The sequence below is a fragment of the Lissotriton vulgaris genome, chromosome 9 (assembly GCF_964263255.1).
Source record: "Lissotriton vulgaris chromosome 9, aLisVul1.2, whole genome shotgun sequence".
NCBI lineage: Eukaryota > Metazoa > Chordata > Amphibia > Caudata > Salamandridae > Lissotriton > Lissotriton vulgaris.
The window spans coordinates 210642225-210714313 of record NC_141697.1 but is presented as its reverse complement, the minus strand read 5'-3'; positions in this window follow the sequence as shown (position 1 = coordinate 210714313).

Below are 72089 nucleotides of genomic sequence, written 5' to 3'. Positions count from 1 at the left end.
ACTTATCATTGAATGAAGTAATTCTGATAAACACTTTAATCAAACCTGATCTATCGCAGGTCTTATTCAATAAGAGCACTTGCATTGAAGAATTGTGTGTTTGAGAACCTATCTTTTTGATTGCATTACTTGTAACCTTAACTTATGCTTGCTCGACCTGACAGAACAACTTTTTCTAAAACTTCTAATTACCCAGGTTCTGAGGGACACAGGGTCACCCTGTTTGTCTTAACTATCTATACACTGTCCTGCCTATCAAGATTCAATTTGAATTGAGAGCCCTGCTGGACCACAGTGTACACCGAAGGCAGCAGTCAGCACACACATGACTCCACGGTGCGGTGCCGCAGGGTGCGCTGGGGGCCTGTGGCGCAGAATCCAGCGATCGGCTGAGGAGGTTTCACTGGCATGTGGTGAGCCCTCCTGGAGACAAGCCAGTGGCGACAGGTGAGCATAGAGGCCTGGGTGCGCAGGGGCAGTCAGTCATCGCTTTGCTGCAGATGGGTCTGGGGACCAGGGCTGGGGCGCAACAGGCACACAGGATCACACAGGTACCACCAGTCAGGGAGGCTGCCTTATGGCTTGTGGGGGGCGCTGCCCTGGCAGACATGACCCTGCATGCAATAACAATATGTTCGCAAGTTGGCTGGGGACGTAGACGCCTCATCTTCAGTCTAAATCTGGCAGTTGAAGGTGCTCGGCCTCGTGTGTGTAGGCCTATGGACAAGATATGGCAGAAATAGAGACACACGTAGTAATTACTTTGGTGGCCATCCCAGAACTGGATCATGGCCAGAGCCCTGGGCTATTTATTCCCAACATATGATGGCCTGGGCCACTCTGCTCACGCTTACAGGGGATGACGACAAAGCTACGTGTCCAAGATCTTCCCCACTGCCTGAGATGACCTGTTTGCGTCCACTGTCTACAACACTACAAACACCAGCATTATATGTCCACATGCATGTACAAGTCTGTGCTCTGCATACTGAAGTCTGTCAGCACATCACTGCCACACTTGGCGTTTTATACATTCTCTTTGATGGGTCACTTGCCTCCTTCGCACATACTTTGTTCACACCTCTCCTCACATTCTGCAATTGTGTGGCAGAGGTGCCATGCTGTGGATGGTTTCTCTACATGGCTGGCCACGGTTACCACAGTTTGTGTAGTCGTGTCTGGAAGTTGGGCATGTTGATTAGCATGTAGTAAGTGATTTTGTAACATGTTCATTCCCACAGCCGTGAGTTGTATGATTGTGGAGTTTAGGTGTGTGGTGTGTTCAGTTGGTACTTACCAACGAGCAGTACATTTCCATAGGTGCCACCCTCAAAGCGCTGGTTGGTGATGGACTTGCGGAAGATTTAGGAATCATGCACACTGCCTGGGAAGTATACGACAACATTGCTGAACAGGGCCCAGTGGTCCAGTTTTGCCTGCACATCGATGGAATGTGTGTGGTTTCTGTAGCAGTGATTGTGTGCAGTGTTGGCAGGGGGCACAAGTAGTACATGTGTGCAGTCAATTGCCCCAAGACGTGTGGGAAGCCAGCCATGGACTAGTTCCCGTGCTTGGTCTACAGCTGTTCCTGTGCAGTGTGGGGGAAGTGAAGGTGCAGGGGTATTGAGCTGAGACAAACCGTGATGCTTACAGGTATGATACGTCCTGCATAATAAGATCGTACCAGAAGTTCGTGTGGTCGTAACCTTCCTTTTCTTTACTACGTAGGTTACGACCACACAAACTTCTGTTACTTATTTTATGCAGGATTATTCATACCTGTAAGCATTCCGATTTATCCAAGTGCAATAATCTGTACCAGATTATGTTTGTGACTATATGGACGCTTTACCACTGGCACAATTTATTCAACAGGTTTCTGAATACTTACTTTCAGAATTATATTGGGGAGTTCCCGCAGCATATGCATTTAATTGAATCCACACGTTGCCCTGATGAAGTTCCCCCTTGGTAATGGAAAGCGTTGGCTGAGCTTTTCGTATTGTTGATTTATGTTCTTGAAATAAAGAACTGTTGTTTCACTACTGTTGACTACTGGATTTCATGACCTGGTGCACCCCCATTTCAGTGACTACAATCTTGGAGGCGTCAAGCAACAGCTGGCATTGGGGTTGGTTGCACAGGAACTGTACGAATTTGAACTAGCGTGTGGTGCAGATCCAGGGGCCTGCTGTTGCCTTTTGTGGACATACATCCAAGACATGTGTGAGGAAGTTTGATAGGGCTGGCTGTTAGACTCCTCCAACTCTGGCAGTTGTTGGTTGGGAGGTACCAGAGGCCAACAGCTGTGGCACAGCCAGCATCTTTGTCTGTGGAGGGATGTTGGTTGTCCGTTGTGTTGGTGCAATCAGCCTGTGGGCAATGATGTTCAGGGTGTGGAGGATGGTTGTCCTTTTGAGCCTTTAGTGGGCAATGGCATCCTCTGGAGTTGAGTCTCGGAGGCTGGTGCATTTTAGGAACATCCGCTGTCTTGTTCTGCGCTGCCTAGGTGGTGCCAGTGGGAGTTGTGGCCCTCCGGCGTCTCCGAGCTGCATGATGAGTAGCTCCATGACATGTGTTGTTCTTCAGATGTGGCTCTGGTCTGGGCTCCCTTTCACACTGCAGGTTGTCATCCTGCTTAACACCAGTAAAAGGCAGGTGTTAAATCCCTACGGCTAACGTGTCTTATTGCCTGTTTTTGGATTGCATCACAGATCTGGCTGGTCGTTGAGAGTATTGTGAAGTGGTGTTTTTGTGTATTTATGCAAGGGAACGCCTACTCTGCATATTATTATCTACTGCTGGAAAACTGGCTGTATCAGCAGTCTGCACCAGCTTGAGAATGGGACGATAATTCTAGCACCCCTTTTGCAGCGCTAAAGTCGATAAATCAGCAAAAAGTCCTTGAGAATATGCCCCATAATTTTTAAGTGTTTACATAGTAGTAATTGCTCGTTTTCCTTTAATGTTTTTAAAAATTCACCTGTTGTAAATCTTTGAAAGGAGTGTACGTTCTCTCCCACTAAATTTTGGGTTTGCCTGTTTTTTTGTGCCTTCTGCTTTTGTGGTGTTTTATTCTAAGCTTCACAGAGGTTGCTTTGTTTGTTATATTTGCATAATTAAAAACTATCTGTGAGGTTTGGGTATGAGAAAATTTGGTATCCAATAAATGTGAAATTGAACCGTTTTCTATGCAAATATGTCATGCAGAAAGGTGCAGTTGCTTCGTTTTACCCCATTAGCAATATGTTGGGGTATTTTACTGGCAAATGCGATTGACTTAAAGGCCGAGGGCTGAGACTTTTTGTAATACACTTAAAAAAAAAATCGAAATTGCAAAGGCAGCTTTCTTGTATGTAAATGTTTACTCCTCTGTTTCAAGCAGTTTATAGGTCAAATGAATCCTCAATAGACCTTCTGTATCCGGATGAATAAACGTTTATTACAAACACACAAGTCACTTAGCAAATAACATTTCTTTAATTACTATTTGTACTTGCACAAGCTAATGGACTTTTTACAGTTACTTTTAAAAGGAAATCATTGGGTGAACTGTATGATAGAAGTTGATGTTACAGGAAAAGATGATGCGTTTTTTCAAAGGTTTGTTGCCCATCCACTTTTCAAAGCATTGTTTATCCCTTCGGGGAGAATCGAATCCATGCCTACGCACACACATATGTTTTTGCATTTGTATTGGGAATAAAAACACCTACACGGCAATTGTCACTGTAAATGCATACAGAATCGTTCTGAGAAAAGTGTTCATAATGGGTACTTGAAATGTACAACTTGTGTATTATGTTGCCATTTTGACTACATAATTTTTCATTGAGTCAAAAAGGGTACATACGAGTAATGCATGAAATCAGAGCAGGCACATTCATATCTGACCGAAACGATTGATATAGCTGAACTTCACAATGGTTGACTTGTCACGTTTTAAAGGGACTCCCGCTGCATCACCTTTCCTACAGTATTTGGAACACTGGAAGAAGTTGCTCGGGTGGTTTATAAAATCTAGTTCTAGGAAAAGGCATGTTGATACCGAGAGCAATTATACTCTCTACTAAAGACCAAAATGGCACTTTATAGATTGTACAGGCAGGAATTCAATTATCTGTAATTATATAGGAGAATTTATTGCAGTGGCACTAAGAACAGAAATGTCTTAGGAATCTTGATAGAACTATTTGGCAGGAAGTCAAACCAGGGGCTGGGAGTGAAGGCACATTACAATAGTTTGAACATCTAAACTGATTTTAAGAAGAGTGACATGTATATGTCAGAGACAGGGGGTCATGTGGATGGGAGACCTCTTTTATCCCTGATTTGTTTTTGTTTTATTTCTTACGAACGAAGCATGCAAGTGGCTGAGAGTTGTTCCATGGCAGCACACAATTTTAGCATGATGCAAGACTAAACAAAGATTAAAGAAAAATTAAATAACGACAAAAAATATTACCAAATAAGCCTTAAACAGTAACATTTTAAAATGATTCAAGGGGTACAACAACACGCCATTTACCAATATATAAGGAATGAATCTTGCTTCAGCACAGCAGTTCCTTCTGATGCAGGACAGCTTTGTGCGTGAACATTACTTTGAATAGATATGTAACAAAAAATATAAACCTCAATAATAAGGCATTTGAAGCTTCTTCGTAGACCAAAATGTATGCATCTAAAAATTTGTCACAGAGACAAGCGCCAAGAAACCGCTGGTAGACGTGCGCTCTATAAATAATTTAAACTTAAACTTAAACTTAAGAGACAAAAAAGCTTCTGGCTACCTGTTAAATATAGTAAACATTTTTGTAGATTACTCTCTACCATGAGAACTTGGATGAATTAGTCAACAATTTGTAGAGTGCCAAAAGCTGCGCATGTCCGGATGTCTCAGAGCTGGAGAAGAGTGATCTTTGGGCATTCTGGGCCTCATTTATGAAAAGTGACACAACCCTGTGTGAAAACAGGGAGGCGTCACTTTTCACTGTGCCCTTGCGACATGCCGGATGCGCCATATTTACAGTATGACACATTATGTTGCCAGGAGTTACAGATGCAGGTATAATGTAGAGCAGGGATTTACAAAGTGACACATCTGCTTAGATGCGTCACTTTGTTAATAGAACGCAACAGGGGCATGTTTTACGCTGCCATTGCGTTACAAAAAATTGACGCAACAGCAGCGCAAAACTGACTCATGGCCTCATAAATAAGATCCTCTGAGAGGTGAAATAAGTAGGCACCAACTAAATTGCACTGAAAAGACGAGTTTGTTTAATGGTATTGTGCTTGCTGAAATTAGTGGTAACACAAAAAAGAGGTTAGAATGTGGGGTTTGTGTGGCACTCCTTGGTAGTCCTTTTCAATGTGTTCCTGTAGTTTTCAGGTGATGTTTTAACATTTGGGTGCTGGTGGGTTTGCTCCCTCTGACCTGAAGGGAGTAGTGAATGATGAATTGGCATTTACGCTGTTAAGTTTAACAGAGGACCCAACTGCACTCCATTGGGAGAATCGAAAATCATCAATATTGTAAACTCAATATATACAAAAATGTGCATCCATGTGGTTGAGTTCAACTCTATTTATTCAATGTTCACAAATCTTTCATCTGTTCTGCTGTTGCATCACAGCTTCATATTTTTAGATATTTTTTAATTTCTCAAAAAGAAGACTTATAATCCTTATTATGATGTGTGGAATCCAAACAATTCTTCAGAAATACATCTCAGAAACCCAATGCATTTAGTGCCCAAGGCACTTCATCAGGGGAAATGTTTCTATTCTGTAATTTAAATAAAGAAAAAAATGGGGTCAATGACCAGGAAGTAGGTCTGTAGATGCGTATTAAATTGTGACTTTGTGTAGTGAATATACAAAAATATCTAGTGAGTGACGTGCATCCGATAAAAAATTCTCATCTCTGGTAGCGGTAGGTGAAACAAAGGTGTGTATGGTGAACTACTCTGGTGAAAGACATCCACAGTAAACACGTCACTCACTAGATATTTTTGTATATATCTGAGAGAGAGAGGAGCTGTTCGGGTGTTTTGAGAGAGTTGGTAAAAAACCTATCGTGAACTAAAGGGTGGTGAGACTCGAAGAGCCTGCAGTAAGTGGAAAAGTGATTAAAACTGACTCCAAGGTAGGAGTACAACTTTATTTGTGTGTGTGTCCACTCTTGATTTTCATTGTGGACCTCTTATTGGTTTGATATTTCTTCTTTTATGAGCATGTTATATGAGCAGAAATGACCTAGAGGACCTGACGAATGCCAATACACCTCTTATGAGGGTCCAGTTCGCAGAAACCTGTTGGCCTTTCTTCAGTGACACATGTAAGCAGGGTCAATTAATCACTTCAGTTTTCTGTCTCTCTTTTTAACCCCTTCGATGCTGTTGACGGAATGGTTCCGTCATGCACGTCGGTTGAGCTGTGCGGATGACGGAACCGTTCCGTCATGACTCCGCCCACGCAAGGCGGAGTCAGCATGGGCGGGGAATTCGCGCCGCAGCGATGCGGTTAATACTGACCGAGGCAGGCTTGAATAAAGTTGGACGCTTGCCTTGGAGTCAGTACAGGAGTGAGTTGTATCCTGCACTGTGATCAGCTGAAATGGTGTGAGGAGATTCCTAATGATGAAGCATATTACCTCTGATGAGTGAGGGAATTCATCCAAAAGAAGGACCATTCCTGTTTGGCTAGGGTTCTTTAACTGTTCTAAAAACCAGATGTTACTGTGTGTGCTAGCTTGCTGAATTGAGCCACCAAAGGGACATCTCAAGGTCAGGAGGTAGATTGCCCAAAAGCATTATAGTTAGAACCCGACATAATCTGACCCTGGCATAGTGGGGCATGGCTAGACTGGCCAAAGAAGAATGTTAAATCTTCTGAAGAATATTTGCCATGAATAGGAATATACAAATAAACTACGGACCTTGTTCTGTGTAATATCCAGAACTTTATATTTGAGTTTCATATATACAGGAAGGTAGTGCAGTTTATGGGACTTGGTTTTATTGAGCTGTAGGCACAGAATATGAAGGCCTGCCTGATTTAGAACATTCTGTTCTAAATCAGGCAGGCCTTCATATTTCGTACAAATTTAAGCCTTCTTATAAGATATTTTGGAGGCATCAGGTAAAGAGAATTGGTATTATCACACCTAGGCATGATGAGAGCTTTCAACACATCGTTGCAAAAAGAAGATAGAATAACGTCTAATATTTATCTAAGGGAGTGCTGTTATATGGTTCATATAGATTTAGTAGAACAACAAATCCTAATAATACAGAGAATACGTCTTCTTATATCACCAGTAAATGTTGGTACGACTAGCTTGCAGTACTATATTTATACCTCTAAACCTCCAGAGTTGGAGATGTTGTTGGTAACCTCGAACATGACCACTCTCATTCCCAAGGAATTAGTGGAAACAGACTCAACCCTTTTGTTTGTTACTTTTGCACACCCATTATTGAAAAGTTCTAATCCTCGTTAACAAAAAGTGACCTGGAATTATTATTATTATTAGACAGATGTAACACATCATTGTTGTAAGCATTATGAGATTGGTGAAAATTCAACAATGTTAATTGTTTCTAATGTTACTCCTATCTATCACTAATACCTGTACACAATAGAGAGCATGTTAGGAGTAACTTTCTGCCAGTCCATGTTGGAACTATCTAACCCCATACCTTGGTGTAATATATCAGGACTCTGGCCTCAATGCATTCACAAATGCACCCCATCTGAGTGTGCAGGCCTATACATCTCTGCTTGTGTGGTTATCTTCCTTCTTGGGAGGAAGGCCGGGGCCTGCAGAGCTGCATCTCAGTCACAGCTTTTAACAGATTCCATGAAAACTCTGGTGTGAAGTGCCCCTCATTGAGTTCAACACAGTGGTTATTAAAATAATAAAACACCAAGGGGCAGATTTACAAGACCCTTGTGCCACCAGTGAGTCACTTTTTGTGATATACCTGAGGATCATTTTACTGCTTCATATCTACAAGGACAGGAAACCCCACCCTGCATGACTTTTCCTCACCTTGTAAATATGGCCCCTTTACATGCAACCCTTTGCATGAAAGGGGCGTTCCATGGGTGTTGCTGTATGTGTTCCCATGCAACATCCATGAAACTTGACACATTTCCAGATTTACGCGGAATCCTGAATCTGGAAATGCTATGCCTCTCCAGCGGAGGCATAGGGAGGAGCAATAAGGAGAAATCAATTTATTTCTCCTCGTTTTCTTTTCCTTTTTCTCTGCGTGTTGCATTCTGCAGCACACATAGAAGGAAGAAATCACCTCTAATGAGTGTTTATATACAGGAATGGTTCCCTTCCTGCACATAAACAATCATTGAAACAATTACGTTTTTCAACTTCTATGTGTGCTAATGCAACACACATAGAAGTTGAAATACAGGATTTCAGATTGTTTTTGAGCAGGAAGGGAACCCTTCCTGAACAAAAACAATCTCCGCACGACACAGGCATCCTTGCACCATGGTGCAAGTGTGCCTGCGCCGGCGCATGTCAGCAGTTTGTGCACCAGCGAAGGGGGAAGCACAGAGATGAGACATATTGTTGTAAATATGTTGCATCCCTGTGCTTTGAAAGTGACTCAGTGCTGCCCAGTCAAATGGCTTGCATTCCGCACTGAATCACTTTCTTGTAAATCTGCCCCTAAATCTTTAATTAGACTGGAGGAAAAGGGTTATATTCTATGAGCACACAGTAAAGCAAGTACATTGCATTCTAATATGTATGCTCCTGGAACTAACAGGTTGGTATGGTGAGCAAAAAAACTGATGGATTTAGGCCCAGATATCTGTACTGTTGTGAATGTATGACATTGTTCTGCATTCTGTCCATCAAAAGTTGTTTTTGCACCTGGAATTAACAGAGCAGACAACGATGTCTTCCAAAAATAAATGCGTATGGGACCTTTTCTCGTGTTTGTGAAACATCTTGAAAAGATGCTAAGACAAAAGGAAAAACTAAGATGGAAGCCAAATATAATCTCCATAACAGTGCAGTCTGGTAAAGCAGTAATCTGAGATCCCAGCAGCCTGCAAAAAAAGTTGAATTAGGGGAATGGTTTGCGCATTTGAGTGGCAGGCACTGCTGACACCTGTGACTGGAGTGTGGTGTCATAATGTGGTTCTTAGGTGTAGCACCACATTGTGAGATATGGGGCTTCCCTAACTGGCTGTGATGTCCTTTTAATCTGATTTATTGCTTAGAATGAGCTCAATAATGATCCCACTTTTTAACTCAACACTCTTCAGCCAATTTCATCATGAGTAGCAGGGTAAAATAAAATGTTTTTTATGGTGTTTCAACATCTGGTGGGATGCAGAGAAGGGGAGGGGCTATATAGCTGCTCACACTGACACCTGGGATCCTGAGCATTCTAAAGATTATTTGTGGCCCTTTTCCATTTGACTTGCTTTTGTCTATGAATTAGCTGTAACATTTAAACTGGCAGTTTTCAAACACCAAGAACTCACTTGTCTCTTACACTGCAAATATCTGAGGAAAATAATCATTTGTTCAAATCAGAATCCAGAGAGTTGAAAAAAACAATTTATTTGGGATTCTCATGCTTATGTTAAACAAATTAAGTTTACATTCACTCCATACTGGCCTGGAATGTTTTGTTCAACAGCATTCTCCGTTCCTCGTGGTGTACGAGGAGCAGAGACAATAAAAAAAAGCACTTATTTTATCTTAAATGGATCATTTCATTAGGCATTATCTTAATCAATGCATTGATTGTCGTTTCAACTGGTGGATTGAGAGGTAGGTCAACCCCAGACTGATTTCAAAGCGACACTGCAACTTTCAGTGTCCAAACCTGCCGGTATACATTGTTACATATTGCTGACCCAAACTGGGTAATGTTGTAGATCTACAGATACCACTTTTTAGGGTGCTGTATGGGTTGTCACGAATTGTTTCACTAAAACAGACCACCACCAAGAAGTGTAGATAGATCTAACATCGGTCCGGAAGAATTGCTATTTTTTTTGACCTAATGCAAGAAACATGTAGGCCTGATTTTCGATCGCGAAACCCTGCAACCTTAGAGCAGGTGTGCGCAAATCATTGTTTTTAATCAGGATAGTGACCACATTCATTTAAGTTGTTTTGGGTGGACCAGTAATTCCTATGTTAGACTGCCACATTTTCACATTTATACATCTACACTCACTAGGGCCCTCACACGCACTGCACCCAACGGTTAAAAGAATAAAGGTCTCCGCCAAGAAGGTCCCATCATGGGTGCTGATCAGGTATTGCAGCTCGGACCCGATAAGGAGCAGACCCAATGATGAAGCAAGACACCTAGCTAGCTGGGTGTGTGAGGTTCTTTTTCTGAAAGAAGGAACACTTTTATCCTGCCCTAGAGAGCACCCCTGTGCTCTCTACACACACATTGACCTGTAATACGTAGTAGGAACGGCATACCACCTTGTTTTGTATCTTTTTATTTCAAACACACACTTCAGCCTTTGGCTTTAGTCTCACTGTAGGAGGGAGCTGGCACCAGAACCAGTCTGGCGAGGTTCAGTGGGTGGGGACTGCACAATACTGCTGAACCTGATCCTCTTTGCACGGTCACCTCCAAATGTTTTGCCTTTTACCCTCCACTTTTTACTGAATTCATTTTTGTTGGACTTAGGACTCTGTGCACTTTACTGGTGATATCCAGTGCTTAAGTGTCTGTGCTCACTCCCCTGAAACATGGTTAATTTGGCTAAGCACACCCCCACTTGCCAATGAATAGCCTGTGCTCTGCCTTCACAAAAATGGTTTAATAACCTTACATTGCCTCTGCAGCCCACTTGGAGGTAGGCCACAAAAATTCAAGAATTTCCATGCACTCCAAATCTTCTGCCTAGATGCTTCTCCCATCTTCCAGAACTAGGGCACCAGGGTATTAAAAAGGCACTTCAGGCACCAACTGTTCATTACATTTCTTAAACTGTGGATAATTTGCCACGAAGAAGAAGGACTGCAGTGCTGCTGAAAGGATTGCCATGCTGCTGGACTGCTGCTCTGAAGGACAATACTTCAAAGACGCGTTAGCATTCAACATTAGTAGGGTTGCAAGAGTTTCAAGATTGTCAATCTTATAAAAAACAATTATCGCTCAATATAATGATTGTTATATGCATATTTTTGTTTACATATTTTTTCTTTAAGAAGCCCCCTCTAGGAACCAGAATCTGGTGCTAAAAAGGTACTATTAATCAATAATGTGTATTTGAATATTCTGCACTATTGTTTAACAGTTGATCGATTCAATCGCATATTATCATTTATGTTTTGAAAGGTCAAAGCTCATGAAAAGATTTACTCTTGTGTTCAAGCTCATTAGAATCACAAATAAACACAGATTATTCTGAGTGAGAAGTGTCAGAGTATCAAAAGGCTAATTTATTCGGTATGTTACAAGTGTGTTTGGTAATCATATTAGCACTGTCTGGAAATCAGGTCATCATTAGAGGATACCAAATTGTGTGTTATTTCTTTTAGAGTGCACTTATCAATGTTAGACCGAAGATAAGCACCAGAGAAGCCCAAACACACTTCCCAGAACCCAAAGAGGCAAAAGCAAGAATTCATTTCCCAAAAATTCCATCAAGCTCGCAATGTTTGTTTCTCTCTCTCTATCCCATTCCCCCTTCCCCCGGGAATCAGTCTGTGGCAGCAAGTAAACAGAATCTTGCGGTCTCTGATTGGCTTCTGGTGCAGTTGGGGATCAGCAGCATCAAGGAAGGAACATTACAACGGATTGCAGGTGAGAGGTAGTCGTCACACCATCCTTCTCTTGCTCACCACACCAGTTTGGACCCAACCATCTGCAAATCAGTCTTGACCCTGTTCCTTGTGGGAACAGTCCAACCCGAACTGCCAAGTCAGGTCCTCCCTAGAACGGAAACAAGCATCCTGGGACCAGTTTCCGAGCATCACCCTTCATCAGCAAGGCTAGCTTGAATCCAGTGGTGTAGTGAGCACGGGACCCACGTCTGGGCATACCCTTCCCACTTTGGGCGACATATGCAAAAGAAACAATTGATGGATGGAGTGCTGAACAATGCAAACATTCACCCCAATCACAAGGATCTGAGTTAAATCCATCATTCTTTTGCTCACCACACCACCCCAGTTCAGACCCAACCATATGCATATCAGTCTTGACCTTGTTCCTTGTAGGAACAGTCCATCCCGAACTGCCAAGCCAGGTCCTTCCTGGACCGGAAACAAGCATCCTGGGACCGGTTTCAGGGCACCACCCTTGGAATGTCATGGTGAGCAAAAAAACGATGGATTTAAGGCCAGGTCTCTGCACTGAGGTGAATTTATTACATTGTTATGCATTCTGTCCATCAATTGTTGTTTTTGCATTTGTCACCCCAAGTGTGACAGGTTTTCTCAGATGTGGGTCCAGTGCTCTCCATGCCACTGGAGTCAAGCTATCCTGGCTGATAAAGGCTGAAAGCCCGATACCGGTCCTAGGATGCTTGTTTCCAGCCCAGGGAGGACCTGGCCTGGCAGTTCAGGCTGGACTGTTCCCATTGGGTGCAGGGTCAACACTGATTTGATTATGGCTGGTTCCAAACTGGAATGGTATGGTGAGCAAAAAAACGATGGATTTAGGCCCAGATCTCTGCGCTGGAGTGAATGTATGACATTGTTCTGCATTCTGTCCATCAATTTTTGTTTTTGCATTTGTCAACCAGAGTGGGGCGGGTAAGCCCAGAAGTGGGTTATGTGCACCGCATGCCACTGGAGTCAAGCTGTCCTGGCTGATGAGGGCTGAAAGCCTGAAACTGGTCCTAGGATGCTTATTTCCAGTCCAGGAAGGACCTGGCCTGGCAGTTCGGGCTGGACTGTTCCCATTGGGTGCAGGGTCAAAACTGATTAGCATATGGCTGGGTCCAAACTGGAATGCATGGTGAGCAAAAAAGCAATGGGTTTAGGCCCAGATCTATGCTCTGGGTGAATGTATGACATTGTTCTGCATTCTGTCCATCAATTGTTGTATTTGCTTTTGTACTATGTAGGCAGCCTTCCTCAATGCTCTTCCTGCTCCTCGTGTCCCCCTCCATCATAAACCCGACACTTGTCACAGATTTGAGAAGGTGTATCTTCAGCAGGCCTCACAGGTGACTACAGCCAACCAGCGCTCTTTTGTAGTTGGCCTGAACTTATGAATTTGGTCCATCTAGCAGCGACAGCCCATGGAGGGAGTTCCGTGGGGCACAGAGGTAAGTAAACAATGTAATGAATAAAACAAATTTCGTAGCACGCCCTGCATTGCAAAATGCGATGCAGCGCACTCTTCGAAATTTGAATTATTTATTACATTGTTTACTTACCTCCAACTATCCATGTTCCAGTGTTTAGTACCCCCACCCTGCCCCTCCCCCACCCCACCTCTCTGCCCCACGGATGCCATCTAGTGAGGCCAGTTATCCATAGTTGACGCTCTGTGCTGTTTGCTGCTATGTTCACTAAAACGTTAAAACAATCATAACGCTGGTTCTACGGATTGCATTTTTGTTGTTTTGGTGTTAAATTATTTATTAAAATCGACTCTATTTTTCTAAATTGGCTTTTGAATTTTCTTGTGCTTTTTTCATCTTGTTATTGCTTGTGTGCTGCAAGAATACCTTACACATTGCTTCTAAGTTAATCCTGACTGCTTTTTGTGCCAAACTACCCAGGGTCAAGCACAGGTTAATTTGGTGACTTATTGTGATTCACCCTGCTTGGAATTGTGTCTGCTGCTTGACCAGGGCTCACACCCCAGTCAACCAACAACCACATTTCTAACACTTACCTAAAGCACAATGGTAGGTGTGCACAAGTTCCGTCAAGTGTGGAAATAAATTGTCATCTTGGATTTTTATTGTCAATGGTTCACTGGGAGATAGTATCATTGAGTCAAAAAGGAGGTGCTGATAAAGTGGTAAGGATTTACCCTGGGAACATGTTGCTTATTGGTTGAGTGTATAGAAGATTTCCCCACCCACTGCTGGTGAAATGAACAAAATAGGTACCTCACCTCAAGTTTCTCAGCAAATCTTTCTGTACCTGTGGCAGGCCAAAGAGAACTGAAACCTGTGTGAACACCTAGAGGATTGGTGGCCTCTGTTAGAATGCATGTTGCCACCCAAGTCTTGTCCCCTATGTCCTGGGGCCATTGGAAATGACTAATGACTAAGAGGAAGTGCTGTAGATAGCTGAAAAGTAAGGACTTAGAACATTTGTTGTCTTTTGAAGACCTTCAGAGTTTCAGCAAAACCTTGCTGCAAAGGTGTATACGTTTAAGATTAATGTGTCTCGCTTTTAGCACCCCTGAGCCCCTAGTCTAACCCATGCCATTTCTAACTTCAACTCTGGATAACCATATATGCTGTTTTTCTGGCTTCGTGGCCCTAGTCAAATCCAATCCCAAACACCTGACCATGGTTCTTCTTGAGGTAGATGGGGGAGATCTTGTGTCCTGACTAAAGTTAGTCTTCACACTTGGGCTGGTATTGCACCTAGATTACTTCCCACTAAAACCTCCCTTCCTAAGATCTGAAGAAGAATGGGATTCGCTTCCATGTAAACTCTTTTGGGGGCCTTTAGAATATGCCCTTGTGTTGTCTTTGCATCCTGATTTTTTTTGTTCGTTGGCATCTGTTCCACTTTGCTTGTGGTCCCACTGAGGTTTCTTCTTTGAAATTTTAGCCCTCTTCCATCTGTCAGCTTCTTTTCCAAAACTCTCTTGGCATAGTGAGCCTGTGTCTATAAAACAATTACTTAACATGTGCTCTTTTCTAATCAGATTGTACAGCCTATCATATTAATGTACCTGGCTGACCCTCATTCAACCATCCAGTACCTTACTAAATCTACCCATGACAGGTTTGACTGTTTTTGGCTATCCCTGAACCTCAGGCAATTTTTTCCAGGAGCCAAACCTTTCTTGATTGGGGCATATTTCATCTTCTACAGCCAAAAGGGTATCCTTACCAGAAAGTGGTGTGTGCCCCTCATTCCTCCTATGCATATATAGCACAACATCATATGTTGCAAACCACTTATCAATGTAATCCCCCACCGCATAGCTAAGCACCAGGTATTTGGGAATGTTGACTTGTTTACTTCTTCTAGGTACTTCATTGTCACTGCCACCATCATCACTGGACTCAGAGGCATGCCTACATCTCAAGTTCATCTTGAGTTGGCTTATCACATGGGTCAAAAAGGCTTTCTTTTCCACCAAGGCCGGGGCCACCTTTTTTCCTGACCAACCTGGGGCCAGCTTTTGATCCTCAGCAGCTAGGGCCATTTTTTTGCTTCAAATGTAATACAATTTCATAGCCCTTTCCACTCCACTCGATTGTTGCTGTCAATTTAAAGAGTGTTTTTTATTTCAACGTAATCCCTAAGTGGCATTGCAAAAACACATCCTCATTCTAAATGCTGAATACCAGTATATGAATTTGGGCTAATTGTTAAAGGAGGTGACTACCCATCTAAATAAAACAACATAGTCCTTGTCCAGTGAACCACTAAGGACACTCAATTTAACCTGTACTTAACCCCCTGGTAGCTGTGGCACAAAGTAAAAAGGCATAACTTAGAAGGAATGTGTAAAGTATTTAGGCAGTGCCAAATCTGTGATAAACTCAAACACAACAAAAAAACTACCCCAAACTAAATTAGAAAAATTTAGAATATTTAAATAAATGACACCAAAATAGAAACAATGCAAAAAAAGGAACTAGAGGTTTGAATCTTAAAAGTTTGAAAGAAAAATAGCACCAAAAATGGCTAAGAGTCAAACTTGTTGCGATAGACCAACACATTGCTGCGGTTTGAGACCAACCATGATGGAGTTCAGGCCAGAAACAGGAACCATGTTCGACCTCTTGGCAAAGTGGGACTTAGTGACAAACATCCAAAGCCTTCAGCAGGGCAAGGGACCAGGCAGTGACTGAAGAGGGCTCCACAAGGTCAGATAGCTGTTTTACGAGGTCGTGGTAAAGATGCTGGTTTTTGGCAGGAAAGATCCAAGCGGTAGAATTTTTAATATCGAGCCCAGGAGAGGTAGTCAGATATGTTTGGCACCTTAACCTAGTCAAGATTTCTTCATTTGTAATTTGTCACTATTTTGGAACTTGGCTTCCTCCAGCTGGGCAATGCTGCAGGCTATTGCAGGAGAGATTAGGAATTATTGAGGTCGAAAGGCCTGTTTTCACCAAAAGATCTTGAACAATGCTCCTTGAAGATCATAGCTGAACGGATCAACTAGGACTTTTTAAAGCCATTCTGAGCTCCAATGAATCTGCCTTCAGTTAGAGGTGCGGGAAACAGTGTGGAGTATTTTCACGTTTCAAGAATGCACAACGGGTGTAGGGTAGTCTACATCATGTGGCCATTTCATGGCGCTCCTAATTCCACCGAAAATCCTCACCAGAGTAAAATTGTGGGTGTGACCTGGTAATCACTGTAATTTTGCATCTTAGAAAATGAACCCAGATCACAGCAACGGATAATGAGTAAATCACGAATTGATTTGCCGAAATGAGATCATATCTGGCTTATATTTTGACCATTTCTTTATCTAGCACCGTTTTTAATGTATTTCATTGCTAGTAGCACTGTTCTGATTGTACTATTTATTGTCACATGTCCTTTGCCTTCTTTCCTTATCCTCAGTGACGTGGCATTACACACTGCTTTTCATGTTAACATGGCATTTTACATGTTGTTAAACAATTTATGTTGAAAACGTCAGCATACAGCAAGGGAATAGCTAGTGACCCAGAGCTGGAACAAATTACAATAGTAAAAGGAATACATCCGGAAGGACGTGTTAAGTCACATTAGTCGAAATAGAAGAGGCATTCCGGAAATGACACATCTGCCACAGTCCTTAGAAACTATGGGGCTTATTTACAAGGCCCTTGCATCACTTTTGCGTCATTTTTATCATGGGAAAAGTGACGCAAGTGTGGTGCAAGGGTCTGGTAAATCTGCCCCTAGGGGCCTCATTTAAGAGTAGTGGCACATCGCTGCGTGAAAGCAACAATGCGCTACTTCTCAGTGCACCCTCCTTGCGACACCAATGATGCATTGTATTTACAATTTGACGCATCATGTTGCAAGTAAGGACAGATAAGTCAGTATAACTGACGTACCTTTCAGTGCAAAAAGTGGTGCATTGCTGGAGTTGTGTCGGAAGTCTGACGCAACTCCAGCAATGTTCCTTTCACATGGGGCAAGTCCCATGTGAAAGGGCCTGCGTCACCCTAACGCCTGCCATGAGGCAGGCGCAAGGTTTTGACACTCTGGCGTTTAGATGTGGCGCAGCGAAATCTCATAGTTTTCGCTGCACCACTCCTACGACCCTACCCTTTCTTGCGGGGGTGCACCCACCCTGCATACATTATACCTGGCGCAGGTATAATGTAGAATAGGAGTTTACGAAGTGACGCATCTACCTAGATGCGTCACTTTGTAAGTATGCCGCAACATGGCGCATGTTGTATGCCACTGGTGCATCACAAAAAGTGACAGACCCGTGCCGCAACAGTGAAGCAGGGGCTCATAAATGCGCCCCTCAATGTTCAGAGGCCCAACCAGCCCCTTGGAAACATATCCCCAGTGATATTCAAGTACCTGCTGCGTTAGATATCTAAAGGTCGCTATGGAGACTAAAAGCAAACGTAATTATACACAAAACCCCGAATACAAGAGAAAATGACACATCATCTATGTTCCGTGGGAAAGGCAAATGGAATCCAACGTGTGTGTTATGACAAATGATTAGAGGAGAAGTACGACTATTGATTGGTAAATTGTGTACACCACAAGGAAATGAGGGATGAATTGTCCAAAGGAGACAGGGACAAAGTTGTTACAGCACGTTTAAAAAAGAATCTCATGACAGCCACGACGCAGATTAATATGTAGGTTCACTCGAATGGATTTAGACAGGCCAGCTTGTCTGACGAGCTATAGATTGACTCGGAAGTGCATGCTGCAGAAAAGAGCCTGAAAGGATTTTCAACGCCGTTGTGCAACTGATGCTAAGAATGGCCGCCTGACACCTCAGCAGACTAGGGACCAGATTTACCACTCACTCACACAGCGCAGCAGCCACAAATGCTGTTCTGCGTGAAAAGGGGAGAGGAGGAGAGTGCCATATTTGCAAAAATATGGTTCTCTCCTTCCCTTTCCATAGCGCCGATGCTGAAATCAGCTACCCTGAGCCACGGAGACACCTTTGCGCCATAGTGCTAAAGTGTCTCCATGAGTCTAGCATAGGTTTTGTACTGGAAGGGTAGCCAGGCAGTAAACATTGTCTGCATCTTGTTGTTAGCAGGAGGGGGAGGTGGCGCTGCACATAAAAATTATCCCTGTCACCACTCCCATGCTAAAAATGTGATGAGGCATTACCTCCATCACTGGTAATTACTCGGGTGGTATACCAATCCTTAATTATTTTGCACACCCTGTCACCTCAGTTTGGACACAGCTATATGCACATTAGTCTTGGCCCTGCTCCAATTGGAACAGTACAGCCTGAACTACCAAGCCATTTCCCCCCCTGAAACAGAACACAAGCCACCCAATTCCAGTTTCACCCTAGTTTTGGGCTCACCAGCCGGGTACAGCTTAGTTCCAGTGACACAGTGTGCACAGGACCCACATTCAAACATACCTGTCCCACTTAGGGTGACACCTTAAAGCATACAAAAAAGAGAAGCATGGAATGCTTGAATTAATCTCAGCCACTGGTAATTACTCAGGCCACATTCCAATCCATTGTTGTTTTGCACACCATTTCACCTGAGTTTTGACCTAGCTATATGCAGATGAGTTGTGACCCTGCTCCAATCAGAACAGTCCAGCTCAAACTGCAAAGCCGGGTCCTCCCTGAACTGGAACAAAAGCAAACCAGGAACGTTTTCACCCTAGTCATGAGCTCATCAGCCAGGTATAGCTTGGTTCCAGTGACACAGTGTGCACGGGGGTTGGCCAGAATAGTGTGGATGGAGATGGAAGGGGACTAGGAAGCTGGAAATATGAAGGATACCTGGCTGGAGTAAAACAAAATGGCAGCTTGCTTCCACATTGCGGACTGCTGCTCAAGCTATTTTTGTACACAAAATGCATCACCAGTGGCATTTATTTTACTCAAGGAGCCAGCGATGCATTTTATCTAATGATGCATATTTGTGGGTTTTGTTTGTTTAATTTTGCCGAATTGCGCTACAGGAAACTATGCAAAATGTGCACACCTCTAACATGGACCAATTGTGGTAGTGGGTTAAGTGCCTTGAAATTTAGGAAATAAGAGATAGCCTACAGGATTTATTTGTAATGATGAGGCCAGTGGGCCAGATTCTGCCTGATCCTCCCTAAATCTGACATTGAGGCTTACACTGTTGAATTTTATGGGGCTAGTTGTGCTTTATGTGAGATAAGTAAAAGTCCCACACACTCCTTCATCTGTGTTGTGTTGTGTGATGGCATTGAATATCCTGGATGACTAGGTGAGAAGTCAGCCTCAAAGAAAGAACCTGGACTGAAAGATTAGAGTCTGATTGTAACTTCGAAGTGGTTGAATTGAGGGTTGTAGTAGGAGATCTGAAACATAAGGCAGTGGATCCATGCCTTCAGTTCAGCTAGAGGGCTGTGAAGCCACCTGGCTACCAGCCTTGAGGTAGAATTTTGCACTGCAGCAAACAAAGTTGCTGAACTGCATTGGGTGAGAAGGCATATGAAAAGCAACCCCACGTCTACTAACATATAGCACTGTTACTTTATTCTCAAGCACTAGCTTTGTGAATCCTCTGTGGCCATTCCAGCACTTGCTCTTCCTACAGGCTATGCAATACGTAGCATAAATAGATCGGGAAGAAGAGGGGGCGGGATTGCGATTATTTACAAATCAGTCCATTTCTGCAGTCTGTCCCCCTTAGAGCTTCTAGACTGTTAGAGTGCATTATTTAAAATGTCCCTGAGTGCTAACTTCACTTTCTCAGGGCTGATTATATATCGACCTCTTGGCCCCTCTAAAATCTTTGAGAAGCCATAATAAACACTGTTGTAGCGCTGGCTCTTCAGACTGCCAACTTTAATAATATTGGCGATCAGAACCTCCATTTAGAGCCACAGGAATCTTAAGAGATTGTCAGCTTTCTGGGGGATTTGGCAGCCTTCCAGTTGGTCTAACTGATGCCCGGTGCGACTCACAGAGTGGGTCATCTCCTTGACCCTATTTTCTCTAATCTAGAGCCTCTGGACAGATCATTTTCTCATCCTGATGCAGCTTACGATAGCTGGCCATAAGTCTCAGCCTAATCAACACCCCTCCTTAAAACGTCCCTGGCATGAATTGAACCGAGCAGATCTCCTCACAGCCCTGAATGCGAAGCCTTTGGTAAAAGCCACTAATATGGAAGAGGCCAATGCGCTCTTCCAAAGGTGGATAATGCAAGCCTTAGATACGTGTATTCCCCTCAAACTCACACACTCTAAAAGCATTTGGGCCAATGCCTTGTTCAATGAAGATCTAACCCTTGCTAAGAAAAACTGCAAGGTCTTGGAAAGATCTTGGAGGAGGTCATATGACCCTCAGGCCAAAGAACTATATCGAGTGGCCATTAAATCCTATCATAACCTGGTGCGCAAAACCAGAGCAGCTCACTACTCCAGCCTCATTAGTTCTAGCACCAACCGCAGTAAAACTATTTTTTCTCCACTGAAAGACCTGATTTCCGCTCCAGGGGAATTGGGCAACACTATATCTTCCAACAAACACTGTAAAGATCTGGCAACCTTCTTTTTGAAGAAGGTTGAGGATATTTACAGTAAGTTTGATCAAGATATATCCCCCAGTGCTTGTGGAAAAACTGTTTCGTCTGGTTCTGAGACTATCCTCCTTGCATCTTTTCCCTCCATTTCCCTGGAAGAATTGGAGAGACTAGTTGTCAAAATTAAATCCGGATCCCCAGATGACCCTATTAAACCAGACGCTGTCAGGAAAATCCAACAAGGTCTCTTGCCTGAGTGTCGAAAGTTACTCAACCTTTCCCTTGCAACGGCGACGGTGCCTAAGCTATGGAAAACGCAAAAGTGGTTCCTCTACTTAATAAACCTACATTCGACACCTCTAAATTGGAGAACTACCGCCCAATCCTATTGCTCCCTTTCCTCTCTAAAATTCTGTAAGCACATGTGAACTTCATTGTAACACAGTTTCTAAAATCGAACCAGATACTTGACAGCTCCCAGAATGGGTTCCGACCAAGATACTGCACTGAGTCAGCTTTATTTGCTGTGGTAGAGCAACTCAAATCTGCGCTGGATGATGGCAGAACTTCAGCGCTGGTGCTGCTGGATCCAAGAGCAGCTTTTGATACGGTGTCCCATGAAATCCTGCTCCTACGCTTGGAGGAGAATGGAATTGGGAGTAAAGCCCTAGAATGGTTCTCCTCTTTTCTGACTGGCTGGACTTTTCAAGTGACCTCTCCTCCCTTCTCTTCTCAAGTTCACTCCCTCCGATGCAGGGTCCCTCAGGGCCCTGCATTGAGCCCCACGCTCTTCAATATATATATGAGCCCTCTGGCTCAGATGGCCAAAGCATAAGGAATATCCCTGGTATCATACGCTGTTGACACCCAACTGGTGATTGCCCTGTCCAACGATCCAGAGCATGACAAAATAAAATTCAAAGAAGATATCTCGGCAATTGCGGAATGGATGATAGCTAACTTTTTGCAATTGAACTCTACCAAATCTGAGATTCTTCTGGTTGGCCAAGAGTATGATCTCTGGATGAATGATTGGTGGCCCGGGCACTTGGTGATCCTCCTGATCCCAAATGTATGGTGAAAAACCTAGGCTTCCTAGTTGTTAAAAATCCCAACTTTGAAACACATGCCAAATCAGTGTCCGGGAAGTGCTTTGGATTATTGAGCGTTCTTTGGCTGATTTTGTGCCCCTTTGATGCCCAAACACGCCAACTGATCATCCAAGCCTCTATACTGGTTCGTCTCGACTACTGCAATGTGCTTCTGCTCGGCTCCAATAGATCTGTGCTAAGTATATTGCAGCGGGTATAGAATGCGGCAGCACGCGCTATTTTCGCCCTTCCTAAATTCAGCCATGCCTCTAATCTCCCCCGCCTGCACTTGCTGCCTCTTGAACAGCGTATTCACTTCAAGACTCTCTGCATTCCGCATAAGATACTGACAGGAAGTGCCCCAGACATTTTGGTTGACCTGTGTATCGGGTACAACCCCTGCATGCTCTACGTTCAACAAACCAGAGTCTCGCTTGTATCCCTTGCATATGTAGAGCTAGATCTGACCGTCGCTCCTTTAGACACCTGGTCCCCACTCTTTGGAATTCTCTCCCTTTTAACATCCGCAACAACCCTGACCATCAGGCTTTCAGATGGCTTGTGAAGACCTGGCTTTTTTCCCAGGTCTACATTCCTCTGTTCTGTTCCTGTTTCTGTTCAGGAATATTTCCCTCTGCTCTATTCTCTGCTTAGTCTAGTCTTCAGCGCCGGGACGCCTCATTGCCAAGGCAGTCATGCGCTTTATATATTTTAATCTAATCTAACTAGTGCCAAATTAGGCGGTTTAGTACCAAATGTAAATGTCTACCCCTGTCTGCAGGGTGTCTACATAGGATGTATACTGGAAGGATATCCTCCCAGTTGCAAAATACTACGCTTAGTCAAGCTTAAAAATTTTCCTACATTGTGCGTGTGCTGTACTCCCACTTTGAGCCTATCACAAAGAGGCATTCTTTTTTGTGCTAAGCCCAGGTAAAAATGTTTGTCGATATGGCTTTATGTAAAAATCATGGTCTGTAGCATGGGAATGCCCATATACCACCCATGGAATGCCCGCTCCATGCAAAACAACTCAAAGTAGTGCAAATCATTATTTGCTTTACAGTCAATTTCATTTTCGAGAAAATAAACGGTTTATCAAAACTTTGGACTGGTTTGTGTTACGTTTCGTTGTTGTTGTAGCCGTGCAAAGCCTTGCTCAATCTGACCTTATATTCGAACTACTCACAAGGACCATGCCCTCAAAGGTTAATTCAACTATCTTGAACATTTATTATGTATACTCAAGCCATAACAGCACAATTCAAGAGTAGCATGCACCTCTTCAGAATGGAGCCTCTGCTGAGGTTTATTGAGTGCATTCCTCTTTAATTTTTGTCAGTCATCTCAATCAGGTTTCAATTATTTAAAATTTAGTGGTATAGTTTTCGGTTGTAGCAGTTTTTGTGATTGTAACTTTAAATTTACATAAATATTCACGGTCTCAGCCTATGTTTTTTTCACCAAAATATTAACCAATGCCACAGAGTTCTATGCTGACTAGAGTGTCGCTCGATAATTGCCATTATTTTATCCCGTATAGCATAGGTTCAGTGGGGAACTAGGGAAACATCCCTATAAATAATCAAGGTTTCTCTATCTTTTGACACCAGAGCTGTTCCAAAACTTTACATGTATAACTGCAGTAAAAAAGCGATTGAACTCTGTAAATAGTTATGCATTTATGAGAGGTATTACAAATCTAGCCGAAAGGCAGCAGGGCACTGTCCAGACCCAAAGACTGAGTGATTGGAGGGGAAGCTGGATTTTGAGAGTGAAGGACAACCATTAAGACGTTTTGTTGTGGTGTTCTTTTTAAAGGGGGCGTCTTCAGTTCTTTCCTAATGTATTGCATGATTAGGGTAGCCCTCATGTAAATAGTAATGTCATACAAGATCTTGGGTGGATAACTAGAGAATTGTAATCGGCCCCTAGTTCTGTTTTTTCTATCGGTGTACTCTTGTAGCACAAATGTATGAGCAGGGGCGGCTCTAGGTTCATGGTGGCCCTGGGCAGGGAGCGTAGGTAGAGGGCCCTGGAAGAGGGGGTCCTGGCAGGACGGAGACCCCCCCAGAGCTCAGGAAAGAGCTTTGAAGTGGAACAGAGCGGAGCCTGCCAAATCCCTGCCAGGGGCCGCCAGGCAAATATGTATCCATCCTCAGAGGATTATTATATTAAGGATATATTTTGGAGTGGTGGCCCCTGGGGTTTGGCGGCCCTGTGCAGGTGCACAGCTTGCACATGCCTAAGGCCACCCCTGGTATGAGTACCTTGTAGACCAAGATACTCTACAGATTTAAAACGTAAGGGACAATAAATCATCTGGAATAGGTGTAGCAACCTGACAACTAAGTACAACCAATTATCATGAATCTTTTTGTTACTTTGCATAGCTCTAACTGAAAGTGGTTTGGTAAGCCAGAAGTTGGTGCACCTTGAACAAACAATTTTCACATAACTTTGTAAACTTACACAAGTCACTAAAGCCTAATAATATTGATCTCTCCACATTGCGGCCCTGCTGCAGTAATAGCCACCTATTTTGAGCATGTGACCTCCTGTCTCTAAATTCAATTACATTTGAGAAAATAAGTTGGAGAGGCTCATAATCACATGCCAATAAATTACATGTATAAATATATAAATACTAAACTAAACCTAGGTTCCCATGAATAGACCTAAACAACCACAGTAGGGCTCAATTGGAAACTGTTGAAAAGGGCATGGGGCATACATTCCTCGACTTTGACAGGAGAATGATTAAACAGTGTGCTGGATGTGATTCCCTCTCCTTCACTCCAAGAAAGTCAAATTATTATGAAGTCAAAAATATTTGAACTGTCTTGGAGTACAAAATAGTGATTTGTCTTGAATTTGCCTGGACTTCGCACCCATTGTAATGTCCATGATGTATAAGGTCCAAACCGAACATAGTGCCTAATTATGAGTCTGGCAGTCTTGTGACCAACAGAATCGTGGTGGTGCTGGAGTAGCAGTCTACATTTTGCCAATCACGATTTTGTTAATTGTATCGGCAGTGGACCGCCAGCTGCTCTAGGGAACAGTCATTCCCTGGCTGGGGCGCAGGAGCGCCACAACGCATTATGCTGAGCCTGGACGGGCGCAATTCCACTCAGCATATTTTGAGTTCCTGGACCACCAGCCTTTTTATGGCTGAGCCCCACCATGAAAAGACTATAGGGCCTCCTTTTCCCCCCGCCCTGGGGATACATGTGTGTGTGCAACACCTGTGTTAATTTCCATTGCAGGGGTGCTACAGGGTGTCCTTTGGACACCCCTGGCACCCTTGTACTCGCAATCTCATTTGCGATTAGCTAATTGCTAATCGCAAATGAGGAATGACTCCCCATGCATTCCTATGGGCCTTTTGGCCCATGGGAATGCATGGGGAGTTATTCCTTATTTGCGATTAGCAATTAGCTAATCGCAAATAAGAAATTAGTGGGAATCGCAATTAATATTGCGATTCCTACGTGAATACCGTTTTGCGAGTCTCAAATAGCGATTCCTTATGATTCGCTATTTGAGCCTCGCAAAACGGCCCGTTCATGAATCAGGCTGTAAATCAGGAAAGATTCAACTCCTATGCCCTTTAGAAAGGAACAGCTTATGGAAACCAGGTATAGGCAAACAAAAATATCCAGTATTTCCTTTTAACTTTCTTAAGCAAATATAGAATAATGAAGACTGGAATAATATCAACAAGTGAAAACAAATCGTTGATATAGCTAGTGATTCAGGTTAATCTTTATCTTTTTGTATGTATGTCTGTATTTATGCAGGTGACATTTGTATAGCTCAAACCTAGGTAAAAGTCAGTTGACCGCTGTAGAGTGTCAAACTGATGCATATTGTCAATAAGTGATAGGAGTCGCTCTTTTGTTGACAGTTATGTATTGCGAAATAGTGTTGTTTCAAGAGATGCTTCTTCAAATCTGTCCTAACTCTGAACAGTGTTCAAGTGGTCCCAATGGATATGGCGATGTTTTTCCTCACCCTGCATGCACAGAAGCAAAGCAGCTTCTACCTTGATCTTTTCCTTTTTTATACATGTTGTTCAAGAAGCATCAGAGATAGTAAGCTCTACTGCAAGATAAGTGGGCGGCAGGTCATGATGGCTTGATAAACGATGTAGCTGGTTTTACAGTGAGGGCCAGCAAGTGGAGAGAATGGAATTCCATCAGGAGTGGGAAATGTGATCATATTTCTTCAGGCCCTGTGAGATCCGCTATGGTGTGCAAAATGTGCTTAACAAGTGCCAGTGTGGAATCTGGAAGGAAAATGAGCAGGATATTGTCAGCATCCATGTGAACAAGTATGGGAGCTTGAACATCAGTCCTGAAGTCAGTTTCTTATAGGAAGTGTTTCACTTTCTTTAGAAAAAAGAGCTGATGCAAGGCCAAATATTTTTCTATGGCAATGTGTTCCCTGGGGGTGAGGTTGGTGTCCAAATTGAATCCAAGTCTCTTAGCATTCAGAGAAAGATAGCATTCAAAGCTGTTAAGGGTCATGCTGTTATACTATATCCTGTCTGTTGTTCTTGTCAAAAATAGAAATTCTGTCTTGGTTGGGTTGAACTTCATGTAGGTGCTGGACATCCAGGTCTGGACAATGTGCATGCCATGGTTGACGCATTTAGGGCCAGATGTATGACCCATTTTTGGAAGCTGAAACAGGTTTGCAAACCTGTTTGCGAATGCAAAAACATCATGGGCCATGTACAAAGCCTATTTAGCAAGTCACAATGTATTTGTGACTCACTAAATAGGTTTTGCGACTCACTATTTGGAAAGGGCATTCCCTTCCCAATAGCGAGTCTCAAAATAATAAACTGATGTTTTGCGACTGCAATTGCTTTTGCGACTGCAATTGCGGTCGCAAAACACTCCCAATTACCATCTACTTCAAGTAGGTGGTAATGCAGTTGCAAATGTGAAGGGTTCTCCAGGGGACCCCTTCCCCTTTGCAAATGCATGAGTAAATATTTTTTAATGGCAGGCAGTGGTCACAGGGACCACTAACTGCCCTTAAAAAATGAAGCAAAAATGTTGCTTTTTTTTTTTAAATGCATCCCGTTTTTCTTAAAGGAAAACGGGCTGCGTTAAAAAAAAATCTTTATTTCAAAGCAGTTCAAGACATGTGGGTCTGCTGAGCACAGCAGACCACCATCATTGAAAGGGCCTGTAATTTCCAAAAGGCTCGCAAATTGCGAGAGGCTCAATAATATTAATGAGCCTTGCAATTTGCCACCCCATTGGGAATCGCAAACAGTGTTAAACACACTGTTGAATATTTTATTTTGCACCACACAATTTGCGACTCGCAATTAGTCGCAAATTGCGAGGCACAAAAATAAAATGGTCGTACATCTGGCCCTATATGTCTAAAACGAAGGAGACTTTTGAATAGAGCTGTGTTATCAGCATATTGCTGAACCTCAATTGTTGTATATATCTGTGAGACAAGCCTCAAAAACCTCAATGCAAAGTTTGAAGTTGACAGGGGGCAGTATTGAATCCAATATGGTATCCGTTGGAATGGTCGGCTGGAAGTCAGTGAAGGATATTGCCAGTGAATCACATTTGAGATTTTCGGGTGTGTGTGAGGATGGGATGGCTGATGGTGTCAAAGGCAGCTTAGAGGTCCATCAATCTCAGGAAGTAGGGGCCATCTTTATCTGTGGTCAGGAAGGCATCATCTACAGCTGTGTAAGGTAGGTGGCTCCATGCTGCAGTTTGATCTGAAGTCAGACTGGTAATCATGCAGGAGATGATTAGCATTAATGTTGTTGAAGCTCACTGTGAAACTGTGAAAATAAAGGATAAATGACAACACTGAAATAAACAATTCGCTCTCAGCACACAAGTTTGCAAGGTTTATTGGAAACCCAATCAGAATGCAAATATACGTGCGGCACAGAGACTTCAGCAAAGCTTACTGACTGCCCAATTGGCATGACAGTACAGAGACATTTTATAGGTGCAAGCCTAAGAGGGTGGGTCATAGCAAAATACGTAACACAGATCAGACTATGTCCTTCTGGACCAATCAGTGAGGGCCAACCCTGGCGTGATACCTTCTAAGGACCCAAAACACGCCTATGGTCTGGTGTTACGGCCTACGTGTCATCGGCAAAGGCAGACTTGTTTTTTTTACATAAAGGTGAAATATGTGTTTCTCGTATACGTGGGCATAGCACGAACGTGACCGGTCAGGTCATGCTGACACTGATGGGAAATGTGAAATGTGAAGTTTTGCAATAGCTAGCTGGAAGCTGGCACTCTTGTTCTCGGAAAGCCTTGTGTTGTTTTGCACATTGCAGCTGACTGACACACAAAATGGAATCGTGCAACCATTTTGTAAATTCTTGCTGGTGTCATTTCTTAAGTAGCTAAAAGAAAACTATTGGCCTGGAAGCAAATGCATTTGGTAATCTAGAAATATCCGCTTCATGAATGTGATCTTGGAGATTAACATAGACTGCTTTTTAAGTGACTTTCAGCAGAATGATAGGTAAGTGATGGGTCGGTAGCTGGTGCGATCATCAGAGTGTAGTGTAGGTTTATTTAAGAGTCAGAGGTTTTGACCAGTCATGACAGCTTCCAGGAAGATTCCTTGAGTGAAGGAGGAATTGACAATGGTGAGTAGCCTGTGAGAAAGCTCTGTTGAAAGACAGGGGTAAAACCTCATCTTAATACAAAATGACTTTGAGGGCATTGTGTATGAGTACAATTTGCACAGCTAGGGCTTGGAATGATGACTATTTTTGGTTTCTACAGGAAGAACTGGGTGTAAGAAATTAATCTGTCTTGTTGTTGTTGATTGTCGATGATCTGTGGGCTTTTGTGTCTTTTTTCACTGAATAAATTGATGGAATCTCGCTCTTCATGGAGAGAGGAATGAGTAAGTTGAAAAGCATTCAGCTACTGCTGGTGGTACCATAGATGGTGTTGATAATGTTCTTTGTACTGGCTGCATGTAGTGGGTTGTCTGTGTATTGCATTACTGTTCCAGAGATAGGATTTGCAACTATATCGCTGATTAAATCGGTGAAAATATGGTGGACTTTTGAAATCTCATCCCCTGATCCTGTGGACATTCTGAATTTATTGTCTACCACATAGTGTGATTTATTGAAGCGACTGTTGTGATTTACCCCTTGTGAATTTCTATGGTTGACCATTAATAGAAGATTGGTCTGATTGATTGTTTTTATACAGACTTGTAACACTCAAGTGATCTTTGAGTCCTGAAGATGACCGTGCAGTGATATAGCTGTCGAAACGCCGTTGGGGCTTTTGTGGCCTAATTTACAGAAGGACACATTAATTTTGTTTATGTTGTTCCTTTATTGTAATATGTACATTTTTTTTTGTCTGCCACTTGTCTGGTTTGAAATATGTTGTTTTGTATACAAGCAGCCTGTCTTGAGCGTATCTGTTTCTAATTTTTTTAGTATATGTAATAAATAATAATTTTTTGATACTGAAAACATAGAGCTTTTTAATTGAAGGGCTTCTTCATCTCTCACTTTTTTGTTTTTCTTTTATTTAGTATGGTTTGCAAATCTTAGTTTGTTGTGCTTAATTGTATATTGTTAATGATCATTCTGTTGAACCAATTAATAGGTGTATTGACTGATTGTCCTTGGTTCAGGTTTGCTGGACTGCCCTTGTGGTTGGTACCGGGGTATGCAGTGATGTCACTTCCTGTGCAGATAAACAATGGGAAATGCAGTGATGACACTTCCTGAGGAGATGGATGAATGGGAATGTTGTTATTTTGCCTTACCTCTTCTTTTAAATATAATTTTAAAGGGAAACCAATGAAAATATATACATATTTTTTAAATGTAGGCATTTTAATGATATCTTTTTGATAAGACCTCCTTGGTTAAACCTAACATATACCGTACGTAAAACATATCATTTTCAAGTTTTCCTCATTACCTTGGAGATCATTCTGATTTGAACTAAAACCTCTTAAACATTTAATTTTAAATTGACACTCACTCATATTCACAAACTGTCTTCTATAGGTGTTACTACCAAAAAGTACCCAAAACAGTAGTAAATGTTTGCCAGCTCAGTGTTGGAGTAAGTCCTGTATCACCCATTGGCAACTACTGGTACTGCAATACACTCCCATGGAAAATAATGAGGTAGGAAAATCAAATAGACCCCTTTACAACGACATATTAAAGTACATTACATTACTTTAAAAACTTAAAATAATAATAATGTTAATTTAATAATAAAAATACATTAATATGATGCATATTCAAAATTGTAATTCAATTACAAATGTTTTTTAACATATTGTATTGAAGTTTTTTACTGTAAAAATAATGTAATATTTTGTGTGAAAAAAACAAAGTTAGTTTGACTTGTTCATATATATCACCTTTAATATTATTATCAAGACCTTTACTGTCAAGGAAAAATTTCACCGGCAAACTCTCCTCATGAAATATTTAAAATTGCCAAATGTCTTCTTACACCACCTACCCCCCTTAATGTCACAGACAATGTTCAATTGCGGTGCAATCAAATTGCTGAGTTCTTCTCAGAAAAGATACAAACCATCTACAAGTCCTTATGCATCAAGTGATATAATCACGCCTGAGATCCCCATTCAGCTGGAGGAATTCCATCCTCTGGATCTCAAGACCTTGCAAAGGTTGCTCAAAGAGCTCAAATCAGGCTCTTCCTTAGATGCCATCCCCCTTACTATTATCCATAAAATTTCAGAGATGGTGTTACCAGCCATACTTGATTATATAAATACATCACTTAAAACTGGGATCGTGCCACCACAATGGAAATATGCTTGGGTGAAAGCACTCCTAAAGAAACCAAACCTTGATCCAGATAATTGGGGAAACCATCGACCAATTTCCTCACTGCCAGTAATCAGTAAATTAGCGGAAAAAACAGCAATTCGAATTTATTGGCCTTCTTGGAAGATGCTAACCGTCTGCATCCCACGCAGACTGGATTCAGACCCCAACAAGGCACAGTGACAGCTATTTAACTGCAGTAGAGAAAATCAGGAATTCCCTTGACAATAGAGGCTGTTCTGCCCTCATTTTATAGGACCTCAGAGCAGCCTTCGACACTGTTAATCACCAGTTAATGATACAAACACTGGGGGAGGCAGGAGTGACCAGACTGGCACTAAAATGGCTACAGTCTTCCTCCAAAACAGGATCTATTCAGTTTTCAAAGGGGAATGCTCCTTGAAACATATTCCGTTGATGTGTGGGGTTCCACAGGGATCTTCCCTAAGCACCACGAAGTTCAACGTCTATATGAGAACCTTACTTGCTGGGCAGACTTGTTTTCTGCGGGCCGGGCTTCCATTCGACCGGATTTCATCCCCCAGCAGCCCCGCTAGCGGCAAGGACGCCGCATTCGTCATCGTGAGGTGCCAGGAGGCGCATAAAGGGCATCCCGGGGCCGAGTCCTTGTTGAGAACCTTACTTGCTGGGCAGACTTGTTTCCTGCGGGCCGGGCTTTGCTATGCTCATTTCCTTTTAGCCGTGCTTGGCTCTGCCGAGCCTCTTCTTCATTTGGCTGCGCCTGTGGGCCGGGCTTTGCTCTGCTCTGCTCTCCGTCTTGGCCGGGCTTGGCTCCGCCGAGCCCTTTCCATTCGACCGGACTTCATCTCCCAGCAGCCCCCCCTCTTGGACATTGCTTACAGGTTCTTAACATTTTAAAGTTGTATGGCACTAAATAGTAAATAGTGTCTTTTAGCTTGAAAAGCAATCACTCTATCGGTTTAATTCGTGTTTTATTTCTTTAAGTGGTCCTTTCATATGCTTCTTAATGTGTTAATCTCCCTGGTGTATGGTGATATAGATATATTGTCTTGGATATTAATTTAATTATTACATTTTACATATGCAGTGCTAAAAAATTTGGAAGAATATTCGTGTTCAAGCTGCCCCAATAGTAAAACAAAGGATAGTTTCTAATCCACCTCTTCCTAGTATGACAGCTATCGACCGAATGCTGCAGAAGACTATTGGGGTGGTTGCCTTTGCTATTGAAAATACAGAAATGAGCTATTCACTTCCCGCTGGTACCCTTCCTCCCATACCTGTTACTAACATTTCAATGTTTACAACACATTCCCAGGATTCAATGCTAGCCCCATCCTGTGTTGCTTTACCTGGGTTACAACCCATTTTACCAACTAATGAGATAGCTCTTGGGATGGCCCCCGTACCTTCTGAGCCCTTGCCCTCTTTAACAAGGTTATCTGTGACCCCCACAATATTCACAAATGATGTTATTCTCGATCCTCTTCTTTCGAATGAGGATTCTCCAGAAAAGGTGGGGTGTGGCACACGTTTAATCTCAGTCTCTATTTTAACCGATAACAGCGACAGCCCGTGTGTCAGGACCAGAGGGCAAAAGGCAAGATGTAAACTAAAACACACTATTAAGGAAGCTCAAGCTGTAAAAAATGGTAAAGGGAATACTAGCAACAAACAAAGAAAGGTTGTTGAGAAGCCTACTGGGAAAAGAGGAAATACGGTGAACAACCAGCCAGAAATTGTATTTCCATCAACTAGTGTAAGGGTCCCAATAGTAGAGGAATCTTTCTGGGAAAGAATGGAGACCCTTTTAACAACCCTTTTAGAACCTATTTGTTTAAAGGTTAGGAATATTGAAACAAGGTTGACTAACATCGAGGGAAAGCTTGACACGAATCAGCAGCCAAGCCAGGAAAAAATAATTTCTATATTACCTCGACCTACCTCTATTTGTTCGAGTGGAAATCCCAATATTATTTTATCGGTCCCTGTAACCCAAACTCAAAATCAAACTAAATATTCCAAGGCCAATGGTCAATTGGAGCTTATAAAATCAAGGGGGGACACTGGAACCAATGCTCCTCGGTTGTCTGTCTCAACCCCAGCAGTTTCCAACGTACCATCTAATCAAACTAGAAGAGCTGAGGACAAAACTGAGCCAAATGCAATTTTAAGTTTACCTATTCTAAATTTTCCCCCAGAAGCGACATCATATACTGTGGTGTTAGCCAATGTTCCTCCATTACCCCTTAATACTTTTGAACATTGGTCGACTTTAAGGAATAAATCCCTTCACTTTTTATCTACCAAGTTTGGGTTTAAAAACTATTTGTTTTCTGATTTTAAGATGGCCAGAAGAGTCAGCTGGTTGGGCAGCTTAGATAAAACACTGAGGGTTGACTGTGTAATTCTATCATTCCGGTCACCACAATTGGTACGTACTTTAATCGAGAAAGGTTGTACTGGGACACTTGACCCAGACTCTGTTAACATTCTTCCCCTCAGTTTCTTTTACTGTCCGCCTCGACCAATTAGGTGTTTAGCTCCCCCTTGTCCACCTTTAAATTTTGATGGACCATTGGGTAGAAGATAAGGTGTCCCAACATTTAATCCATTTGACACTCTCAGTGGCTTAGAAAACAATGACTGACTACAGGTAGATACTACTTGACTTATTCCTTTAGACGTAGAAGCTGACCTTATCCCCTATTCTGGTAATGGGGAAACTATAGTGGCAGATGGGGGGAAAGTTTTTAATATAGCCCGACTATCTTAGGGATTTCGAGACACATAGGGGGCTTTGGGACTATAGATGGGGGACCACAGGTGCGAGGTGACCATGGGATCTCTTCCTTTCCAACTGGTTCCGCCTCTGCTGCCTCTGCTACCCCCTTGTTAGTCCCACTGGTATGTAAAATTTCCTCGTGGAATATTGCTGGTATTAGATCTAAAATTGCTAACCCAATTTGGTGGGATTTCATTCAGACACAAGAGATGCTCTGTTTTCAAGAAACCTGGAGCCTTGATCCGGTCCATTTAAATGGTTCTAGGACCTTACATACTCCAGCTGTTGACGTTTTACATGGAACAGCACGGGGTGGTTTGAGTATTTATTTTTCAAATTATTTGGACCTTGTAAGAGTAATTGAGGCCATTACAGACATTTACTTTCAACTTTTAATACTTGTCCTGGCTTTTGATACTCCAATTGCTCTTGTTAACTTATATAACAATATTCCTCCTGGGGATGTGCCTATTGTTTTAAGTAAGTTGACCAAAGGACTGTTTTTACAGGAAAAAATTTACAGACATAAATTGATGATACTTTTGTTTGGGGACTTTAATTGTACTCTGTGTAGTATGATGAAGGATAATAGGTGCGGAATGACACAGGAAGATGGTTTGGGCCACTCACATTTTAATCACTCCATTCAAGGGGAACGATTTAATAGTTTGTTAGCTAAACTTGAGCTAGGATTTGCTAATGAAGATTGTATTTTACCATCTTCCCTTTCCTCAACATTGAATGGAAGGGGATGTGCTACAACTATCTTTTATGCTATTGTCTCTAATAAATACGGTGGTAGAATCTATTCCTTTGTGGTAAATTTATATTTACCGTATCTTTTTGCCATAGCATTACAAGTCATAAGGATAGCTCAATCAAATGAGAGGCAGAGTCCGTGGTATCTGAGTCATACGGGCTTTAATATAATGCTTCGAAGCATGGACATCGGGTTCCATCACCACTCAGGTTCAGGAAGGGACATTCAACATTTTATTAGCATCACACATTATATATAGTAAAACAGTATACATGGAAGTGAATACAGTAGGCGTAACAGGTGAAGAGAGAGAGATAAGAACACATGTGCGTAACAGGAGGCGTGTCAGAAGGCGTACACATGGGCGTGCACTGGACATGTCAGAGAATCGTCACATGAAACGTCACAAGTGGGTGGATGCATAGAGAAAGTTGCAGGATCAGCAGAAACGAATGACCTATATGCGCGCGCAGCTAAGCATGACGTGTAACCGGGGAGAGCTGGGGGCTTTGACTTTTGCACGAGTAGAGGAGACTAATGTCTGGGGTGTCAAAACGACCTGTACCTATAGCATATCTGATATCGTATGTTTTGAGGATGTAGTGTCTGGAGTAAAAGGTCTCTCAGGCAGAGGCCGTTCAACACTGAATGCTAGTGCGTGCATACGGATCTTCATGTAGAGTGCGGGGGCCATGGGCCTACCAAGGTAACGGGAGCAGTAAATTACTTGCATGGAGACAGGAAGGCAGGGAGGCAGGGCCCTTTGCTCTGCAGCCGGGAATATGTTTACCTATTTCACTAGACTGGAATGTGTTTTCGAGGAGGCTGAGCAGATAACTTGTAGGTAAAACATCATCTTGGCAAGCGAACCAGGCCGAGCCGGGCACCGCTCGTCTGAGGCAGGAAGTAAGGCAGAGGTCAGGGATGCATACCTAAACGGCAGCTTTCAGAGGGGAGAATGAACTCGGAGCCTCGTTTAAGGGCCTAACTCGACTGGGCCAGAAAACGTAGAGGAAAACGTGAAAATGCACCATGTAAAGACGTTGGCACCATAGGCCTAGAAGCCTATTTAACGGGATATTTATGCATGACTGGATAGCTGACATGTTAACGTTGGACGCAAATGTATTTGCGTCTGTCTAGCATGAACAGAAAAGTAGTTACACGACATACAAGGAACATGGGTGCATGGATAGGGTGCGAGTGGGGGACACATTGGTTACCTGGAAATTTCTATTACCTCATACCAAACCCTTTAAGATATATCTATATTCATAAGACCATCTATCTGTTCATAGAACATCATTTGTTCATCTTTTATCATTCGGGAACGAGAACTTGGACCTGGAATACAAGCTGTGGCGCACAAGCTGCAAATCGCTGGCCCACATTGCAGACAGAGACAACAACTGAATACTATGACCAATATTATTCCTAGGAATGATAACAATTTCCATCCCCAAGCGGATATCACACACCAGAGCCAACCGGACCAAGTCCAGGAGCCTGGATTCTGGTGAATCAGGTGAGCAATTTCGTGAAGCCGTGTGATGGCCTTATACACGGATGGCGCGTTATTAGGAATAAACACACAACAACTGGATCCGATGACTCTACAAGCCCCGCCCCTATTGGCCAGGATGACGTCAAGGACAAGGCGATTTTGAAGAACTACAAGTCTCATAGCAGATTGCTCTTCGGTCAGGTTACCTAAAGCAGAAGTAGTTTCGTTCACTACCGCTTCCAATGTTCTAGTTAATTTGCGTATCAATTTACTGTTCTGAACAGGACCTACAAAGAAAAAGAATCCTTTATTGAAATCTGTGTATTGTTCCTACGTTGTCTCAGTCTGATCGACAATTGGGGTCTTGATCTCCCTTCTATGTCTAATATTCACAAGCCGTGAATTCCTATGATAATCAGGCGGGGCTAGTAAAACAGGTGGCAATAGGAACGTAATATAACACGTCCCATCCCAATCAAGGGGCAGATGTACATAAGCGGTGTGACCACAAATGAAATAAGAATGGCGAGAGGCTTTGAAAGTAGACTTGCCTTTGTCAATGAATTCGACCACAGTATTACAATCACTGTGTCCTAGATGTACTGAGCCATTCTTTCTGACGCATAGTTCACCTTTCACTGGCAAAACTGAAATAAACGGCAAGTTCGAATTAGTCTCGGACTGGACGTTCAGGATCATGAGATTGAGGGAAAAATTACCTAATTTATACACTTCATTTTCTAAGTCGGTCCCTTTCCTTTGGGGAAGACCGTCTGCATCTGGGAAACATGCTTTATTCATGACTGTATTCAGGTTCCCCCAAATCCTATTGCCTTGGGAAACTTTGGACTTACTGTCTAGGGAGGACATTAAAGTAAACCATGCACCACATGAACCATTATGTGTGAACGGGTAAGGAAAGAGAGGCAGAGCTCCGTTGTATTTCTGATAAGGTGGGAGTCGGCCACATACCCAGCAATTAGTGGCATTGCTGGCCTGATGAGTATGGTGTAACATACAAATGAATGTATTGTTGCGCATTGCTAATCGATAGGAAAGTTCGTGAGGGGGCAGGTCGCTAAAGGAGTGCTCTACAGTGTCATTAGAGGAAGCATGTATACGTGAATCAAGAGGGAAAAAAACATGTAGCATTAAACTTATGCATATGATCGTAAGACTCAGAAGAAACATGAAAATTAATGTTATTACACATCGACTGTGCAAATTTTTACAGTATTGTTCTTGTTTCTTGATACGCCTATCTCTCTGACTACTTGGGTCTATCTTATACATGTCAGAAACCTGTCTAACCGCTTCACCCAGGGGGGGACTTAAACAATTAAACGCTGTCTGACTTACTAGACCTTAGCTTGGAACGATACTCCTGTTGAGGAGTTTTTTCTATCAGGGGGAGTTTAGAGTCAGAGTCCGATAGGGGGCAGTCTTTAACCGGAGTTTCTGGACACAGTCCGTGAAATTTCTTAATGTGGCTGGAATGCAACCATCCCTTGCGTCCTTCCAACTTAACGGCGGTCCTCGTCGTCATCAATACCAACTTTGGCTGTTTCCACCTCAGCTCCAGCGGACTTGATCGATCAAAGTTTTTCACGAACACCAGGTCACCCGGAACGACTTCATGCGATTTTACTTGGGTGTTGTCCGGGAAGGCAGCTGCAACCTGTGAACGACATGATTGTAGTGCAGACATCAAGGAAGCTAGGTAATCTGTCAGCATATTACAGTCAACATCAGTGATCTTGCGGGGCATAGGCGTACCCCACATATTGGGAGGCCGCCCAAAAACCACCTCATAAGGAGATAGTCCGGTTCTGGAATGAGCAACCATGCGCATATAGAAGAGGGCAACTGACAAAGCTACTATCCAATCTACGCCTTTTTCTGCACAAACTTTGGCTAAGCGTGTTTTCAGGGTCTGATTATGTCTCTCTACGAGACCAGCTGCTTCAGGGTGTCGTACGCAGTGGAACTTCCACTGGTAGCCTAACAGGAGTGATACCTGTTTCATGAGCTCGGACGAGAATGGCTGTCCATTATCTGAGTATACGACACGGGGCAAGCTGTATCGCGGGAAGAATTCACGAACCAACTGCTTGGCAGTGGTCGCGGCAGTGTAATCTGGGACTGGATATGCTTCTGTCCATCGGGAATGGGAACATACAACTACGAGGACATATTTAAAACCTCTACATCTGTCCATCTGGATATAATCCATCTGGAGGACTTCAAAAGGATGGTCAGGAGGATGGAATCCACCTTGTTCCACGGGAACACCTTTGCCTGGATTGAACTGACAACAGATCATGCAGGTACGCACTTTCTGTTTTGCTGCTGCTCGTAAATGTTTATTGAACCAGAGGTTTTGAATGCTGTCTAACATGGCTTTTTCTCCTAAGTGTGCTGGACTATGTGCTGTGTTGATGATTACTTGAACCATAGAGTCGGGGAGGAACCATGTGGCTCTTCCTTTCGTCATCCATCCCTGATCTGTCTGGATCCCTCCTTGTTCAGTCCATTTCTTGATTTCGTCGGGAGTAGCATGTGTCTGTATGTCGAGTACATCTAGAATGGGATCCTTCACTGTCATACAATGTGTCTGTGATATCACGTCAGTCTTTGTCATGTTCGTTGGGATGTCTGTCTGAGCTGTGAGTTTAGCTGTTCGATCTGCCAGGTCGTTACCCTGAGAAATGGTGTCGGTGGCCTTAGTATGTGCTTTGCACTTCATGATAGCAATGGATGCAGGTAAGTGTATTGCTTCTAACAGAGCTTGAATGAGGGGACCATGCTGTATCTTGGTGCCATGAGAAGTTAAGAAACCTCTCTCTTGCCAGAGGATACCGAAGTCGTGAACGACTCCGAATGCATACTGTGAATCTGTGTATATGTTTACTTTCTTGTTCTTGGCTAGTATACAGGCTTGGGTCAGAGCAATGAGTTCTGCTGCTTGAGCAGACAAGGTGTCAATACGATGTGTTTCTATGACTTCAGTTTCAGTGGTCACTGCATAGGCGGCCACTAACTGTGCTTGTTCTCATACATGAACCATCCACGTAAAGTGTCAGGTCGGGGTCGGGTAATGCAATGTCTGTCAAGTCTTGTCTGGGCTTCGTTACAGTATTGATGACTTCTACGCAGTCATGTGGTGTCGGATCAGTTGTGCTCGAGGGTAACAATGTGGCAGGGTTTAATGTGTTGCATCGTCTGATCTCTATGTGTGGCTGAAACAATGTCAATTCATATCCTGTCAGTCTTGCTATAGTCAAGTGCTGAGTCTGAGTTCGGTTGAGAAGAACTTCCACCGAGTGTGGAACTTGTACTGTCAGGGGATGTCCTAACACTATGGAATCGCTTTGTCTGATTGCTAGAGCTGTCGCTGCAACTGATTTGAGGCACGCAGGCAGAGCCTGGGCCACTGGATCCAATGTACTAGAAAAATAAGCACAAGGCTTATGGTGTCCTGCTTGATCTTGTGTGAGAACAGATAATGCTGTGCCATCGCGTTCAGTAACAAAAAGTGTAAAAGGTTTTCTGTAACATGGTGTCGCTAAAACTGGTGCTTGACATAAAGCTTTCTTTAACTCGTCAAAAGCTTGTGTATGTTCCTGAGTCCAAGGGAGGACAGTCGAAATCGCTGCCTCCTGTGTTGTCAACTGTATGAGTGGTTTAGCTAGATATGCATACTGAGGAATCCATTGTCTGCAGTAAGAAGTGAGGCCAATGAAGGCCCGTACCTCCTTTTGTGTCTTGGGTTGTGGCAGATGTGCAATTAACTGAATGCGGTCTGGTGTCAGCTGTCTCCCCCATTTGGACAGCAAGTGCCCAAGGTATACCACTTGCTGGGCACAGAATTGTAGCTTCGAAGGGGACACTTTATGCCCCTTTTCGGCCAAGAAATACAAGACAGTCAGTGACGCGCGCTCGCAGTCACGTTCGGTCCGTGCAGTAATCAACAAGTCATCTACATATTGCAGCAGAGCAGTGTCAGCAGGCATGTGGATACTGTCTAGTTGTCTTTTCAGTGCTTGACTATAGATGCTAGGACTTTCCGTGAACCCTTGAGGTGCACGTGCAAATTTGAAACTTCGGCCATTTAAAGAGAATCCGAATAAATACTGGCTTTCAGGATGAATGGGGACACTAAAGAAAGCGTTCTTGAGATCGATTACAGTAAAGAACGCTGCTTCGGAATCAATAGCCGTCAAAAGAGAGGAAATATCTGGCACTACCGGGTACTGAGGAATGATGCATTTATTCAGTTCTCGAAGATCAATCACCAATCGGTAGACTGGTGGTGCATTTGGGTCAGTTCGTTTAAGAATTGGAATGATCGGGGAATTGCATACATTGGAGTCAGTTTCAATAACTACTCCTTGGGCAATGAGCTCGTCAATAATCTTCAGTAAGGCTGTTACAGCCTCGGGTGGTAATTTGTATTGTCGGATTCGGGGCAGTACAACTCCTTGCTTGAGAGTGGCACGATAAGGTGTAATGTGCATACAACCTACATCAGTTGGACCTTGTGCCCATAAATGTGCTGGTACATTCTGCAATCTTGGATCAAAATCTCGTAACACATAATGACCTTTAAAGTCACGTAGGAACAATCTCACTCCTTCCGGAGAACAACATATTACAGCACCTAGTGCTTTCAACGTTTTAATACCAAGCAGATTTTCAGGACATGCTTTCGTAAGTAACAAGTCAGTAGTACGGGACAATGGACCAACTTCAAGAGAAACTGGCTTTGACACTTCATTAACAATAGGCTTTCCTGAAAAACCCAGGGAAACATTCTGTGAGCCTGAGAGGGGTGCCCCTGGAACCTCGTCATGACTAATGGTAGTTCTGCTCGCCCCTGTGTCAATCAAAAATTTTCTGTCTTTCCCTAATACCTGACTATGTACATAGGGACCATCTTGATCTACAGGAACCTCGATGAGGGGCAAGCCAACCTCCCTCTCTAGGCTGTTTCATGTATATTGCTGATAATCGGGGTAATCTGACTGTGCATACTGGTACATTTGTTGTGTGACATGTTGCGTGGCAGGAATAGGTTGGGGTTGGAGCACAGCTACTTTCTGCTGTGCTTGTTGTGGTGGTTGCGTGTTCTGTGGGATATGCTGTGGAACGTGTTCCGGTCTAGGTGGACGCGGTCTCTCTTTCGTTTTGCCTGTAGCAATATTGTGTTTCAAAACCAAACATTCATTTATGTAGTGACCTGGCTGTTTACAATAGTTGCAGTTCCCTTTAACGGGAGCTGCAGATTGACCTGGCGGTGCTGTACCCTTTTTATGACCATCTGCTGGAACAGATTGGGCAACTAGCACTTTCATTTTAGTGTCCCTCATACGTCTCTGTTCATGATCATGTTCCTCTCTAATTCTGTTCTGGTGGTACTGTAACATTTGTAACATTTGAGAAGGGGTATTAGCTTGCCATGTGCTCTCGACTTTCAATACTCTATTTTTAACTTGTGGTAAGGAATTCTCGACTAATTTGGTTACAAAAAGATGTGGATATGATTCGCTACTTGTTTTCAGGCCACTATTTATAATGAAACATTTTTCGAATCTAGAATAAAAATCACTAGTGTCTTCGTCTTGTTTCTGTTTGCAGGCTGAGATTGCATCCCAGTCTTCCTTTTTAATTGCCAATAACCTCGGCAAAACCTGTAATAATAATCCTGGTAATGCTTTAGCTTTGTCCCCAAGACCCAAACCTGGGGTACGTGTATTTTCTTCGTCCTCTAATTCAGCCCAATTAATCTTTTTATCTCCCACCTCCCATTCTTTCTCTTTCAGTTTTTCGTAGATACCAGCCGGTAACAATACCTTTAACATTTTCAGAATGTCGGAATACGTATAATCTCCCATGAGTAACATGTCTTTTATTTCACGGTGAAAACCTGCTGGATCTTTATCATGACAGGGCACTATTTTCTTCATTTCTAATAGTTCCATTTTGCTTAAGGGTGTGTATACGAATACTCGCTGAAGCGTACCCCCTGGGGCCTGGACGGGGTGCACTTCTCGTAAGGGATTCTGTCTGTCCATATGAAATAGTTGTCTTACTGGGGGTGGGACAGAAACGAAATGTGGAGTCAAGAAAGTTCTGTATTTGTGTCGTTGTTCTAGAATGATATTAATTAAATCGGTACCTAGGCCTCTCCATCTTTTTAGGAGTAATTCTTCCAATATATTATATAGGGGAACTGGATCAGAGTGCTGACTCTCATATAGTGTAATGAGATGCTGGATCATGTACATACCAGCAAGTCGCTGTTCGTCTGGGGAAAGGGTCAAAAATGTTTGTGCTACCGAATCATCTTTATATATGCTGTCGTTTCCAGCCCATTGGACTGCTGACCGTGCTAATTCCTGATCTCGCATTGTACTAAGTTCATGGTAACCTATTCTTTCTTTCAGTATTTTATCGGTGTTTTGAAACACATGTTCAAGAGAACATTGTTCTGGTATGGGGGAAAGGAAACGTTTCTTGTTTTCTAGACGAATGGGTCTGTCAAAAGGTCTATCAAAAGAATACTGTTTAGGAAGTTTCACTCTACCTACGTACGCTATTGTTTCTGGCGTTTCTTCTTCAGGGCTATCTATCTCTTCCTCTGAATTTTCACTCTCTTTCTCGGCTCCCCTGGCTTCTTTCTCATTTTCATGGATTTTTACGATTTCTTTACGAATCTTTCTGTACATGGCTTCTATGCTATTCTGTCTATCATGTTTACCATCAGCTATGTTATTACTCCACTATATCAACATATCCATTTCTTCTTTGCTTGTCTCTGGCCGATCTCGTTCCCGTATTAAACAATTTATCAGGAACCGTAAGATCATACCTTGTGTCTCGACTTTTTGATGTGCCATGGCCTCGCAAATGCATTCTGGTCTCTCCCCTGTTCTTATAAAATGATATATTTTGTCTAGATGGTCAGTCATTTCTGGTAAAAGAACCAAATAGTTTGCAACTCGCCGTAAACGTAATGAGTATAGAACCATCCCGTCTTCGCCGGGTACTGGGTCATATCTGCAGTCTGTAACATACTCTTTAAGGGCTGCGAATGTCGCTGCCCTGGGTGTACGTTGTAAAGCTAACTCTCTATACGTTAGTCGTTTTGTCTGTGGCGGGGTGCGAAGATGACCCCCTACGGCGCCTCCTGAAGCGGAAACGTAACCATCACCTAGTTGTGATGTTGTTGCTGGTGTCATTAACTGAAAAGTAGGTGCAGGTAATGCCGGACCCTGGGCTGCCGGTATACCAAACGGATTATGAGGACTAACAGTGGTGGGAACAGTAGTAATAGTAGTGACAGGAATGGTTGTGACAGGGACAGTAGTAACAGGAGGAGGAATAACAACGGGTGGGGAAGTCGAGTCTTGAGGGGGTGGAGGTGACGTGTCTTGGACAGACTGTGCGGACGGAGTAGGCTGCTGTATGTTTTGAACAGATGGGAGAGGTTGCTGTACATTATTAGCTGGTGGTACGTGAACATTTGTATATGCAGGAGCTACGTCATCTAAATAGGAAGAAAGGAAAATGTCCGCTGTGGTCTGTTTGTGACGGAATTTAGTCGGGACCAATGGTGGTGGCAAGTTACGGGGTGCTTCCGGGGTCACCTTAGGCAGGCCCTCGGCAAGAACTGGATGCAGTCCTGTAATAAGTGCATTTCTCTGTCTGTCTTGTTGTTCTATTCTGACTCGTTCTCCTTCTTCTAGTAACTCGTTTTCCCTAGCTTTTTCAGATTCTTCTCTACTTCTCTCTGCTTTTCTGAGTTCTTTTTCTGTTCTTCTATGCGCTTCTTTACGCCATAGTTCTATGGCATTTTTCTGGGATTGTCTGGCTTTCTTTTTCCATAACGCTTCTTCTACTCTCATGATGCAATCAGCATCCCATGTCCCTGAGACAGGCCATCTATACTTTTCTTCCAGACCCTTGGTGTAGTCTGCCCATAAATCGTGATACAGTATGGCATCTAAGCCATGCTTATTATACATAAAATGTCCAGGAGTGTCCCTAGGCGGGACAGGAACTGCTTCTTCGAGTATCCCTTTCCTGGTCCCTATCTGACGTAACTTCGAAAACAGTGGCATGGTCGGATTACTTTAAACGTGGACACAGTAAACACAGTAATGAATAGCAAAACAGTCATTCATACCACAACATTAAAACCACATAAAAACATATTACCTGATACATAAAAAACACATAAGCACTGAAATCTCGAGTTGCAACACTAGAATACTAAATCACTGAATTACTGAATTACTAGATGCACTGCTAAAACAGTACAGACAATACCGGTCCCATAAAGAGACACGTCGGACCGTATTCACCTAAGTGAACACGTCTGGACCAGGCCTGTGTACCCAGACCTGTCTTGACCGGGAACAAATTAATGAACCCGTCTAGATGTGTTCCCAACAACGGTACTCACCGGGAAGCAAGAACTGAAGGCCTCGGAAACTGGACTGGACTGGACTGGACTGCTACGACATCTGGCTGCTACTACGCCGCATGCGCTTCGGAACAGGTGGGCCTCTGAATACCTCGGATGTTGCTCTCTCGACTAGGTGCTCTGGTCGGGATCCTCCGCATTCCTGACCGCCTCGTCTGGATGCCGGACCGCAGTCTCCGTCTCCTCCGTGGGCCGAGGGAGATAGCAGGAAAACCCGCAGGCGTGCACGGTTCTGCCGCGGCTGTAGAAGGGGTCAAAACCTGCGTAACATCGCCGGCGAGTGGGGAAGGGGGGATCCCTATTCGGGCGCCAAATTATGTGGTAAATTTATATTTACCGTATCTTTTTGCCATAGAATTACAAGTCATAAGGATAGCTCAATCAAATGAGAGGCAGAGTCCGTGGTATCTGAGTCATACGGGCTTTAATATAATGCTTCGAAGCATGGACATCGGGTTCCATCACCACTCAGGTTCAGGAAGGGACATTCAACATTTTATTAGCATCACACATTATATATAGTAAAACAGTATACATGGAAGTGAATACAGTAGGCGTAACAGGTGAAGAGAGAGAGATAAGAACACATGTGCGTAACAGGAGGCGTGTAAGAAGGCGTACACATGGGCGTGCACTGGACATGTCAGAGAATCGTCACATGAAACGTCACAAGTGGGTGGATGCATAGAGAAAGTTGCAGGATCAGCAGAAACTTATGACCTATATGCGCGCGCAGCTAAGCATGACGTGTAACCGGGGAGAGCTGGGGGCTTTGACTTTTGCACGAGTAGAGGAGACTAATGTCTGGGGTGTCAAAACGACCTGTACCTATAGCATATCTGATATCGTATGTTTTGAGGATGTAGTGTCTGGAGTAAAAGGTCTCTCGGGCAGAGGCCGTTCAACACTGAATGCTAGTGCGTGCATACGGATCTTCATGTAGAGTGCGGGGGCCATGGGCCTACCATGGTAACGGGAGCAGTAAATTACTTGCATGGAGACAGGAAGGCAGGGAGGCAGGGCCCTTTGCTCTGCAGCTGGGAATATGTTTACCTATTTCACTAGACTGGAATGTGTTTTCGAGGAGGCTGAGCAGATAACTTGTAGGTAAAACATCATCTTGGCAAGCGAACCAGGCCGAGCCGGGTTCCGCTCGTCTGAGGCAGGAAGTAAGGCAGAGGTCAGGGATGCATACCTAAACGGCAGCTTTCAGAGGGGAGAATAAACTCGGAGCCTCGTTTAAGGGCCTAACTCGACTGGGGCAGAAAACGTGGAGGAAAACGTGAAAATGCACCATGTAAAGACGTTGGCACCATAGGCCTAGAAGCCTATTTAACGGGATATTTATGCATGACTGGATAGCTGACATGTTAACGTTGGACGCAAATGTATTTGCGTCTGTCTAGCATGAACAGAAAAGTAGTTACACGACATACAAGGAACATGGGTGCATGGATAGGGTGCGAGTGCGGGACACATTGGTTACCTGGAAATTTCTATTACCTCACCTTTAACGTCTCTGATATTGCATTAAGTGACCACTTTCCACTCTGTGTGGCCATCCTGCTGCCAACAACGTCCACCCTGATAAAACATAAAGAAAGGGACAGCGTGGACGTGAATCTAGATATTGGCAGCGTTAATGGATACACGTTAAAATGGGCCATGGTGAATCAGGCAGAAATAATTAATTCAGTGGTTGGTAAATGCTTACATGAAATAATGACGTGTTTAAGGGTAGATTCTCCCCCTGATATGCTCCTTGCTTCCTTCTCGACCATTTCGAATGAAATCAGGACCTCCCTTGTGAGACAATTTAAAAACCATAAGCGGGAGGGAGGTTGGTTTGATTCTAAGTGTACTAGGGCCTTCGCTCTCCTAAAGAGGGAATTGCATAAAAAACCTTGGTGTGTCGCGGAGGTGGGCAGACTTAGGAAGGAATATAAAATAGCAATAAAAAATAGGAAGAATATGTTGAGAGCTGAAGCCTGGTAAGCCGTGCATCTTGCTTCTACTAGGAATGATAGTGCAGGCTTTTGGAAACTTATTAGAACTCCCTTTCTTAGGGAAAAGGTTGGTCCGAAGTTGGAAATAGCAATCCCTGAATCTGATTGGTTTAGGCACTTTTCTAGAGTGTACGTGGGCGAGGGACAATTGGGTTCCATGACATCTCCCTCCGAATACCCCACCACAAGAAATTTGTGTTTTACCCTGGAGAAAGTTGAACAAGCCCTATGTGTAAGCCAGGGTGGTAAGGCCCCTGGCCCGGATGGTGTCCCCATAGATATCTTTAAGACTACCCCTTCTTTGTGGGGCCCTCACCTGGTCTAGGTTCTTAATGCCAGCTGTGTTTCAGATTTTCTACCCACCTGGGTGGAATCTGTAATAGTCCCTATCTATAAAAAAAGGGGGATAGACAAGATCCGGGTTGTTACAGGCCCATTTCCCTCTTAGATTCCTTTACCAAAATAGCGGGTCGAATAATCCTGGACCGGATTCTGGTGTGGGCAGAAGAAAACTCAATTTTATCTGATCTCCAGTATGGCTTCCGTCTGGCTTAGGGACAGTGGAACAAGGATTAAACCTGCTAATGCTAGTCGGGAAGTATACAAGGGCCAAGAAGGTTAACCTGTTCTTGGTCTTCGTTGACCTCTCGGCCGCATTTGATTGCGTGATCCATTCCAAACTATGGATCTTACTGGGACAACTTGGGGTTGAAGAAATTATTATTTATTATCTTAAATGTTTGATAGCGACGCTTCAGCCTGCGTTCGCTTTGGCCTAAAGGGGGAACGCACCAATAAAATTCCAATTAGGAGTGGGGTCAGACAGGGCTGTGTTCTGGCCCCTTCCCTTTTCACCTTGTATATAAATGGACTGGAAAAAGACCTGTGCAACATGAGCTTGGATCCCCCATACGTAGCCGGCTGCCCAATCCCGGCGCTTTTGTACGCTGACGACGCTGTTCTCATGTCACGTACTCAAGTGGGATTATAGCGTATGGTAGATAGCTTTTTCCACTTCATGAACGAGCTGGGTTTAAAAGTTAATACAACCAAAACATTTACCATGCATTGGGGCAGGCATTGTAAACCTAAGAGGGCCATATTTATAGCAGGACAGAAGCTTGAATCTACCAAGCAGTTTTCCTATCTTGGGAAACTTTTCACTCAGAGTGAGTCTTGGTCGCAGGCCTTGTGAGCTAAAAAACTTGTGATGATTCAATCGACGGCCGCTCTCAAAACCTTCTCAAAGAAATTAGGCACTAGACCACCTATGCAATTAATTAAGATCTATCAAGCTAAATGTGTGTCTGGTGCTACTTTTGGCAGTGGGGTATGGGGTTTTGTCAACCCCACTCCTATTCAGGTGGTGGAAAACTCCTTCTTGAAGTTTATCCTTACGGTTCCGAAGAGCACCTCTAATTATAACTGTCATGCAGAATTGGGTCTTGCCTTTATATCAGATCTAATTAAACTGGAGCCTGTACTATTATGGCACAGGCTGTGGACACAAGAAGCAACAAAGCTCAACAGAGATATTTTGACAGATATCCTAAAATTGGAGGGAGCCATGAGGATACCATGGCTGAGCTATGTTTGTAACTTTTTAAAAGATATTGGAAAATTGGATTATATTTTAAACCCTACTAATATCTCAGCTATTTCGCGTAAAGACTTGAAGAAGGAGGCTTTAGCTTTCTTGGATTCACTAAGAGTCACAACTGAGGTCTTAAAACCCTCTGCTCTGCAACATCAAATGCTATTAACAACTTGTAATATTCAGCCCTACTTAATCTATGTGCTAGATAAATATGAAAGATTCTTATTGTCTTGCTTTAGATTTGGATCTTTCCATAGATTGGTTAGTTTCCCTACTGTAAATAATTGGATGCATGATTTACCTCCCTGTCCCTGTGATGACATTTCACCTCAGAGTACTATACATGTCTTTCTTTTCTGTAAATTTTATCATGTGATTAGACATAATGTTTTATTACCACTTCTGAGAGAGATGGGCCACCGTCAATGCCATGTGGCCATGCTTAGTATTCAATGTCTTGATAATCACCTGTGTGTTGCAACAATTACACTATATTTGAAAAAGGTGATGCGTAGTAGGAAAAGTATGATCGCATAAATGCACTTTAAAATTTATGATATTATAGACTTTCAATCCCCCACGACTAATGAATTTTTTTGTACGCCACGGAGAAATTGTAAATGCATTTCTTTTTAAAGATTTTAATGAATTGTCTTTTCCATGTATACTTTTATGATTGCTTTTCAACAATCGAATAAAGTTATTTTTGATTTGATTTGATTTATATGAGTTCATTGGCTGAAAACGTACATCCATTTGAAGTACAGATCATCACTTATGCCGACAACACACAATTAATTATCTCTTTGACGCAATCCAACCAACTAGACCCTGATCTAGCCACCTGCCTTCAGAAAGTCTTCAACTGGATGAGTGGTTCTTTTCTAAAATGTAATGGATCTAAGACTGACTCCTGCTTTTGAGGAAGTTTGCTCCCCCAAATGTAGATCACCTATGGCACAGTTGCCTAGTTCCCCCCCCATAAAAAATGAAAAAAGAGTCTAGGAGTTTGGATTGATTTTACCCTCGATTTTAGAGAGCAATCATGTATAGTGGCAGTGAGTTGTTATGGCTTTCTAGGAACGTTTAGAAAGTTACTCCCCCTGCTCCTGTTTGTCAATTTTTGGTGCAGGCCCTCGTATTATCACGGTCGATTATGCCAATGCTATGTTATGCTATTTGTTATGTTATTTTATTTTGTATAGCGCACAGATGCCGCAGCCAAGAGGCGTTCCGGCGCTTTTGGAGATGAAACACACAACACAACAGAGAGGACCAGGTAACACTGAAGCTAAGCAGAGGAGAATAAATGAGTTTTTAATTGTTTCCTGAACTGAAACAAATCAGGGATGGAACGAAGTGAGGCAGGCAAAGAGTTCCATAATGTAGCCACCATCACCGAAAAGGAACGTCCACCTATTCTGGACTTTTTAAAGCGAGGAATAATGGCCAAATTAGACCCTGCAGACCGAAGGGCTCTTGAGGGGACATAGTGGAGAATAGTCTGGGTGAGAATAGGAGGGGAGGCCAAATTGAGAATTTTGAAAGTAAGGCACAAAGCCTTGAACTTGATTCTTTGGCCTACTGGGAGCCAGTGGAGGTCGTGGATAGTGCTGCGAGCGGAAACAAATTTAGGGAGGCCGACCAGCATCCTGGCCGCCGCATTTTGTACCCGCTGAAGACGGGCTAGCTCAGCTTGATTAACACCCAGAAACAGGGAGCTGGCATAGTCCAATCTGGTCAACACCAGAGCTTGGACTATGATCTGCCTGGTGTCCGCGTCAAAAAATTTAAAAATAGGCCGTAGGCACTGTAGAGCGCCAAAACAAGTTCCCGCGACACGCTTGCTGTGAGGAATAAAAGACAATTGATCATCAAGCCATACGCCCAGATTTCTGACTTCGGCTACAGGAGTGGGAGCAGGACCCAATTCAGGAGGCCACCATTGGTCTCCCCAGAGCTCGCTGTCCCTACCAAAGAGAATGACCTCCGTCTTGGTGGCGTTAAGTTGTAAGCGATTATTCGCCATCCAGCCGGCGACAGCTTTGAGGGCTGCCTGAAAGGTGGGGGCGTTCATATTGGAGTCGCCATTAGGTGACACAGCCAACTGTGTGTCATCGGCGTATGACACTATTGTAAGACCAAAACTGGCAGCTACCTGCGCCAGCGGTGCAACATACAAATTAAAAAGGGTGGGGCTGAGAGCCGAACCCTGTGGAACTCCCTGCAGAATGGGGCGTGGGGCAGAGATATAGGGAGGTGTAGAAACTTTAAAGGTTCGATCCGTAAGAAATGATCGAAACCATTCAAGCGCTTGTTCTCCAACTCCTGCCTCCACGAGGCGGTGTAAAAGGATCTGGTGGGAGACCGTGTCGAAAGCGGCACTTAGATCCAATAGGATCAGTGCCGCCGTCTGACCTTGGTCTAGTATTTTCCTGATATGTTCCACCACCGCCAAGAGGGCGGTCTCGGTACTATGACCGGCTCGAAAACCATTCTGGGAGTTGTCCAGTATGTTTGCTTCTTGCAGGTGGAAGGATAAAATCCTATTGGCGTGAGCTTCGGCTATTTTTGCCATCCAAGGAAGGAGGGAAATAGGTAGGTATTGCTCTGATTTGGAAGGGTCAAGAGAAGGTTTTTTTAGAATTGATATAATAGTGGCCTGCTTCCAAGCAGTGGGAACACTACCAGTTCTGAAAGAAAGATCAATTAAGCTCTGCATCGCCGGGTAGCAGCAATCGGCGAAATCGCGAAATTGCATGGGTCCCCCCAGGCTACCATTAAAGAAACTACAAATAGTACAGACCTGTGCCGCCCGTATGTTGTTGAACATCTCTATAAGTTCTTCTGCAAGGCCCACCCTCACCATCTTGCATTGGTTTCCTGTCTAAGAAAGAATTCAATTTAAGGCTCTGTGTATTACCCACAAGTCATGGTCAGGAAAGGGCCCACCTTTGCTTCGTCCATGGATTTAACCTTATGTACCCAACAGAGCCCTCAGGTCTGGAAATAAAGGTTTAATCCAAGTTCCTAAGATTAAACGTGTACATAGCGGAGGCTGACTGTTAACATACAATGCACCTAGACTAGGGAACAGTAATCCCCTCCACATACGCTCCGAACCTGATTACATCAAGTTCAGAAAATTGCCGAAAATCTTTCTCTTTCATTAACCTCCGCTTAGTTCACTGGGCTTCTTAGCACTGGGATGCTCCTGGTTAATCATGCGCTCTAGAAATGTTCCTTCATTCATTCATTCATTCATTCATTCATTCATTCATTCATTCATATGTTAATTTTACTTTTGATGAGATTTTTTACATTTAAACTTCCAAAATATAATTGTAATTTATTTACATTTCTTCTTCAAAATAATTACATTTTTCTAGACTCTACCATAGGGTGATCTCCACCCTGACTGCGGAGTCTCCATATGATAAAGTACAGGGATATGTTTGCTATACTTTACCACATAGAGATCTCGACTGTGGTGAACAAGGAGGAGGAGAATTCTGAACAAGGATTTATAGGCAAAGGATCAATATCTTTGGCATGATTAGCAAAGTTGTTATTGCTGTGTACTGCTTTTTAAACTATGTGTCACACACACACTAGGTACACTATATTTTTTAAATTTTATATTCAACAAATGTAGTATTTCCACTGCATGTGGAGAGTTCCCTTCCATAAACGGGTTGCGTCATGTATGGGGAGCTCTGTGCTCCAAATGTGGAGTCTCCACCCCATTTGCAATGTAGAGACTCCACACTTTAAACAGAGATCTCCACCGACCACACCAAACAGAAAATTACATACTGGAACAGGAAGTCAGCCATTTTAAATCACGTTGAGCTGTCTTGCCTTGCCACAACAGCATCCTATTCCATTTTGTACTCCTGGCATTATTCTTGACCCCACCATACCTCAGGGACCTTTATGGGGTTGCAGAGACCCAGTTGAGTAATGCTGAAAGGCCATTCAGTGTCCACACCCGGCGAAAGAAGCTCTGCTACATGCAATGGGAGGACCTTCCTTATTGGGTTCACGTTAAGGCTCAGGGATTTACAGCCACATTCTCAGCACTCCCGCATGACATCTATGTACCCGAGGGGGCTCAAAAGTGTCTGACTATCCCTCCATGATCTGCTTAAGGAGTTCGAGCAGCAGAGATGATGAGTGTATATTAGTAATAATCACCTAAGTGCACATTCATTTTTGACAGTGGTGTCCTGGCATGGTGTGGTATCCTGCTCTTATTGCCATGTATTCCTTTCTGTGTATCCTGTGCCCTGCTGCTCAGCCAAAATGAGGGTGAGTCATAGAATGTTTATGTGCGCCTGGTTCAGTAAATGTCAGTTGGAATGTGCTGGATGCTGCACCCAGTGGGGCTGTTGCCGTACTACTTACAATACCTGTAGCCTAGGACTTCTGTTTGAAACTAAAGAAAAACATTCCATCATGTTTCATCATCTACCTTTGCTGCCCTCATTCCTACAATTTTATACATGTGCTTGCTCTGAACTTTGGTATAAAATTCCAGGGTAAACTTTGCTTACATTTGGATTATCTGTCATCTGTTATTTGATTATACTTTGTAAACTTCTGTATATGAATAGAGAGATGGAGGCAGGTGCATAAAGAGACCTTAGGTCTCTCCAGTGTGTGAGCCCTCCATCTGCCACCACATGCCAAAACTCTATTGGGGACTCCATCCCCCAGCAGAACTTGCACTAGGAGGTGCCGGTGGCCATCAGTCTGCGCCCGGAGGCGCATAAAGAGATCTGGAGGCTCCAACAGCGTGGGATGTGCACAGGCATACCCATGCCATGCCCGGATGAAGCCCAGGCCAAGGGTGGGCCCGTTTGCGCCCTTCAGAGACAGGAAGAGGCAGGGCCTTCCCCCTTGGCCTCGGCTTTCCTAATAAAGTTCCTAATAAAGCTCCATCTGTAAGCACTCCTCGTTTAAGTATTTTTTTCCCTGGTGACTGGGGCTAAACTTGATCTCTATTTAAACAGTTGGGCCAATCACAAACATACTGTCGATTTCACAACTGATTTCTAGATTTTTATTAGAACCATCACCTTTCCTGGCACTAACAAAAACGTTAACAAAAGCTTTTTTTACCACCCATAGGGGATAAGCAAGAACTTAAACATCTGGAGCATTTGCTTCCCTTAAATGCCTGAATTGTTAAACAGCTGTTCATTTTTTTTTAAATGGGGCTTGGAGTTCATATTTTTTGTATAGTGGGTATTTATAGTTTTATTTGTATCTACTTATACTCTTGTTTAGTTATAATTGCTACACAACTGCTGGTATTAGTCCTCCTTTGCCCCCAAACCATGCCCTTAACAATAATAATACCTAGTGACTCAGTGTACTAGTCTTCAAGATAATAGGGAAGAGGAAGGCAATAGATACTGCTGCAGGAAGGAAGAAGGTAGCAACGACTAACAAATCAGTTACATCTGCAGCAGATAATTGTACTTTAGCTGCAATTGATGATCTAATTGAAGAGTTGAAAACAATACTAGCTAACGGGAAGGAGCTCACATCCAAGGGCTCAAAAAAGATCTCCTCTTACTACAGCAAACAGGCTAAAGTGAGCACCGTAAAATCATCCATCTCCACAATCGTTGTTCACCAAAATTATAGCGAGACAACTCCGCACCCCTCAAAGACATCCCTCAAACCTGTTAAGAGTAAGTTTGCTAGAACAGTCTCCCCTAAATTGGACAAAGCATCCAGGATCAAGCCAGGCCAACAAACAGTGAGCTTATAACCATGGAATGTTCTAATCAATACTCAGCTAGGCAAGAAGATCATAAAGGACACACAAAACATGTCCATTGTAACATATTGTGGCCAGTTAAGGGAAGTCGGGACCCAAAAAGAGACAATAGATACAGACCCCTTCATGAGCGAACTTTTCCTAAAATTAAACACAATACAAGAAGAGGTTCTGGCCCTTAAAAGGATAATTGGGTACTTATAACTGTGATCACCCACCATCCCAACTGAGAGGAACAAAGCACAAGAAAACAGCAAACTCCCTAGGGGAAAATAAACTGTACCCATGTTGAAAGTGTCTAAGCTAGGTCTCTACCTAGATCATCTCTCATCCACCACTTAAAGGAGCCAGTAAGTCAGAACAATGACTTGGCCAATATAGATCACTATTCATCTATGCTAAGCAAGGACCCGGGCAATACAAATACAAATCCCAGATTGCACCCCCCACCCCCCAGCTATGAGATATCCAAAGCAGCATGCCCTAATGCTCATACTGCCAACAGGCCAAATCTTGTAAGCCAAGATAAATTAAAGCAGAATTCAAGAACTTGGTGGGGGGTCATAGGATATCAACGGTTGCAAAAATCCCATTTAGACCCCATCACTCAAATAAGCCTTTCTGGCAAATGTTGCCCGACTTAAGCGGGGAACTAGAGAAGATGAGGACTCACTAATAAATAAAGTGACAGATTGGATTAGAACTAATGCCAGTGTCTCTCCATAGTAAAATGTGACCTAATAAAAGCCAAACGGTTACAGCAAAAATCAAGGAAAAAGCGAAATTTTCATTCCAAGTTCATTGCAGAGAATTTGATAGCCATGAACTTGAGAACCCAATCATTCTTCGAGTCAAAAATTTCCGACAAAATAAAACTACAGCAGATGAGTGTGATAGTGTTCTGCAAGACACGGAGGGGACAAACAATTTAGACGAGATAGATTGACTGACTGAGCGGGGTATAGTGAACATAACAACTGAAAGCACATATAGTCGAATAGACATAAGGCCCCTTGTATTAGAATTTGGTCACAAAGTTACTTATGATGTCAATTCAGAGAGGAAATACTTACAAGAAACACAGGTAACTTCTATGCATGAGATTGATGGAAGTGGCAGGGTAACCATGCTTGGTCATGCATCTAATATGCTCCCCGACTCAGCCCCAGAATCCTTGAAGATTGTTTCCTGGAACATAGCCGGGCTAAAGCAAAAACTTACTGAGTGAGACTGACAGAAATACATTGGCAATAATGGTTTATGTTTTTTTCTAGGAGACCTGGCTAAGAGAGCCTTTACACAAACAAGGGTTTAGAACATTTAGTATAGAAGCCCTACAATCAAAAAAAGGGCAACTTTTCGGGTGGGCTAAATAGCTGGATATAATACTATAGAAACCATGCACACTGACTCACAAGATATCTTGAGTTTTAAACTGAATTTCCCAGATACATCTATTTAATATATACATAAGACCGAGGGAGCGATCACAAGAATCACTGATAATTCAGCAGTTCGAGGAAGTCCTTGAATCTATTGAACCTAATGGAGCTGTTCTAGTGGGGGGCAATTTTAATTGCTGCTATGAATTAATGACAGGATTAAATACTATTCTCAAGGAGATTTGGGCAGGAAGAATCCCTCTCCTCGCTGCAAAAGCCATGAGGGTGCTCCGTCACTGCAATGCAATTACTCCATCTCACTCTCGAAAGAGGTCAAGGGCATGTAATAGTGATTCCCCTTAGATTTTGAATGTTCAAATACCTTCTTTAGAGGAAATTTCACATCACAAATAGACTATTTGATGATAAGTTTAGCAGACTCAGCCGATGTACAAGACTTTAAGGTAGACAAAAGAGAAGAGAGTGATCATTTCCCACTATGCCTAGACGGTAGTCAGTCAAAATATCGATTTTGTTATTTCGACTTACACTAATATCGAGTTGGTAATATCGATGGGACAGAATATCGATGTCCAGAATATCGATGGCCAGAATATCGACTCTAAGGTAAGTAATTAAATTACTTATATCAATAGCATATATATTGATGTAAGTAATATCGACATTACTTATATCGATAGCATATATATCGATGTAAGTAATTTCGATTTACTAATATGTGTTAGAAATATTAGTTAAGTATTTAAATTAATTGTTATAATATGTGTTAAATATGTTTTTATAAAAAAAATATATAAAAGTAAATAATATGTTTTACTACCAGAGCGGGTTGTGGGTTTATAGGGGAATAGGGTGGGAAGTAATTTATTTGTAATTAAATATTTTAATGATTAATTTATTTTGCTATTCAATAGTAATTGGCAATTAATTATTTTAATTGATTAATTGATTAATTAATTGCTAATTTATGTATTTTTTTAAGTAAATTATATGTTTTACTACTGGAGCGGGTTGTGGGTTTTTAGGGGAATAGGGTGGGAAGTAATTTATTTGTAATTAAATAATTTTTTAAATGATTAATTTATTTTGCATTTCTATATTAATTGGCAATTAATTATTTTAATTGATTAATTGATTAGTTAATTGCTAATTTATGATTAATTAATTGCTAATTTATGTATTATTTTAAGTAAATTATATGTTTTACTACTGGAGCGGGTTGTGGGTTTTTAGGGGAATAGGGTGGGAAGTAATTTATTTGTAATGAAAAAAATATTTTTTAATGATTACTTTATTTTGGTATGGAATATTAATTGGCAATGATTTATTTTAATTGATTAATAGAATAATTAATTGATAATTTATCTATATTTTTAACTAAATTATATGTTTTACTGCTGGAGCAGGTTGTGGGTTTATAGGGGAATAGGGTGGGAAGTAATTTAATTGTAATATTAATTTATTTTGGGTAAATGATTATTTTTAGGGTTCATGGTCAGTTTTGGGTTTTTGGGTAAAGGTGTATTTTTTGGGTTCAGGGTCAGTTTTCAGTTTGTTGGTAAAGGGGTTTTTTAAGGGTTCAGGGTCAGTTTTTAGTTTTTGGGAAAGGGGTATTTTTAGTGTTCAGGGTCAGTTTTCAGTTTGTGGGTAAAGAGATTTTTAAGGGTTCAGGGTCAGTTTTCAGTTCTTGGGTAAAGGTGTATTTTTTGGGTTCAGGGTCAGTTTTCAGTTTGTTGGTAAAGGGGTTTTTTAAGGGTTCAGGGTCAGTTTTTAGTTTTTGGGAAAGGGGTATTTTTAGGGTTCAGGGTCAGTTTTCAGTTTGTGGGTAAAGAGATTTATAAGGGTTCAGGGTCAGTTTTCAGTTCTTGGGTAAAGGTGTATTTTTTGGGTTCAGGGTCAGTTTTCAGTTTGTTGGTAAAGGGGTTTTTTAAGGGTTCAGGGTCAGTTTTCAGTTTTTGGGTAAAGGGGTATTTTTAGGGTTCAGGGTCAGTTTTTAGTTTTTGGGTAAAGGGGTATTTTTAGGGTTCAGGGTCAGTTTTAGGTTTTTGGGTAAAGGGGTATTTTAAGGGTTCAGGGTCAGTTTTCCCTACTGTTGCACCCACTGGAGTGGGAATAGTAATTATTGTTAAGTAATTATATATTATATATGATTTTTAATTATTATTTTTAAAATTAAATATGTATTATTATTTTTTTAACCATTATCATATATATTTAAATATGTTTAAGTAATTAATAACTATTATTGACAGTAATTTTATGTTATTTAAAAAAAAAATCGATATATTTAACAACAATATTTTTAACATCGATTTTTTTTTTTCGATATTTTGGTACTTACCATGTTGAACATAGGGCGTCGATATTTTTGCTATCGATATAATCACGCCGATATTTGTGTAGGTCGAAATTCTGTCTGTCGAAATTCTGTCATAGATTCGTGCATAGACCTATCTGGGAGATGGATTTCCACCCACTCAACTCTTCCAACTGATTCGGGCGAAAAGACCATGCAACCTTTAGTAAGCAATAACCGACAATCAGTTTAGCGGCCCACTATAACAGGTCAAGTCAAGCCCTCACCAACATATATAATGTTTTAGCAAATGTGGAGTCAGACCCTGAGCCTATGCAGATAACACAAATTCATCAGAGATTGGTAGAGAACATAAAAATGTATCTAACCAAACCCCAGACAGTACTGGTAATTCCAGGGTCAAGATCCAGCCGTCAACCCCATGGTTTGATAATGAATGTGCATTGTCCAAACAATGGCTCCTCTGGGACTTACAGGCTAAAAATATAACTGAGTTTAACTGGCAAATCAAAGGGGTCAAGAATTGAAAAGTTTGTTAGATGAGCATATTCTGACTAATATTATGGATTCTGGCCGGAAGATCTCGCTACAGCAAGTACCTACTCAGAGAGGTCGAGCTAGTACCTCTATTATTGATTTTATTTTTGTCTCCCCTGGTATGGCAGATCGTATAATAGCAACAGATGTTGTAGCTTCAGACTTTTGGGATCATAATCCAGTAACGGTAACTATGAGGTTAGATCCCCGACCTGTTTTCTGTGTGACATAAGGAGCAAGAGACATAAGCGTAACCACAGATAAATTTATTTATTTATTTATTTATTTAATTTGTATAGCGCGTTATAACCACCGGGGCCTCTAAGCGCTACATTTCAACTAAGGTTGAAATGGAACGGGACAGATAAAGCTGGAATTACAAAGTCGTTGTTTATGGAAGAATAGATATCAATAGACCGTTGTATAGATTCTACAACTGATGGTCAGGGTATTATTTCCTGTTTTAGCAGAATATTCTCCACAGTTAGAACCTTGTTATCTGTACCAGCAGGTCTAGGCCCAAAAGAACCTAGGTGGTTTGATAATAACTGCTCTGTGGCTAATAGGAATTTACGTAAGGCTCTTTCAGACACTCCCAGAATTAGGGCGAATGTGAGTGCAGCGAGGAAAATATAAAAACTAGCTGTAGAGAAACGGAGAGCTACACTTTTGGGCGAACGTTGGGAGTCCCTGTCAGAAACTGTGGAAGGGAAGCTAAGTAAATTATTCTGGCCCGCAGTTAAAGAACTTCGAAATATGGGTCAACAACTCACCCCGATTAGCTGCACCATTGCCAGTGACACTTGGGAATGCCACTTCTCAAAAATGTATGCCTCTTTATCGAATAGCGAGGATATAAACGATTTAGAGGCATCTAATAAATACATTTTAACTTGGGAGAACTGGAAGAAGCAATTGCCCAGAGTCTCGGAAATAAAGCCCCTGGCCCAGATGGGCTACCCATAGACCTTATCAAATGGCAACCGGGTTTATGGGCTCCAATACTGGTGAATGTTTTTAATATTCTTCCTAAAGCCAAAATGACAGAAACTTGGGGTACTAGTATAATAGTCCCCATACATAAGAAAGGAGACAGGTCTGATCCCATGAATTACAGGCCTATCTCATTGTTAGATAACTCTCTAAAAATGTTAGGCAGTGTTATATATAATAGGCTTACTACATGGATAGAAGACAGTGGGATCTTGTCTTCATGCCAATTAGGATTTAGAAACAGGGTCGGTACAGTTGAAAAATGCCTCAAATTGAAACTAATTATTGATAAATATAACATTGCACGGTTGGTTCCTATTTATTTAGCATTTATGGACCTGTCTTCCGCTTTTGATTTTGTTAACAGGTCCAAACTCTGGTCCATTTTATTGGAGTATGGTCTGGATATTGCCCTGGTTCACTTTTTAGCTTTTTTACATATAGATTCAAAATCCAGAGTGGGAATAGGTATGGGTGGAGAATTATCAGGAATAATTAAGATAGGTAGAGGAGTTAGGCAGGGATGTGTTTTATCACCCTTGCTCTTCATAATCTATTTTAATGGCCTGAGTAAGCACCTTGAAAAATCCACCCCTGATGTCCCATTAGTAAATGGTAAACCGGTACCTGCTCTTCTGTATGCAGACGATGCAGTACTACTGGGACGAACACCTAACTCACTCCGTACTTTGGTCTTAAATTTTACAGATTTTATGAACAAATTAGATTTGAGGGTACATTTAAAAAAATCTTTTTCGAACGACAGATGAACTCCATACAGGTTGGAAAAGGAAAACTTACTGCAACCCATAATTTCCCATATTTTGGAGTGACCTTTGCTGCGAATGGCTCGTGGACTGGGCATTTGGCCCAGGCCACGGGCAAATTCTCAAAGGCTACTAGCTCAATTTTAAGTATTCCAAGACCAAAGAGATATGATGCCATTAAAGCGATTGTAACATTTATTAAATAACAGTGTGTCCTGGTAGTGACCTACGGGGCAAAAGTATGGGGCATTGGGAAAAGTACCACTATCCAGCAAATAGAGAATAGGTTCTGCAGGAAATTGTTAAGTGTCCCAATTTATACATCTAATTTTATTACACATTTCATTAGAATTTGCATAATATTTGCGATTTGGTAAAAATTGCGATTTTTACTGAATCGCAAATATTATGCGATTTAAATCATTATTTGCGATTCCCTAAAAATCGCAAATAAGGAATCGCAAAACCGGACTTTGATGCATGTGGCCGATAGTGAACTAAATCCTCAATTTGTCTCAGATTTTGTTAATACTCGCCCAGCTTTATTTTGGCACTCAGTTTGGACAAACCAATCAGCAAAACTTACACAAGAGATAATAACTGACTGTTTAAATTGCGAAAGAAGGAGGAAGATCTTGTGGCTTTCATATGTGCATACTAGTCTGCAGGAAGTAGATATGGGAAATATTGTTTCTAACACCACTGAGGCTACTACTGTTAAGACATCTGAATTGAAAGAAGCACTAAAATCACTTTATTTACTGAAAAGATCGACGATCGAATCTGGGAAAAACACAGTCGCTAGGTACCTGAATATTGAGGCACCTAGATGTTCTTTTGCATTGTATTTAACATTATCATTGACTAGTTGGGAAAGAAGTTTATTGTTCCGCTTAAGGGCTGGCACTGTGAGGTATTTGCTAAACTTCCCTTTGGGTTACCAGCAAAGTACAGTTAAAATTAGCTGTTCCTGTGATGGGCAAAGTACACAAAACAACCTGCACTTTCTTTTTTTTTGTAAATTTTATGTGAAATATACAAAATGGTTATTAATTCCGTTTTTTCAAAAACATAGACCTATTACTCTGGAACAATCCTGTCAGGCACTGTAAAATTTAGATAATGAAGAAGTAATTTGTCGTACCAGTACCTTTTAAAAAATTGCTGTTGGTGCACGCAAAATGATGGAAAACGTTTAGATTGTAATCTAACCTGTTTTTAAAATATGTTAATGGATAATAGCATTTTATGGAATATGTATTATGATATGTACTTTTATGAATTGAAAAAATTCGAATAAAGATTCTTTGAATTGGATTGAACTGAGTTTAGACACAAAAGATCAAAATACAGAAAAGTATAGAAGGCAGCACTAAGAAACTGGGAAGATTCTAGCTGTGGGTGATCATATAATAGCCTTGGAAAACAGGGCCCAGTCTATGTTCTGGAGAATAATAGTCTATGACAGTAAATCAAATAAGATGGCTACTGATCACTTTTTAAACCCTTGTACATGGCAAAGAGATTTCTCTAATTTGTATGCCACCCCTTATGAGCTCACCCCAGATCCTTCTAACATTGCTGAGGGGTCCTTGCTACTAGCAAAAACTGCACCTCTTCAGTTTAGTATTAAAGACACCACACTAGCTATAGCCACTATTAACTTATCAAGGGCGCCTCACCTGATAAGATACCAGGGGACCTATTAAAACATGCCCCAAAAGTGTGGGTGCCATATGTAAACCTATTATGTAATGCAGTAGCGAGGGGATAGCCCATTCCAGAATCCCGGAAGGGCTCAGAGATAGTTCTCATTTATAAAAGGGCAGTAGGGACAACCCCTTAAACTACAGGCCTATAAGCCTGATAGTCATCCTGCAAAAAGTTTATGGTAAGCACATTTTTGCTGAGTTAAACGAGTGGATAGGGGAGAATGATATACTTTCGCCTTGCCAGGCTGGCTTTAGAAGAACAAAAAGTACAATTGATCAGGTTTTTAGACTAGTAACTCTAGCCTGGTCATATATATGTTGCTTTTATTGATTTGAAAGCAGCTTTTGCTTCAATCCCAAGAGATCTTCTGTGGAAAACCATATATCAACAGGGAGTGCCAGAGGAGATCCTAAATCAAATTATAAGGTTACATGAGTGTAATTTTGCCATGGTGCCCTGGGGCATAGGAGGGGAGTTTACAGATGAGATTCCAGTCAGGAGGGGTGTGCGCCAGGGCTGAGCTCTGGTGCCAGCTTTCTTTTTAATATATGGGAATGATCGGGTCCAGTATTTGCTAAAATCTTCTCATGACTCACCTAAGCTTGGAGGGCCCAATATTTGCGCTTTAGCGTTCGCGGATAAAACAATTCTGCTGTCTCAAACATCAATTTACCTGATAGCCTTAATAATTACCGCAAACTTAAAGGCCTAGAGAGAAACCCCACTAAGACTAAATACATGACCACCAGACCACATAAAAGCTTTAAAAATAAAATAACCTTGAATGGGGTGACCTTGGAATGTGTTTCCAACTTTGTATACTTAGGGGTCACCCTTGACTCAAAACCTTCATGGAAGCCACAAATAAATAAATCCAAGACTATTCTAATGCAAACCTTGATCCCCATCATAAACATACAATACATATATTGGAGTCTCCCCTTCTACCGTTTTTGTGTTGTAATGTCTTAAACATTCTCTGAAGAAGACACGGGCCCCTGAAAAAAGGATACTACCCTATCAAGGAAAATAATTCTTTTGAAAAGATATGCTGCACCGGGTGCAGTGCTGGATATTTTTTTAAAGCTAATAAGCTGTACACCACCAATTCACTCTAAATACACAATACAATCATATAGAAAAATATATTTGATATTTTTTCTTTCTTGTGCTTTCTTTTTTCAACTTTTTTTCACAGACAGAAAAATATTTATATTGCATTATTTTCATAGATATTAGACTTCAGACATGAATAATCATGCGTAAATCACAAATTATTGAAAAAAACATGATTATACATATTAAAACCACTGTTTAACATATATTGAAAATGACCCTAAATGAATCTGTGTCTTCAGTTGTTTTTCGCGGAGTGGTTGAAACCGCTGTACCATGGGATACCTACTCTTCTAGTAATTTCACCATAATTATGAGCAATCTATTGCCTCCTCTCCAATAAACTAGGCATACAGAAAAAAGATGGGAAAAACAGTTATGGTATTTATTTGCCCATTCTCAAAACATTAGGCTGATGATGCCTAATGTCATGCTATGATGTTTATGCGTATGATGATGCCGAATGCTAATGTGATATAATGCTAAACAATGGGGCTTATTTATGAGCCCCTGCGTCACTTTTGCGCCACTGGTGTGTCACTTTTTTGTGATGCACCAGTGGCGTAAAAAATTATCCATGTTGGGCCATATTTACGAAGTGACGCATCTAGGTAGATACATGTAAATGTAAATCAAGGTAAATACATCACTTCGTAAACCCCTGCGCTACATCATACCTGCGCCAGGTATAATGTATGCAGGTGGGCTTTCCCCTGCAAGAAAGGGTCGTAGGTGTGGCGCAGCGAAATCTATGAGATTTTAATGCGTCACTTCTAGTACGCCAATGCGTTAAAAGCTTATGCCTGCCTCATGGCAGGCATAAGGGTGACGCAGAACCTTTCACATGGTGCTTGCCCCATGTCAAAGGATTATTGCTGATGTTGCGTCAGGCTTCCGACACAACTCCTGCAATGCACCTCTTTTTGCGCTGACGGATACGTCAGTGACACTGACGTATCTGTCCTTCCTTACGACATTATGTGTCATATTGTAAATATGATGCATGATTGGTGTCGCTCCACTCCTCTTGAATGAGGCCCACTATTTTTACCAGTAGCTGCTGCTTGTCTTATATTTGCTACTTGTATTTTGTGATTGTTCTGACAGTGGCCCGATTGTCCCTGTCATGTACATAATCCCCTCTAAATTGCTACCTAGGGCCAGTGGGCACAATGTATATTTATGATTATGATTCTAATGTGTTTTGGATAATACAAAGGCTAATATTTATATAAACTTGTGTGGAGTTTCACCTGTGGTGCGCCTAGTGGGTTGCTGTTGTGTATGTGTTTTGCAAATGCTTTGCACATTGCCTTTGGGATAAGCCTGACGGGTCGTGCCAAGCTAATAAGTAGGTGAGAAGTGGTTATCTTCAGCGTGTAACTTCCTTGCCCTGACTAGAGTGGTGGTTTCTGCCTGGCGTATTCATATATATCAGTGGCTAGTGTATTTAACTGCCTGGAGATTCATATATCATTTGCACTCTGGGGGGGACTGTGTACTCTTGTCTACAGACTCTACAAACTGCTAATAATGCACCCTTCTATTATTTGTTTGGCCAGCTTATTGTAAAACTCAATCTTTGGCCAAACTCTTCCCAAACTCTTTTTGAGAGGAAGCTGCAAATTTAGGTTATGAAGCTGCACTAAATTGGCTTCCTGACCCGGTATTAAGCCTACCAATCTCTTGTATACCCCCGGGGTTGGGACTTTCAGACACTACCGGCCTCTCCTTTCCTTCCCAGGACCTTATACTATTACTAGACGTTTACATTGTTGACACAGTAACCGCAAGCTTTTCGAGTCTGTCTTGTATTGGTGAGAGATTTTTTGATAACACACTATCAAACTGACTATATTGGTTAGATAATCCTTTATCGGCAGGTGTCAAAATCTTGGTCTTAGATGTAGTGGTATACTGCAATTAACCCCCCTTGTTGAATGTCCAGAGCGTATTTTTTGATCTAGTACTTGCACCTAATGATGACACTGCATATTTGTTTTGTAAAACAAGGACCCCCTGATTCCGTATATAGTTCCTAGGACAGGGTAATTTATCAAATATTTAAAACTTCCTAGGCAACCAAAATCCCAACAATCGTTAGGTGCGAGATATGACTGAAAAATAACCATGGCTGTAGAGCATACCCTTGGTCAGCTGAAAAGAAAAAAGAGGGAAAACTAGTTAGGACTCATGATAGGGGATGGCCCCACATTCATGTCCATAATGTTATGTGTCCTAAATGACTCATACCCCTTACCTACTGTAAGAGAAGTGGTATGACATTTTGTGGAATACACACAAGTAGGACTTAGATATGACTGACACTGTGCTACACATAAAAGTGTGCTTTCTTCTGTGATTCATTGACAATGTATCATACTTATGAGTGCCAAGGCCATTAACGTGATGATTTGTCACTAGCAAGGAGAGTCAATTAGTCATTGATTAGACACATTTCTCACAATCATCGCTACTCTTGCCATTCGTGAGCTCATACATGTCTGATTTGACAACCTGTAGCTGGAGCAGGTGACGTGGCCTACTTCAGTCATACATATTTGGCTTTGAGAGTTGGATCCTGTGTGCTGCCATGGGAAGGGTAGTAAGTGGATATCAATGTAGCACATGATAATGTACACATGGCAGTGGACGGTGTGCGTTATGCTGACAATACACAAGGGGTTTCAGAAATGTGGGAATCTTACACTGTACAGTACAGCTGGTAGACTACCTACACTACACTGCCACACTGCTTGGTGACAGTTTAGGACATATTTCCATGATTCTGTGTCCAAGGTTTGGTGCCTTTGCTGGCAGAAGATGTGCATCATTGCTTCAACGCAGGCATATTATGCACAAGATGATTGCATTGTTGGCTGTCTGGGGAGATGTAGTTTGTCCTTGAGGCTGCACCTTGCCACACATTCTGAAGCCTTGGAGGACTGACAGAGTGGTTTGCATGCTGCAAAACTATGTGCACATAGGATGTGATGTGTGTATATAATGAGTCGTGTAATGTAGCATGGAAGATGTGATCTTGTGAGGTTAAAATATGATTATATGTCTCAGTTTCACAGGTCTGAGATACATCACATGCCTCATGACCATAGGATTTACCTGTGGGTACACAAACTAGAGATGGGGAATCCCTTACTTCAACATGGGGTTTGGACACAGCATTACACACAATGTTGCATTAGTGAGGCTCTTTAACAATACTGAATGCACACACACAGGCCCTTATGTATCAGTTACTGCCACTGGGCAGCACTGCATGTCATCTGGCTGTGCTGACCTACATCCAAAGTGAAGAGGTAGAACATGCCATATTTCTAGCATATACCACATCCATAGTTTGTCCAGATACTCACCATCACAGTAGTGACGTTGAGCAGCCTTTACAACGCAGACATTACCACGCTGCTTATATTACTATGCTGCTTTTAAAACGCAAGTGGTTACAATTACTTGTGCTGGAGGGCGCTGTTGGATAGGAAATAGTTTAATTTTCTATTCCAACACCTTCCCTACTGTAACGTGGGCTGGATTTGGAATAGAAAATTAAACTATTCCACTATCCAGCGCTTACAGCGCAAGCGTTGTAAAACCAGCGTTGTAATGGCACACATGTTAATAGCCCGCGTTGTAGTGTCATACAACCATAGTGACTAGTGCCAACACACACCCCCCTGCATCATTGTGCACGTGTGTCAGTGTAGTGTCCTCAAATAACGTAATGCTTTAAGGCACATATTCCTGTACTAAAAGTAAAATATCTCTGCTATTTCCACCTTCTATGTATCCTGTGGAATACAGGGCACACAGTAATTGGACAAGACAAAGAGTCATGTAAATAATTATCCCCTTTTCGCCTCCCCTTGGGAGGCACACTATTTGCATTTCTACCCAGCAGTAGGCCTATCACAACCAGTCACCGGACTTTACTGTCAACATCTCTTTCATGACAGAGTAATGCAAGTGTCAGGTTCAACGCTAGTGATAACCAGAGATGACCCCCAAATCGTGAAATACCATTCTCCAGAACTCATGTACTCAAGACAAAACCATGCAACATGCTTGTATTCATGCCCATGCTCGAAACACCTATGACATTTTGCTGAGTCACGCAATCCATAGTGGAAAAGTCACTTTAACAGGTACTAGACTCAGTTGATATACTTAAAATTTCTTAGTCTGTGTCTTCTGTTTAGTGGGACCTTCTTCATTGTGGCAAAGCAGTACAGCCAGCATTGTCCTAGCTAAATCCCTTTGCCAATCAATGTGCGCCTTTGTCAGGCCAGGTCCATGTGCTTCTTGTGAAAAGGCATAGAATTTCACTATCAATCTGGTGGGAACATCTACCTGCATTAAGGAGGACAATGCCGGCATGGCTGCTGGTTCCAACATGTTGCCCCTCAACAAGTTATGTAATGTATGTCTGACTTGTAAGATTGTTTTGTGCATATGCCATTTAGTATGGCGCAAGTATTTAATTCCAGCCCTACTACATCTGCACTGTCTTATTCAGCCCAACACTAATATGACCACATATTCCAACATAATTGAATGTCATGTGCTTGCGAAGTACTTACCAGTGGGCCATTCCCAAATGTTCTATTCTAGAAGTGCTCATTGATGTGGAATGCCAGGAAATGAAGGAATCATGAGTACTGCCTGGGTATTTAACAAGTGCATTGATTAAGAGGCCCATATGCCCCACGATTGCTTTAACATTCATGGAATGTGTCTGCTTCCTATTGCTGTACAGGTGTCATGTAGCTGCTGGAAGCACAATTTGCACATGGGTGCAGTCCATCACCCCAGCACATGTGGAAATCCTACAATGGTATGAAAGCCTTGCGTGTTTTCCTGTTGTTTCTGCATTGCATTGGAAAAGAAGAGTTACTGGGGCGTTTGGCTTATGATGACATCCTGGACGGAGGGGCAGAACCTAGAGCAGGATGCCTGGGATACTTCTGCCACTTTGGCTCTGGTGGGTTGAAAAGTTCCAGATGCCAGCATATATAGGACAGCCAGTGGCTTGGACTGTGGAGGGATGTTGGTGCACCGCTGCGATATTGGCTGCAGCCTTTGTGCGATCTTGTGCAAGTGGTGGACAATGGACTGCCTCTTGAGTCTGTAATAGGCAACAGCCTCCTCCTCCCTAAGGTTAATGAGGGTAATCCTCTGGCAGTATATCCGTTCTCTTCTTCTGCGCTGCCTCTGTGGTGATGGTGTGTGCATTCTACTTGTTGCTTCACGCTGCAATCGGAGTATCTCCATGTTGCCAATGAGCTTGCCAGAGTGATTTGGGTATGTTCTGCTTTTATAGTGGGGGGTATGTATCATTTTTACTCCTGCTTTTGAAGGAAGTGGCCCTTAGGGGCCACCAGGTTATCTACAACCTCCTACATGCCTTCTGCCAAATGCAGAGTCGATCAGACAGTATAGAATACAAACAGTTATTTATTAGAAATACTCTGCAGAGGAGTCCGATCTGACCTGCACCCGAAGATGTCTGCCGAGGGACTGACCCCCCCAACAGTCTGAAACGCATAACCATTCCTCCCTAGAACCTCTAACCAAGCCCACAGTGGAAAGTTACCGGCTTAAGCCAAACATGAACAGAGGGGGCACAGAAGGATGGGCTACCATCTGCTAGATGGATACACATCATCACAGTCTCAAGGTTGACGTGCTGGGTGTCAGCATCTCCTAACATGGGAGCAGAGCTACACATACGGATATGTATGCAAAGGCAGAATTCTATTCATTAGTAAGTCAGAAGGTAAACTTGAGCAGAAAATAAAATAATAACCAAATAGTGTTTGGCTGAGGCAAGCAAGACAAATAATGGGGCCTTGTTCAAAAACAGCCTAATAGGATTACGAAAGACAAATGGAGTAACACTCACTAACTGAAGCTTGCATATTGCAGGGAAACCTCAGTGGGTTGCATAACGTGGATACAAATGGTGTCTAATTTTTCCGCACACTGCTGACCTAATATAACACAGAATAAGTGCATAACGAGAAAGGTGTTTTCAAACCGAACAGATCCTCCTTTTAGCAGTGGAGGCTAAATGCTTTATTGACGCTATCTGGAAGGGTCTTTACAAGTCTAAGCAGGGGGTTAATAAATGTATAATCACTCGAATCACAAAGGAAATCAGAGCAGCACGTGTATATCAAAATATCTTTAGTATTCAAAAATACCTTCATCTATCAGCGTTATATCCTGTAGGTCTTGCATCATCATAGTGGAGACTTTATATCTTGTCCTGGCAATTTAGGGGTTGGGGTGAGCTTGCTCACACAATAGGTACAACACGCTGGAAGGAAATTGACACATAGGCAGCATGGGAAGATGAAACCTGCAATAGCTACCAGAAAAAGAAGCATCTTCCAACCACAGGATGATATCAGACGTCAGAACCCCCCTGTCCAGGACATGAACCATTGTCCTGATAAATATCAGATGCAAGCCTATGTAGCTTCTGGATAGCGAAATATACATTAGGGGCTTGGTCTGGGATATAAACACAGCAACTACTACTGATGACGCGACAAGTTCCACCCCTAACTGCAAGGATGACATCTAAAACCATCCAATTTTGAAGAGCAACAAGTCTGGTAGCCTGAAGCTCAGCCGTAATGTTAGTGAGTATGCCTGCTGTAGTGTTGATAACCCCTTCTACAACTCTGGCGAGGCAACCAATGATAATACTCTTATGCATAGGTTAAAGAAAAGAAGAGTGTGTACTCCAAAAGAGATCAACAAGTACTTATTTGGATTAATATCCGTTCTTTAAGGTTGTCATACAAGACCAGAACTCCTTTAGAATGCAGTGCAACATCTTTATTGTTTGATGAGAAACATGGACAGCCGACACGTGTTTCGCCCCCTATTGGCGAATTGCGCCGGGGCTTCCTCAAGGCTATTTTCACATGTACAGCATATATTATTTCACGCCTGGTTCCAAATTAACAAGTTCCAAAATATCAGAGGCCATGACCTCCTAGGTTCATTTCCGGTCATTTGAGCACAACCGCCGGGAGTTTCTCGCACTTCGGGAACTCCGGGATTTAACCCACAGACTAATCTCCAGCCCTAGAGCGACAAGCAGGGGTTACATCAGACCCAACAGCTCTAAAAACTCTGCTCCTTGAGTATTAAAACTCTGATATTTTGGAACTTGTTAATTTGGAACCAGGCGTGAAATAATATATGCTGTACATGTGAAAATAGCCTTGAGGAAGCCCCGGCGCAATTCGCCAATAGGGGGCGAAACACGTGTCGGCTGTCCATGTTTCTCATCAAACAATAAAGATGTCGCACTGCATTCTAAAGGAGTTCTGGTCTTGTATGACAACCTTAAAGAACGGATATTAATCCAAATAAGTACTTGTTGATCTCTTTTGGAGTACACACTCTTCTTTTCTTTAACCTGTCTTCTTTTATGAAGCTCAAGAGGTCCAGAGCTTCGAGTGTGTCTCCAACCACCTAAAAAAGGAGCTTATATAAGCGTTGTTTAAACTTGGGAATCTATGGACCTTTCTGTTTTGCTGATCACTCTTATGCATAGGTCCCTAGAAAGCCTAATACCCTTTGTGGCATCCGTGAATTGCTGTAAAGTAGTATCAGTCTGATCGATGTCTGCCCTATCAATAACTATCCTTACTAGAGACAAGTGGACACTCCTCAACTGCAGTCTATTGTATTTGTGATAGTTAGACATGTAAATGGGAGGTAAAAGAAAAGAGTGATAACACTGGCCAGACAATCCTCTAGGGACCCAGGTCCAAGCCTGTGCTCCACAAAAAAAGTATAAATTAGGAGGTGTGAGCAAAGGTGGGCTACTAGTAGTGTTAAATGTATATGTGTAATTCCAGCTGCTTTGTCCCACAGATATTTTCCCAGAACCTTCGACACAGAAACTAGCTATGGTATGAACTAAAGGAACGGGCATAATTTCATTTTAGTGCTATTTTGTACATGGAAACATTTAAAGTATTCAGTGACATTGAATCCCTGGAAATCCAGCATTTCATTTTGCAGCCATGTGAGATTTCTGTTATTCTCAAAGACATTCATGCATGCATCTGGATACAAAGCACCCTCCTTTCCTTGTGTCCGAGGAGTATAACCGTGATGTACCACTACATACTCTAATGCTGCTTGATAATCAGACTCCGTCATATCCATAGTGTCAGCATGATAATGAACATACACCATAGAAAGCAACTGGAACCATTCCTCTCAGCTACCTAAATATGACAAGGGAAAATACACCAGTGAATCATTCTTATGCATCACAGAGGGGAGTAACCGGCACACCCAGCAATTTGTGGCATTTGGCGTATGGTGTACTTGATGAAGCATTTGCAGGAAAGCATTTTCAATATATGTGTGTCTATGTCTCTCCTTGTTCAGGGCCAGCGCAATAAACAGGTGTTCAGGTGGAGCAGGGGTGGTTCCTATCAGAGAGTGCACTGGATGGTTTTCTTCTAAATACCATACTACCCCAAACATTATAATTAATAGTATGAGAAAGAAGATCACTACTACTATCTTACTCCTAGTAGACCAGCTAGACCAACCATGACTACTCTATCCTAGCGGTGGGGCCACCAAAAGCTGCCCCTCCTCCAATGCAGTATAGCCAAATGGGTACATGTGAGAAGCCTTATCTATTGGAGCCTCAAAATAGAACCAAACAGAGGGGCACAAGTTACCCAGCGTCTATCAGAGCCTTGCTGAAAGACTCCTATTGTTCATCAACGCCGGTGCTATGAAGCACTCCCTCAGAGGAGCTGCATGATTGAAGCCCTTGCTGAAAACAAATCCTCTTCTTTCAGGATGGGGTACCCTCCCTCCTGGGCAAATATCCTCAACAATCCTGTCCTGTGTCCAGGGCAGTGCACCAGTTTGACTTGCCCTACTCTGTCGCAGGCACCTCAGACCTGTACTTACACCTTATTCTCAAGTCCTTCCCTAATTCTTTGGCTGTTCCTTCTGCAGGGGGCGTAAGTTGTACCTGGCCACTCCAGGCACTGTGCTATTAACAAAAAAGGGGGAGAAACTCAGGCTCAGAAGGGCATTGAGACTCAGGTGCCAGTGGATTAGATGGGGTAGACACTGGGGCAGCGTCTATCTCCGGAGGTACTCTCTGCTTCCTTCTGCGCCCACCTCAACCGGGCATCAGAGAAGGGAATAAAGTGGGGTACCCTTTCCCTGTCTTGGTCAGTAATGCTGTTGAGCACCCGCTTGTCATAGGAAAGTGGGAGAGGAACCTTCTTGCAGTGGGTACCATGCAGTCAGTTCTTCCAACCGTCAAGTCTCACCTCCGTTCTAGTAGCAAGGAGGATCAACAGCGTTCCAGGCAGCTCTTCCCCTGGAAGTTCTTGACAAGCACGTAATCTCTGGGCTGTAGCTGTTGCCCATGCCCCTCTGGCAATGGCTGCAGTGTCTCCTGAAGCTGTTTTTGAATTGACCAAAGATCTTTAGTTAATTCATACAAGAAGTC